The sequence below is a fragment of the Nicotiana tabacum genome, chromosome 4 (genome assembly GCF_000715075.1).
Source record: "Nicotiana tabacum cultivar K326 chromosome 4, ASM71507v2, whole genome shotgun sequence".
NCBI classification, from domain to species: domain Eukaryota; kingdom Viridiplantae; phylum Streptophyta; class Magnoliopsida; order Solanales; family Solanaceae; genus Nicotiana; species Nicotiana tabacum.
In genome coordinates, this window is record NC_134083.1 from 55,038,841 (window position 1) to 55,110,929 (window position 72,089).

At 40.0% G+C, this 72,089-nt stretch overlaps 3 protein-coding genes across 4 annotated transcripts; 1 reads left to right on the plus strand and 2 right to left on the minus strand.

Moving 5' to 3' along the window:
• Nucleotides 1–33,992: 33,992 nt before the first annotated feature.
• On the plus strand, nucleotides 33,993–38,377 carry LOC107797189 (uncharacterized). Its single transcript, XM_075251885.1, has 6 exons — nucleotides 33,993–34,107; nucleotides 34,190–34,495; nucleotides 35,158–35,248; nucleotides 36,049–36,382; nucleotides 36,742–36,890; nucleotides 37,610–38,377. Exons 2-6 carry the CDS (start codon nucleotides 34,231–34,233, stop codon nucleotides 38,118–38,120), a joined length of 1,350 nt encoding a protein of 449 aa, XP_075107986.1. The 5' UTR covers nucleotides 33,993–34,107; nucleotides 34,190–34,230; the 3' UTR covers nucleotides 38,121–38,377.
• Nucleotides 38,378–42,815: 4,438 nt separating this feature from the next.
• LOC107797192 (NADH dehydrogenase [ubiquinone] iron-sulfur protein 6, mitochondrial) lies at nucleotides 42,816–45,521 on the minus strand. The gene is made up of 3 exons (XM_016620054.2): nucleotides 45,252–45,521; nucleotides 43,213–43,297; nucleotides 42,816–43,077 (listed from the first exon to the last, which is right to left on the minus strand). Exons 1-3 carry the CDS (start codon nucleotides 45,405–45,407, stop codon nucleotides 42,968–42,970), a joined length of 351 nt encoding a protein of 116 aa, XP_016475540.1. The 5' UTR covers nucleotides 45,408–45,521; the 3' UTR covers nucleotides 42,816–42,967.
• A 1,106-nt stretch (nucleotides 45,522–46,627) lies between these two features.
• LOC107797188 (pentatricopeptide repeat-containing protein At5g27270-like) lies at nucleotides 46,628–53,283 on the minus strand. Of its 2 annotated transcripts, none has more exons than XM_016620051.2 (8): nucleotides 52,596–53,283; nucleotides 50,425–51,829; nucleotides 49,786–50,097; nucleotides 48,979–49,083; nucleotides 48,765–48,852; nucleotides 48,557–48,678; nucleotides 48,003–48,067; nucleotides 46,628–47,754 (listed from the first exon to the last, which is right to left on the minus strand). In XM_016620051.2, exons 1-8 carry the CDS (start codon nucleotides 53,136–53,138, stop codon nucleotides 47,197–47,199), a joined length of 3,198 nt encoding a protein of 1,065 aa, XP_016475537.2. In that variant the 5' UTR covers nucleotides 53,139–53,283; the 3' UTR covers nucleotides 46,628–47,196. The 2 variants fall into 2 exon arrangements, with proteins under 2 accessions (XP_016475537.2, XP_075107987.1); XM_075251886.1 differs by having other exon boundaries at nucleotides 50,425–51,846; nucleotides 52,596–53,282.
• Between the last annotated feature and the right edge of the window lie 18,806 nt (nucleotides 53,284–72,089).

Consider the following 72,089-nt stretch of genomic DNA (forward strand, 5'->3'; position numbering starts at 1 on the left):
TCAAAAATTCGTAACTTGAGCAAGGGACCTCCGAATTCAATTCCGAGCATACGCCCAGGTTCCATAATTCGATACGGACCTATTGGGACCGTCAAAGTATGGATCCGAGCCCGTTTACCAAAAATATTGACCGAAGTCAACTAAAGTTAATTTTTATGGTAAAAATTCTTATATTTCGTGGAAGGATCTTTTTTCATTTATAATTTGGAGCCTCTGGATGAACAGGAATAGAAATAACCTTAACAACACAAATAATACTTTGAGTTCCAAGACCATCATAAATAAAGCTGTGGAATATAAGCTTTTTACTGATAGAAAAAGCAACATAGCTAAAAAGATTCTTATCCGAATCCAATGGCATAAGCCTCCAATCGGTTGGTATAAATTGAACATCGATGGTGCTTTTAAATGAGATAGACTAGTTTGTGGTATGGGGGAGTGATAAGAAATATCAATGGTGATTGGGTTGTTGGCTTCCAACATTTCTCACAAGCAGTATCTCCACTCCACGCGGAAATCTTGGCACTCAAACAAGGCCTTCAACTAGCTTTGGATATGAATCTCACTCCTCTAGAAGTGGAAATTGACTCAACCGAGGTAATAAAATATCTGGATCAAGGATACCCTACTTACAACACTTTACTTCATGATTGTAGGTGGCTATCCAGAATAGGGAAGCTAAAGGTCATGCATAACTTCAGAGAAGGAAATGAAGTAGCTCACTTGTTATCTAGGGAAGTATCCTACGAGACTAACATCAATAAACCTATTTATTTAGAAGTACCACCTTCTCTTGTTATAACCAGGATGTTGGCAGACAAAAACGGTGCTACCTCTGTTAGGCATGTAGTAGACGATGCTTGTAGGATGTTGGCCAAACTTGGCAACTGTAATGCCCTTAAGGGTATTAGTATTTTGTATAACAGTGTGGAAGCACCTTAGTATATTCTAATAAAAGTTCCAAATTCTAAAAAAAAAAAGTATTTAGTATAATCTTAATGACGAATAAAATTGTTAAAAAATTGACAGTACATAAAAGAGATTGTGTCGTATTGTTTTGGTAAAAGGCAACAAATTAAGATATAGATCATTACGAACGCAATAAATATTTAATAGTACTTTTAATAAAAATAATTATTAAAAATATCTCGATAAGTTAAACAAATTAAATATTTAGTATTCTTATAACGACGAATAAATATGATAAAAAGTTGACAGTACAAATAAAACCCTACCAAATTTTAGTTGTAAAATACTAAAAACTAACATATAAATAAATACTTTATATCAAATTAAGTAATAATATAAAAATTTATGAATTAAATATTAATATAAAAATATCGCAATATATTTCAAGACGTTAAACGATTAAAGAGAATAATATTTTAATTAATATTATTTAATTTACAGACATCATCATGGATCGTCCGTCTGTGCATCCTGGACCTGCTTCTCGAGAGCTAATTTTGTTCTAGACGGGTCATAGGTCTTCACACATCTGGGATGGATAGTTGCTTAGCCACAACTTCCACCTGAGACGTATTAACGATTTTTGGGAGTTTATTAGGAACCGCCCACTTCATCCTCGTACAGTTGTGTGCCTTAAGTGGACTGATTTTTACCGGATTGTAGAGGTCGGCCGGTTGCAGTTCGATTGGCCCCTAATCACGACTATGATCAAGCGGTGGAGACTTGAGACACATACATTCCATTTGCCAATCGGCAAGGCGACCATCACGCTAGAGGGCGTGGAGGTATTATTCAGGTTGCCCGTTGATGGTTTGGAATTTAGGGGTATCAATGGTTATTTAAAAACCGAATGAACCGACCGAACCGCACCGAACCGATTTGTAGGTTTTTTTATTAAATTTTTAGGTTTTTTTATAAATTTATAACCGTACCGAAAAATTAGGGTAGGTTTTTTATTTTATTTAAAGAACCGAAAAAGTTAGCATAACCGAATATATATATATATATATATATATATATATATATATATATATATATATATATATATATATATATATATATATATATATATATATATATATATATAAAATAAGGAATTAAATTTTTGGTCTTGGGCCTTGGGCCTTGAGCCTACAAGTATTTAATATCCCAAATTCCTACTTTTAAAACCTAATTTTCCTACTAAGAGTAAAGAGTCTAAGACTGCTTCTATTGAAACCAAAGTTGTGCCATCATCCTTAACTTAGCAGTTAGCACTTAGCAACAAATCACAAAGCACAAGATATTGATTTCTCTCCTCTCGTATCGTATGCCTACTGATTTCTATTATTCAACTATGCATAGTATATCAATATAAATTTTGCACAAACAACTCAAATTGTCTATATCGAATTTAAATAAGTACTTCTATTAAGTTATAACACGCACTGTTGCTACTAGTATATGATGCTTTCATATGCTACAATCGTTGATTTGGTAGTTTTATTCTTTCTGAAATTTTATCATTTAATCATACTTTTTGGAATATTAATTCTTTCTTTTAGTTACTAATAACTTACTTTTGATTTATTATAACAGGTTGAATTTATGGAGCAATCTCTTCAACAGAATATCTCTGATCGTGCCAATGCAGAAAATAGTACAACAGGTTCTAAAGCAGGTAATCCTCCCCGACCACCTCAAAAGCGAAAAATGACCAATCAAAAAGTCCCTCAAAAGAAAATAGTGATCATGGGTTAGAAGCTTGGCATCATTTTACTAGAATTGAAGAAAGTGAACCAGTTAAGGCTACATGTAATTATTGTAAAAAAGAAATTGCCGCTTCAGGGCAAAATGACACTTCAGACATGTGGAACCATCTGAATAGGTGTAAATTATATCCTTTTAGATGAGAAAAAAATCAAAAATCTATAACTGATTTTACCATCAAAGGCGAGGAAGGTGATAAAACAGAAGTTGGTAAACTAAGGCCTCTTAATATAGAGGAAATTAGAAATGCCCTTGCTACTATGGTTGTTATTGATGAATTGCCATTTAAGATTGTAGAAGGGGAAGGTTTTAAGAGATATAGTAGAGTACTTGAACCAATATTTATAATCCCTTCAAGGAATACAGTTGTAAAAGATTGTCTAGAGCTTTATATGAAAGAGAAATCCATTTTGAAAACAATAATTAAAAATCATTGTGTGTGCCTTACCACAGATACTTGGACATCAATTCAAAACCTTAATTATATGTGTCTCACAACACATTGGATTGATGATGATTGATTTTATCAAAAGAGAATTTTAAACTTTCAGCTTATTGAGAGCCAAGCGGAAAGGATTATTGCTAGTTCTATTGAGGAATATTTAATTAATTGGGGAATTGAAAGTGTTCTTACAGTAACAGTAGACAATGCAAGTTCTAATAATACATGTCTTGATTACTTGATAAAGTGTGTTAAGTGAAAAGATTCAATTTTAGACAACAAATATATGCATGTCAGATGTGCAGCTCACATTGTTAATTTAATTATAAAAGAAGGTTTAGCAGAACAGGATAAAGCCATTATTAGAATTCGAAATGCAATAAAGTATATGCGATCTTCTCCTGCCAAGTATAGTTTGTTCAAAAAATGTGTTGAGAAAGAGAAGATTTCATGGAATCATCTTGTTTGTCTTGATGTTGATACTAGATGGAATTCCACATATAAAATATTAGAACATGTTGAGAAATTTGAGAAAGCTTTTGTAAGGATAGAATTAGATGATCCAAACTATAAGAAGTACTTTGATGGAGGTTATAATGGAGCCGGAGATGAAAAAAAAGAGACAAAAAATAATAAAGAAAAAGGTCAAAAAATTATTGGATTTTCCAATATGAATGATGTTAGTAATTTTTGTGAAGAATTGAGAGATGGGAGGAAGAAGTTCGTGAATAAGAAAAAAAGAGATAAGAAAATCATTGGCCCTCCTAAGCATGAAGATTTTCAAGCTGCAAGATGCTTTGCAAAGTTCTTAAAGTTATTCTATAATGTGACATTGAAGTTTTTTGGCTCATTGTACACTACTTCTAACACTTTTTTTCGTGAATTGGTTGATGTCTATTCTGCAATTGCATCTCTTTCCTTAATAAGTATGATGGCATGGGAAGCATGTCACTAGAGAAGCATGTCACTAAAAATGATGGAAAAATTCGATAAATATTGGTTTTTTAATAGTAAGACCAATTATTTGTTATTTGTGGCTATTGTGTTGGATCCACTTTTTAGGTTAGAATATGTTGAGTTTTGCTTTGGTGAAATGTATGGTCATGATAATATCGTAATAAAATCAAGAATTGCTAGTGTGATAGAGTGTTTGGATGAGTTGTATCATGAGTATAAGAGATTGTATACATTTGAACAAGAGAAATTTGAAGATTTAACTTCTAATGAAGTTTTTCATGGCATGGATACTGATGAATGTGATAAAAGTTTGGATTTTCTTGACTCTCAATTTGCAAAGCGCATAGAATCACAAAAGAAAACAGAAAATGCATCGGAGGTAGCCAAATACTTGAATGATGAGTTGATTGGAAAAAAAATTGAATTTGATCTATTGGCTTGGTGGAAAGGAAATAAAACTAAATTTTCTGTTCTCTCAAGGTTGGCCAAGGATGTTCTATCCATTCCAGTGTCTACCGTATCGAGTGAACAAGTTTTTAGTACTAGTGGTCATGTAATTGATTCATTTAGGAGTTCTATAACTCCTAAAATCGTAGAAGCTCTTATATGTGCGCAAAATTGGTTACGTTCTACTCCTATTGATTTACGTGAATCGCTGGGTAATATTGAAAGTCTTGAAGAGATGGAAGAAGGTAATAAAATTTTCTTTATTAATTTTATTATTTTCTTTATTAATGTGAAAGATTACAATATTTATTAAGTTAATTTTGTTTGTTTTACTTTTTGCAGATTGTTTGAATCGCACCAACCATTATTGCTAATTTTGATGAATAATTGAGGTTCATGACTCACTTGTAAGAGAACCAAATTAGTTAGTTTATCACATAGGCTTTTTCTTTATAAAAGAATGACAACTTACTTTTCTCTTTCTTTACAGATAGAAGGTCAGTTGATGTTCCTGATGGTATCGTTGCTGCCTCACTGCCTTATTAGATCAATTATAAGTTTTGTTATTTTATGAATAGTATTTCTATAATTTTTTTAAAAGAAATGAATAGAAGCTATAAATATTGCAGAGACGGGAATATGACTCAATTATTGTTTAAACTTATGCTATCTTTGGGTGCATTTTATATGTTTCTCTCATGTTATGTGTTCTTGATGATCTACGTTAAAGTATGGCAGCTAGTAAAATTAGACATCGTGTACCTTATATGTTTATTGTGTGAAGTTTGTTTTTGCTATAGAGGGTGTAGAAGTCTCGCAGATCAATGTTGGCAAAAGAAAATGGGTGGAGTAATAAACTAGGAGTCATTGACTGTTTAATAGTACATACTTATTTAGATATTTAGGTATTGTCTTAATCTATATTTTATATGTGACTATTTAAAAATATACCGAAAATTAACCGAACCATACCGAAACTGAAGAGAAACCGAAATGATTGGGACGGTTTTAAAAAGTCCAATTTTGGTTACACACAATAGAATAACTGAAAAATTGGTATGGTTTATATTTTATAAAAAAAAACACTGACTGAACCGAACCATTGACACCCATAGTTTAGATGTCCAGTACCCGCCTGCTCTTAGGGATTATAGGAGGCACGACTATCTACAGATGATGCAGAGGCGCACTGGATTCCAGCCGGCAGAGCAAACTGCTATCAGTGGCGTTAGTCGATTATAGCTATCTCTTGTTAGGCAGCATTTGGAGGCGATGCACGAGCATATCACGGATGAGTCACCACTTGAGGCTATTGAGCGGCAGTCAAGGATGTTGATCTTGATGATATTTGGTTGAATTCATTGCTCGAACACTTTGGGAAACCTTGTTTGCCTGCGATTCTTGCATCATCTATAGCGGTTAGATCACTTACCCATGTACAATTGGGGTGGAGCCGTTCAAGCGTACCTTTATAGGCAGTTGTATAGGGCGTCCATGTGTAGCGTGAGAGATATTGCTGGATTTATTCTGCTACTACAAGTGATAACATTATCAGTTCGTTTCATGATTATCATAGAGATAGTAAAAATTACTCAAATTTACGTCCACAATCAATATTAGGTTTGGGCTTGGGAGCGATTCTTGTAGATGCAACCCCTTCCTCGACCGATAGCTCCAGATGCATCACCTCCGTTATTTCTACCACGTTCTAGGAGGTGGATAGATAGGCGAGGTTGCGCCTGCGACGTCAAGGCTCGATATCATCTCCTTTATTACAAGGATCTGTTGGATCTACTTGGAAATGCGCTCAGGTAAATATTTGACTAAGTTTATTTGATAATGTTTGATCTGTCTTGCGTTTACTCACTATTATTGCATTTAATAAATAGTTCATATGGAGGCCATACGGCGACGATCTCATCGCCGGTTTGCCAGATTATTGCTCACGCGGTCAAGCTGTGTGGATGTCTGAGGTCCCACTAATATGTCTTAATATAGTCAAGCATCATCCGACCGGACGCGTCCTGTGACATTTTGGTCGTCGATAGATTATACCAGCTCCTCCCTGTTGGCATGCCACACATTATGAGCGGGATGATCGCAGCAGGGTTGACCATGCACACTTGGCATGGCTAGAATCCCAGATAGAGGACTGAGATCAAATAGTGGGCTTGATTCTGCCATACCCTCCACATGACCGTGTTGACGGTGAGCATGAGTACATGGCTTGGTATCGTCATGTTACTCGCACTCTAATTGGTAATCCCGTTCATCGGGAGAATGGTCTGTACGTTCCATATGCCGGGAGGCATGAGACACTGGTATATTATTTGATATACTTACTTATCATGTTAGATTTCCTTAATTAATATGTTATATCTTATGCATACTATTGGCTTACACCGTTTATACCATATGGGTCTGCAGATGCAACAATATGTAGGCGATTGAGCATCATTTGTGCACGAGTGGGGTCGTCAGGTTTCTCAGCTTGCTGTTGATACATTAGTAGATGCTCAAGCGGATGCGCGATTAGGTTTTGATGCTGCATATATGCCGCCTGAGGATTATCACCATGGGCCATGTGTGCCCCCAGCACGTGGTACACGAGTCAGGCGTGTCCAAAGAGGAATGGGTGGCCCGCGTGGTCGTGGTGGTCAGCGAGGACGGGATCCCCAGCAAGGTGGCACTGAGGCACCCGTGGAGGATATTAGTGAGGATTTGTCGGGTGAATTTGGTGAGGCACACGATGTTAGCGATAATATGCCTACATTCAGACTTCTATCACCGGGTACTTCACAATTGACCCTGACAGCTCTATTGTTGATCACAAGCACCACCATTTCGTCGTTTGATTGGGATGAGTATTATCCTCATGTTCCAGGCTCATCGAGGATTACAGAGGCTCGTCTGGTGCGAGATGTGCAGAGTGGAAGATGTTTGAGTTATGGCTATGCATCTAGGGATGTTGATGATCCTCTAGGCATAGAAATGGAGACATCATATCCGGTGGAGACGGCACAACCTTCATCTACTCCAATGCACCTCGGAGTTCCACCAGAGCATTGTGTGCCCACTCAGACACATGTTTATTTGTATTACTTTATTTTTAATTTATTTGACCTTAATTATTAGTCAGTAATATCTAATTTGTTTATATATTTTTTTAAGATTTCTCCATCATCTATCACGGAGGCGACATCGTGTGATACTCGATTGTCGGAGATGCATGATCTTATTTAGGAGCCGGTTGAGATACTGGTTTGACTATAATTCTTTTAGCTATTATGTTACTATTCTATATATCATATACTAATCTGCTAATATTTTGTAGCTTATTGATGGCCCTACAGAGGCCTCTACTGATCCTGCTAGCCTTCCAGACGATCATGTTGCAGTGCATCCTCAGATAAAGAGGCGACGAAATAAGGATGATCCGGATAGCATAGCCGGTCGGGATGATATGCGCCTCAGGCCAGCCAACATACTAAAGCATACATGATGTGGGACACATTGATATGTAGTTTGATTTGTATATATGGGATTAATTGTTTTTAAATGGTATTGATCTTTTTACATTATGAGCTTTGTGTTTTTAGTTTTAGTCTTATTGATTAGGTTAATACAAGAACACAAAAAATATGTCATATTAACATAAACTAAAATACAATAAAAAAACACATAATACATGAAATCTAAAACATAAAATAAACACTACACTTAAAACAACCATGTGCTCGTTTAGTCACTATCGCACATTATTCTCTGCTTCAACCGCTGAAATATTTATTACAACCTTCTTTTTTTTTTTCTTCTGCCTCTTTCAGTTGCTCCTTCACTGCCGCAAGTTGTTCTTCGAGTTTCCAGATCTGTATTCCGTACTCCCCGGTATGATTCCAAATGTTTAGCAAACATGCTTTGTAGTACTCCTGGTTAATGGATTCATCGTACCATTCATCAAAACCACATTGGTTTTCGTCCTACAAATGGTGATGATAAGAAACGAATATTAATGAATGTTATAAATAATCTATTAACCAACATAAATTTCAATATTAATAACTCACAACTTGTTTACACATCCAATGTTTGCGCCCTAGATTGCAAGTTGACCAACATAGATTCAAAATCGCATGTTTCCCACAGTAACACCTAGGCACCTCATCGCGTCCAGACATAACGTATTGCTTGAACTTCAAAATTTATGGAAAACAATATTCTTTGTTTGGTTAAGTTGTGATGATATGATCCGCAATGAATAATGTAAAATACGCGGGGGTTTTATAGGTTAGAATGAGTGATTTTAGGTTGCATAACGCATATTGTTCATGAGCCATGTTTCACTAAGAATGGAATAATTACGGTACAGGTGCATACATGCTTTTTTTTAGTTCGACAGGATAAGACGCGCATTAAATTTACACTATTTTCTGAACTGGTGTACAGTCAAATTGTTCATGTGCTATGGTTCACTATTAGTGGAATCTTTACGGTACTAGTGCGTACATACTTTTTCAGGTCGACAAAACAAGATAACGCATATCCCACATGCGTCATGTTGAACTACCACCTATTTTGTTCTTTTTAAGTTGAACCAAATTTTCAGTTATTCATTTAAACAATCGTTTCAAAAATTTCACTTACATTTATTAAGGGATTTAAGAAGAGGCAAAAAGGTGAAGGTAGTGCAAAAGATCCACATGGAACACATTAGAACACAATCTATCCCTTCCTTGAAAAAACATGCTAGATTGCTATACTGATTTGGTGGATGACAGGCGGTGTTTTACATTCCTTGGAAAATAAGCCCATCAATATACATATAGATCTCAAAATTGCAAGGCACATTATTGAGGGGGAAACACATTCTACAAAGCCTGAAGGTATGCGAATTTGTGGTGAAAACCTACTCAAAAAGGTGAGATTATGAAGTATTATGTCATTGGCATGGGCTAGTTGTACCACAAGCATTATCTGGAATGTTCCAAGCTAACACCTACAAAGATGAACCATAAGTTATTCGGCATTTGATGAAGGAGATTTCAAAGATGGAAAAGGCATTGACCATTCATCATGCACTGGATGATCTTAATTGCCTCTAAGGAACGGAGGATCAACATTGGACTTTATTAATGTCACGACCCAAAACTTAGCCTGTCATGATGGCGCCTAACGTGATACTAGGCAAACCGACACCTCAAAATGTTTCCAACACTTTTAAGTAAACAACAAAATAACACAAGTTTGAATAATTAAAGTTCTCATAAACTGGATAGGAAGTCAAAATTCAATACGGAAGTTCCCAAAAGCAGGATGTCACTGAATACATGAGCGTCTATACAACATAAGTCTAAAAATACTATCTATGAAAAGCTAAAACTAAATACATAAAGCTGAAAGATAGGGAGGGAGAGTCAAGGTATACGAATGTCGGGCAGCTGCCTTGAAATCACCAAATTATCAGGCTGCCCAGATAACCAACACCCACCGTAACCAGAAGCACCTGGATCTGCACACGAAGTGCAGGGTGTAGCATGAGTACAACCAACTCAGTAAATAATAAGACTAACTATTGTACTGAAAGTAGTAATGAGCTTCACGGATGCAGTTAAATTTATAGACAATATAATACTGGAAAAAATAGGCACGCTTCCAAGTTTGACATTTAAAGCCAAAACAATTCATTCATGTTAAGTTCAATTGAAACAAGATATAAAGTCTCTCAGGAATTTCATGACAATGATTTATGACAGCTGAAGTACAACAGTAATGAAATAAAGTGCATATACTCAGAGTAACAGTCACCCAGTCCTCCTATGCACTCCAACCTCACAGTCACTCATTTCTCACAATCTCTTATTTCTCCCGACACTCGACACTTGCGCTCGGCACTCGCACTCAGTAGGTACCTGCACTCACTGGGGTACAGACTTCGGAGAGGCTCTTTCAGCCCAAGCGCTATAACAAGCCAATGATGGCATAAATCAATAAAATATGCTACGACGTACAGCCCGCTCCCATAAATATCCTCACCATCAGGCCCTCGGCCTCACTCAGTCATCAATCTCTCGAGTCTCTCGGAATCTCAATAATCATGAGAATCAGCCCAAATAGCAATGATATACTGTATCAATAAAGAACACTGTATCAATAAAGAACAATAGAGACTGAGATATAATATACACTAAAATATGACTGAGTTCAAAATAGCAATTTAGCAGATAATTCAACATGTAATACGACCTTTGTGGGTCCCTATAGTGCCAACACATAGCCTAAACATGATTTCTAACATGTTTCGTAGTTTAATTTTTATAACACATGGAGAATATATGAATAACAACAGATTATTCAACTATACAGTTCCATGTAATTTGACCAAGTCACAATTCCTACGATGCACGCCTACACGCCCATCACCTAGTATGTGTGTCACCTCAAAACCAATCACATGACACAAAAAACGGGGATTCATTCCCTCAGAACCAAATTTAGCACTGTTACCTACCTCAATACGTGCAAATCCCTACTCCAATATGCCATTGCCTCGCGAATCAGCCTCCAAATGCCCCGAATCTAGCCAGAAACAGTTTGATACAATCAACACAAGCTAAAGGAATCAATTCCATAAGAAAATACTAAGCTATTAATCAAAAGTCAAAAGTTGACTCAAAAGCCGGCCCTCAGGACCGCATCTCGAAATCTGATAAAAGTCATAAAATCCGAAAGCTCATTCAACCATGAGTCAACCATACCAATTTTACCAAAATCCGACACCAAATCATCAATCAAACCCCAAAATTAAACTCTCTAAATTCCTAGCCTGAAACTCCCAAATTATACCTCAAAACCACACAATCTAGGTGAAAAAATCAACGGGGAAACATAATTATTGAACAAATTTAACCACAAGTGCCTTACCTCAAGAAACCCCTCGAAAGTCCTCTAAACAATCGCCCAATCCCGAGCTTAAAATGTTCAAAATGAAGAAAAATCGCGAACCCTTGAATTAATGTGCGCTGCCAGTGGCTCTACTTCTGCGGTTCATTTAGCGGCTTTTGTGGTACCGCTTTTGCGGTCAGTGATCCGCACCTGCGGTCTTACACTCGACCCCCGACGTACCGCTTCTACGCCCAAGGTCTCGCACCTGCAAGACCGCACCTGCGGCCCCGCGTCCGTTTCTGCGTGCCAAGAGCCAAGACCAAATTCTGCACCTGCGACCACAATCCCGCTTATGCGGACTCGCATGTGCGCTCCTCCTTCTGCACCTGCGATACACCCAAAATTAGAAAAACCTCGCTCCTGCGCCACTCTAGGTGCATCTGCGATATCGCACCTACGGCCAAGACCCTCGCAGGTGCGATCACACTAGAAGGCTCCCAGTTCAGCAATGTACTAAATCTCATTTTCGAACCATCCGAAATCAACCTGAGGCCCCCGAGACCTCAATCAAACACACCAGCAAATCCTAAACCACGATACAAACTTAGTTGACCCCTCAAATCACATCAAACAACATCAAAAACACAAATCGCACCCCAATTCAAACCTAATGAAAACTTAAGAATTTTAACTTCTACAAACGATGCCGAAACCTATCAAATCGCGTCCGATTGATCTCAAATTTTGCACATAAGTCACAAATGACACCACGAGCCTATTCTAACTCCCAGAACCCCAATCAGAGCCTGGTATCCACAAAGTCCACTCTCGGTCAAACTTCTAAATTTCTAACTTTCGTCATTTCAAGCCTAATTCCACTACGGATCTCCGAATCATAATTCGCACATGCTCCTAAGTCCAAAATCACCCAACGGAGCTAACAGAACCATCAAAATGCCATTCCGGAATCATCTACACATAAGTACATATCCGGTCAACCTTTTTAACTTAAGTTTTCAACATTAAGACTAAGTATCTCAACTCATTCCAAAACCTTTCCGGACCCGAATCAACTACCCCGACTTAGTGGCTATGTACTATGTAGCATAAAATGAGCAGTAAATGGGGGAACATGGCTACAACTCTTGAAACGACCGGTCGGGTCGTTACATCCTCCCCCTCTTAATCAAACATTCATCCTCGAACGGGTCTAGAAACGTACCTGGAGTCTCAAATAGACGTGGATATCTATTCTGCATCTCCCGCTTTATCTCCCAAGTAGCCTCCTCAATTGGCTGACCTTTTCATTACACCTTCATCGAAGCTATGTCCTTTAACCTCAACTTTCGAACCTCCCGGTACAAAATGGCCATCGGCTCCACATCATAAGTCAAATCACCATTCAACCGAACCGTGCTGAAATCCAAAACATGAGACGGATAGCCAACATACTTTCAGAGCATAGAAAAATGAAACACCGTATGCACACTTGACAATCTAGGTGGCAAGACAAGCTTGTAAGCCACCTCTCTGATCCTCTAAAGTACCTCAAACGGCCCAATATACCGAGGGATAAACTTTCCCCTCTTCCCGAACCTCATAACACCCTTCATGGGTGATACCTTGAGAAGCACCTTCTCCCTAACTATAAAAGCAACATCATGAACCATCCTATCGGCGTAACTCTTCTGTCTAGACTGCGCCGTGCGAAGCCGATCCTGAATAAATTTAACCTTTTCCAAAGCATCCTGAACCAAGTCAGTGCCCAATAGTCTAGCCTCGCCGGGCTCAAACCAACCCACCAGAGATCGACAGTGTCTCCCATACAAATCCTCATACGGAGCTATTTGAATGCTCGACTGGTATCTGTTATTGTAGACAAACTCCGCGAGTGGTAGAAACTAGTCCCAAGAATGCCCAAACTCTATGACACAAGCGTGAATCATATCCTCCAATATCTGAATAGTGCGCTCGGACTGTCCGTCCATCTAAGGGTGAAATATTATACTCAATTCAACTTGGGTGCCCAACTCTCACTGCATGGCTCTCCAAAACTGCAATGTAAATTGCGTACCCCAATCTGAAATGATGGACACTGGCACACCGTAAAGGTGAACAATATCGCGGATGTAAATCTCAGCCAACTACTCCAAAGAATAAGTAGTCCCAACTGGAATGAAGTGTGCGGATTTGGTCAGTCGATCCATAATCACCCAAATAACATCGAACTTCCTCAAAGTCCGTGGGAGCCCAACTATAAAATCCATGGTGATCCGCTCCTATTTCCACTCTGGAATATCTAGCCTCTGAAGCAATCCACCTGGTCTCTGATGCTCATACTTCACATGTTGACAGTTAAGGCACGAGCTACAAACCCCACTGTATCCTTCTTCATTCTTCTCCACAAATAATGCTGCCTCAAGTCCCGGTACATCTTTGCAGCACCTAGATGAATGAAATATCGCAAACTGTGGGCCTCCTCAAGGATCAACTCATGTAGCCCATCTATATTAGGCATACAAATCTGACCCTGCACCCTCAACACCCCATCATCCCTAATAGTAACATCCTTGGCATCACGGTGCTAAACCGTGTCCTTAAGGACAAGCAAATGGGGATTATCATATTGACGCTCTCTGATGCGATCATATAAGGAAGACCGAGAAACCACACAAGCTAGAACCCGGTTGGGCTACGAAACATCTAATCTCACGAACTGGTTGGCCAAGGCCTGAACATCGACTACAAGAGGTCTCTCACTAACAAAAATGAATGCAAGGCTACCCATACTCACTGCCTTCCTACTTAAGGCATCGGCTACCATATTAGCCTTCCTAGGATGATACATAATAGTAATATCATAGTCCTTTAGCAGATCTAACCATCTCCGCTGCCTCAAATTTAGATCCTTTTATTTGAACAAGTGCTAGAGGCTCCAATGATTCGTAAATACCTCACAAGACACATCGTAGAGAAAATGCCTCCAAATCTTTAATGCATGAATGATGAAAGCCAACTCCAAATTATGAACATGGTAGTTCTTCTCATGGGGCTTCAACTGACGCGAAGCATAAGCAATCAATCTACCTCCCTACATGAATATGCACCTAATACCAATTCGAGAAGCAGCATAATTGTCACACCCCGAACCTGGGAGCGAGACCAGCACCCGGTGCCTCACCTAACCTGGCATACCAAATTGCGACTAAGGGACTCTGAACATATAATGTCATAATTTGGCCATGGGGCCACCTTGCAAGACAATTTGCGAAGCAAAATATAAAACTGAATGGAAACTAACGCTAACTAAACATCAATATAAAGCTATGCCGACAAGGCCGTCATAACTACTACAGCTGGCAAACCACCAAAATATACATACCAGGCCTACAAATCCAACATACTGCACTAACCAATAGGATATGTCTGCAAGCCTCTCTGATAGATATATTGAGATCGGAACAGGGGCCCGACCTACCCATAATTTATATACATACATACAGAAGATGTACACGAAAATCTAGACCCGATAACTCCGAAGGATGTGGAGCTTACTGATCAGGCTGAACTCTGGAAACACCTACTGAGGAGGTCTACCCGTCTATCTATCTGAACCTGCATGCATGAAATGTAGCGTCCCCAGAAAAGGGACGTCAGTACGAAATAATGTACCCAGTATGTAAGGCAATAACATAACTGAAAACTAAAACTAAACTAATAATATAATAACTAGAAGTAACTGGGAGTCAAAGATGATCTGTAGATATACTTACCTACTGATACTGACTCAACTCCTTCAATATATTAAGTAAAATAAATGTCCGGCCCTATAAGGCTCGGTACGTGTAACTTCTCGGCCGTAGTAGGCTCGCTCATAAGCGCTCGGACATACTAGGCTCTGTATCTCGGCCATCCTGGGCTCGCTCATAGGCGCTCGGCCACAGTAGGCTCAGTATATATAACTTACCATCTAATCAGAGGTTGCCCAATAGGGGCCTGCCCACCGATTATAGCTCGATGGTGGTGAAAATACTGTAATAATGTATGTGTATAGGCCCTCTGCTCTCTTGACTGGAAGAAGACAATACTAAATTTGAATATAGAGTCTCGATAATGAATAATACTGTAACTTATGAGACTAGAATACTGTGAATAAATTCATGAATAAGAACTTCTCTTTATGTCTCATTATTAACACATGTAGCTACGAGATCATACTAGAATGAAGGAAGGGCTTAGCCTTAACATAACTTATCACAATCTTTCCAATAACCAACTTGAACTCGCCTCTTCTCACCTTAATCTACAACAACGATAATAATACTATCATTAAGTTACGAAAGGTACAACTAACCGCACAACGAACGACAAACTTATTTTGTATTAAAATGGACACATCTCCCCTATAATCCTTACTTCCTCCAAATTCAAGATAACACCAACAACACCAAAAACAACAATAACAACATATATACATTATTTTTCAACCTTATGTACACCACACAATACTACAAAACAGCCCAACACACCTCAATCTCTTCATACACAAAACAACCACCGTAGTAGTGTCAACAACCCGAAAATGTTACGATGAACGACTAGCCCGACATCCTGCATTTATGTGGTATTTCTCCACACCCTTCCTCCTCCAAAAATCCACAAAATAGTAGTAAAATATGAAGCCCAACAGCACCACAAAATAGTCCGCTACAAGTGAATAACTCGAACTCACGGCTTCCGATCACCGTCCCGTGAATTCTTACAAATATAGAACGACTTACTATGCATCTACAACAGAAAAAAATGGATGAAAGAGATCATTAAACTTACCTTATTTGTTGGATAACTCGGCTCCTATCTTGGTTCTCTAAACTCTAGGCTTTACCTCCAATTAGAACTTGAAAGGGAGAAAAAATCAATTGGGGTTTGTGGGGAATTTTTGGGAGGATTTTTGCGGAGATTAAGTCTGGTTATTTTGCCCTATTATCATTCTAATATATGAAGGGGATAGGCCTTTAAAAAATCCTATTTGAACGACCCGAACTGGCCCAGTCTTGGATTCTCGTTTAAGCAAGTAGGTGACAGTTTGCGCAGTCTCGCAAACATGCCCATATCTCTCTACTACGATATCGTATTGACAAACGGTTTAATGAGTTGGAAAATAGACTCATAGATATTTAATTTTATGGGTGGAACACCCCATAACTATAAGTATATTGGGAGAAAATCGTAGTTACATTTGACCCAAAGTTTCAGTAAAACTTATGAACGTAACTTGTGATGACTTTCATCGACTTTTGTTCCACCACTCGCTTGACTTAAAAATATAACACACTACTATCATACGAATAACATAACTCATAACATAACCTCCTTATCATGTTAAACACCCTGGTCTCACCCCAAAAGTACATGCTATAATATTCCCAACTTGTCGGCTTTCGACGAAATATTATTTTCTTCATTTCCTTTAGCTTCTGAACCTTCCAACCCTCTTTGTACTTGTTGTTCATGATCTTCAATATTTGTAACTTCCAAGGTAACATGATTAACTTGCTTTATATATTTTCAAAGATGATCTCATTTTTTTGGGTCCTACATTAGTTTGCTCACGACGTAGTTTTACGTACGAAAATATAGGGTGTAACATCATTCCCCCCTTGGGAACATTCATCCTCGAATGTTTACTTTTAGAGACTTTGGAAAAATTTTGTTAGAGTTTCCTCCGTACACTAGACTATAACCAACCTGCATGCAACCAGAAAACATACTATGCATGCCACACATGGCAAATGTCTATAAATAACAACACTTTGCCTCAAACAGTAGTAAATCATAAATACTGAAAGTCAGAAAATAAGAGCTTACGTGATGACCTACTAGCCTGAATAGAGTTGTGCTGTAGCATCCCATCTCGAGCCATATCTTCAGTTTGAAATAGGTGGGGGTATTTATATGTCATTTCTTCCTCCGTTTCCCATGTCATCTCTTCCATATTATTGTTTCTCCATAAAACCTTCACGGAGGCTACCTCCTTATTTCGTAGCTTGCGAATTTGTCGGTCTAGGATGGCAACTGCAATTTCTTTGTATGACAAGTCCTTCGTAATCTGTACATCATCTGTGGACACCACTCTGGTAGGATTGCCAATGCACTTCCGTAGCATAGATACGTGAAAAACTGGATAGACTGACTCCAATTCTGAGGGCAATTCTAACTCATAAGCTACTTGGCCCACTCTCCGAATAATCCTGTAAGGCCCAATATACCGTGGGCTAAGCTTGCCTTTCTTGCCAAACCTCATCACGCCATTTATGGGGGATACATTTAAGAATACCCAGTCATTAACCTCGAACTCTAAGTCTCGTCGCCGCACATCAGAATATGACTTCTGGCGACTCTGAGCTGTCAATAGTCGCTCCCGGATAAGCTTTACTTTCTCTACGGCCTGCTGAACTAGGTCTGGCCCATGTAACCCAGATTCTCCAACATCAAACCACCCTATAGGAGATCTGCACTTACGCCCATACAAAGCCTCGTACGGAGCCATCTGTATACTGGAGTGGTAACTGTTATTATATGCAAACTCAACAAGAGGTAGATGTTCATCCCAACTTCTTTTAAAATCCAACACACATGCTCGTAACATATCCTCGAGCGTCTGAATTGTGCGCTCGGCTTGTCCATCAGTCTGTGGATGAAAAGTTGTGCTGAGATTCACCTGAGTCCCTAGACCTCTCTGAAATGACCTCCAAAAATTTGCTGTAAACTGAGCCCCACGGTCAGATATAATAGAAACTGGTACTCCGTGTAGCCGCACTATCTCCTTAATATATAACTTTGCATAATTTTCTGCTGTATATGTAGATCTGACCGGTAGGAAGTGAGCTGATTTCGTGAGCCTATCGACTATCACCCATATGGAATCGAACTTACGATTAGAACGAGGTAAACCCGTGATAAAGTCCATGTTTATCGCCTCCCATTTCCATGTCGGGATCTCTATAGTCTGCATTAGCCCTCCAGGCTTCTGGTGCTCTATCTTCACTTGCTGGCAACTAGTACATTGGGCGACAAACTCAGCAATGTTCTTCTTCATATCATTCCACCAGTACACATCCTTAATGTCATGATACATCTTCGTCGACCCAGGATGGATGGAATACCATGAATAATGTGCCTCTGACATAATCCTGTCTCGTAGCCCTGAAGGATGCACATACATAGATGATCCTGTCGCTGAACTTGATGGTTGTGCCATACCCCTAGAATCTCTATTTGGGCAATCTCGCATCATATGCCCCGGACGCCCACATGTATAACAAGCATCAGAACCTGCTCTACATTGGCCCAAGTGTCCTCTACCACAGATGTCACACCGCGGCGAAAATGACCATGTCTGCCTTGAACCTCATTGTCGTTGCAAAACCGATGCCCGTGACTCTCACCCGGTCCTGACTGAGTATAACGGTCATACTTGTAACCCTGTAACTAAGGTGGCGGAGGCCTAGGTGGCCGTCCGAAGTACTGGGGCTTATAACTACCTTGAGACTTAGGAAATCTCATCCTCTTACGCTTCCCTTGCTCAGTCCTCTCTGTACCCTACTGTCGACGCCTACCCCTTTCTATATTCTGAGCGAATGCCTGAATCCGGGAGATATCCATATTATCATGCAATTCAGTGGTGGCACATGCCCGGTCAACTATGGGGCTAACCCTGCTATAAACCTGTGGATCCTGTCACGCATAGTAGCAACTATGGATGGTGCATATCTGGCTAATGAGTCAAAACAGAGACTATACTCTCGAACACTCATATTGCCCTGCTTAAGGGCTAAAAACTGATCGACCGTCGGATCTCCCGCGGTAAGTACTGGTCAAGGAAAGCATCTGAAAAATTCTCCCAACTAGCTTGAGGTGCATCACGTACCCTGGACCTCTCCCATCCCTCATACCAAAGGATGGCTATATCTCGGAGTCGAAAAGCAGCTAGCTCAACTGCCTCTTTCTCTGTGGCATGCATAACCCGAAAGATCCTGCGAAGATGATCTATGAAATCCTGTGGGTCCTCCCTCTGCTCTGACCCCGTGAACTCTGGGGGACTCAAAGCAATAAACTCTCGGACCCTTGAACTCCCAGACCTCTCAGAAGATCCTACACTAGCTGATGCCCTAGCTTGTTGCTGGGTAGCTACCAATTGTGTCAACAAATGCATTGCACTCCTCAATTCCTGATATGGTAGAAGTGGAGGGGGAACTAGATATGCGGTATCCCTAGGAATCTCCTCAGGTGGTGGAGGAGCCGGTAATGGCTGAGTAGGGGTCTCGCTTGGGCCTCATACTGGGACCCATCTACTGGGGTTAACCTGCTGGCCCCCCCACCTATTGTTGTATCTCCCCTCTGGCTAGCCGTAGTCTTTCTAGTCACCGTCATATGTGTATGCAAACACTAACACGTAAGTTTAACTCAAATTTCCTATAACTCAGTTCTACAATACGATTTAAATTTGAAAGAAGGGTAACCAACTCCTAAATGCCCTGTAGCTCCCTGCTTATATAATGTGGTGCACAACACATCTATAAACAAGATCCTACTAGACACGGCTTGTAGACTCCCCAGGACAGAACTGCTCTGATACTAAGTTTGTCATGCCCCGAACTTGGGAGCGAGACCAGCACCCGGTGCCTCACCTAACCTGGCGTACCAAATTGCGACTAAGGGACTCTGAACATATAATGTCATAATTTGGCCATAGGGCCACCTTGCAAGACAATTTGCGAAGCAAAATATAAAACTGAATGGAAACTAGCGCTAACTAAACATCAATATAAAGCTAGGCCGACAAGGCCGTCATAACTACTACAGCTGACAAACCACCAAAATATACATACCAGGCCTACAAACCCAACATACTACACTAACAAATAGGATATGTCTATAAGCCTCTACTGATAGATATATTGTGATCGGAACAGGGCCCCGACCTACCCATAATATATATACATACATACAAAAGATGTACACGAAAACCTAGACCCGATAACTTCGAAGGATGTGGAGCTTACCGATCAGGCTGAACTCCGAAAATACCTACTGAGGAGGTCTACCCGTTTATCTATCTGAACCTGCATGCATGAAATGCAGCATCCCCAGAAAAGGGACGTCAGTACGAAATAATGTACCCAGTATGTAAGGCAATAACATTACTGAAAACTGAAACTGAACTGATAATATAATAACTGGAAGTAACTGGGAGTCAAAGATGATCTGGAGATATACTTACATGCTGATACTGACTCAACTCCTTCAATATATTAAGTAAAATAAATGTCCGGCCCTATAAGGCTCGGTACGTGTAACTGCTCGGCCGTAGTAGGCTCACTCATAGGCGCTCGGCCATACTAGGCTCTGTATCTCGGCCATCCTGGGCTCGCTCATAGGTGCTCGGCCACAGTAGGCTAGGTATATATAACTTATCATCTAATCAGAGGTTGCCCAATAGGGGCCTGCCCACTGATTATAGTTCGATGGTGGTGAAAATACTGTAATACTATATATGTATAGGCCATCTGCTCTCTTGACTGGAAGAAGACAATACTAAATTTGAATATAGAGTCTCGATAATGAATAATACTGTAACTTATGAGACTAGAATACTGTGAATAAATTCATGAATAAGAACTTCTCTTTATGTCTCATTATTAACACATGTAGCTACGAGATCATACTAGAATGAAGGAAGGGCTTAGCCTTAACATACCTTATCATAATCTTTCCAATCACCAACTTGAAATCGCCTCTTCTCACCTTAATCTACAACAACGATAATAATACTATCATTAAGTTACGAAAGGTACAACTAACCGCACAACGAGCAACAAACTTATTTTGTATTAAAACGAACAGTATCTCCCCTATAATCCTTACTTCCTCCAAATTCAAGATAACACCAACCACACCAAAAATAACAATAACAACATATATACATTATTTTCTAACCTTATGTACACCACACAATACTACAAAATAGCCCAACACACCCCAACTTTTCATACACAAAACGACCACTGTAGTAGTGTCAACAACCCGAAAATGTTACGACAAACGACCAGCCCAACATCCTGCATTTATGTGGTGTTTATCCATACCCTTCCTCCTCCAAAACTCCACAAAATAGTAGTAAATTATGAAGCCCAACAGCACCACAAAATAGTCCGCTACAAGTGAATAACTCGAACTCACGGCTTCCGATCACCGTGTCGTGAATTCTTACAAATATAGAACGACTTACTATGCATCTACAACAGAAAAAAAATGGATGAAAGAGATCAGTAAACTTACCTTATTTGTTGGATAACTCGGCTCCTATCTTGGTTCTTTAAACTCTAGGCTTTACCTCCAATTAGAACTTGAAAGGGAGAGAAAATCAATTGGGGTTTGTGGGGAATTTTTGGGAGGATTATTGCGGAGATTAAGTCTGGTTATTTTGCCCTATTATCATTCTAATATATGAAGGGGATAGGCCTTTAAAAAGGCCTATTTGAACGACCCGAACTAGCCCAGTCTTGGATTCTCGTTTAAGCAAGTAGGTGACAGTCTGCGCAGTCTCGCAAAAATGCCCATATCTCTCTACTCCGATATCGTATTGACAAACGGTTTAATGCGTTGTAAAATAGACTCATAGATCTTTAATTTAATGGGTGGAACACCCCCATAACTCTAATTATATTGGGATAAAATCGCAGTTACATTTGACCCAAAGTTTCAGTAAAACTTATGAACATAACTTGTGATGACTTTCATCGACTTTTGTTCCACCACTCGCTTAACTTCAAAATATAACACACGACTATCATACGAATAACATAACTCATAACATAACCTCTTTATCATGTTAAAAACCCTGGTCTCACCCCAAAAGTACATGCTATAATATTCCCAACTTGTCGGCTTTCGACAAAACATTATTTTCTTCAATTCCTTTAGCTTCTGAACCTTCCAACCCTCTTTGTACTTGTTGTTCATGATCTTCAATATTTGTAACTTCCAAGGTAACATGATTAACTTGCTTTATATATTTTCAAAGATGATCTCATTTTTTTGGGTCCTACATTAGTTTGCTCACGACGCAGTTTTACGTACGAAAATATAGGGTGTAACAACAATATATTGTATAAGAACTAGAAGGTGATGGTAGAAATGGAGCTGTGGTCAAGGCAATCTTGAGCATCTAAAATCTCTCCTCACACTCATCTGATCACCTAAAAGGAGCACATTTATGGGTCGATTTGGTCAAGGGCGATGCAATAAATGAGAAATCCTCCATGAAGCGACAATAATAACCGCCCAAGTCGAGAAAGCTCTAAAACTCCGTAGTTGAGGACAGTATGGGCCAACTTTGAACCACCTTTATCTTCTTTAGATCCACATGAATCCCCTCACTGGACACCACGTGCCCCAAGAACGCCACCGAACTAAGCCAATACTCACACTTGGAGAACTTGGCATAAAATTTCTCCTCCCCCAACCACTGCAACACAATCCTCAAACGGTGGGCATGCTCCTCTTGGTTACGAGAGTACACCAGGATATCATCAATGAATACTATGACAAACGAGTCGAGATAAGGCTGAAATACAATGTTCATCATATGCATGAATGATGTTGGGGCGTTGGTCAGCCCAAAAGACATCACAAGGAACTCATAATGACCATAACGGGTCCTGAATGCTATCTTTAGAATATCCAAGTCTCGAATATTCAACTGGTGATACCCAGACCTCAAATAAATCTTAGAGAACACCCTCACTCTCTGAAGCTGGTCAAATAGATCATCAATGCACGACAAATGATACTTGTTCTTGATTGTAACTTTGTTCAACTGCCTATAGTCGATGCACGTATGCATAGTACCATCCTTATTCTTCACAAACAGAACCGATGCACCCCAAGGCGACACACTAGGCCTAATAAACCCCTTATCAATAAGTTCCTAAAGCTGCTCTTTTAATTCCTTCAGCTCAGCTGGTGCCATACGATACAGAGAAATAGAAATGGGCTGAGTGCCCGGCACCAAATCAATACCAAAGTCAATATCCATGTCGGGCGGCATGCCCGGCAGGTCTACAGGATACACATCCGGGAAATCTCTCACCACTAGAACAGAATCAATAGTAGGCGTATCAGCTCCAACATACCTCACAAAGGCCAAATAAGATAAACAACCTTTCCCAGCCTTCTGTTGGGCCTTGCGTCACCTCAAAACCAATGACATGACACATACTACGGGGTTTCATACCCTCAGAACCAAATTTAGAACTGTTACTTACCTAAATCCGTACAAATCCCTACTCCAACACACCCTTACCTCGTGAATTGGCCTCCAAATTCCCCGAATCTATCTACAAACAGTTCGATACAATCAACACGAGTTAAAGGAATCAATTCCATACAAAAATACTAATTTATTAATTAAAAGTCAAAAGTCGACTCAAAAGTCGGCCCACGGGCTCGCATCTCAAAATCCAATAAAAGTCATAAAATTCGAAATTCCATTCGACCATGAGTCCAACCATACAAAATTTACCAAAATCCGACACCAAAATCGTCAATCAAACCCCCACATTAAACTCTCCAAATCCCTAGCCTCAAACTCTCAAATTACACCTCAAAACCACACAATCTACGTGGAAAAATCAATGGGGAAAGATAATTATTTAACCACAAGTGACTTATCTCAAGAAACCCATCAAAAATCCTCTCAACAATTGCCCAATCCCGAGCTTGAAATGCTCAAAATGAAGAAAAATCGTGAACCCTTGAATTAATTTGCACTGCCAGTGTCTCCTCCTTTGCGGTTCATTTATCCGCTTTTACGGTTAGGGATCCGCACCTGCAGTCTTACACTCAACCCCCGACCTACCGCTTATGTGGCCAAGGTCTCGCACCTGCAAGACCGCACCTGTGGCCCCGCGTCCGCTTCTGCGCGCCTGGAGCCAAGACTAAATTTCGCACCTACGACCACAATCCCACTTCTGCGGACACGTAGGTGCACTACTCCTTTCACACCTGCGATACACCCAAAGCCATACCAACTTTGCCCATGCGCCACTCCAGCCGCATCTGCGGCCAAGACCCTTGCAGGTGCGATCACACCAGAAGGCTCCCAGTTCAGTAATGCACTAAATCTCATTTTCGATCCGTTAACCATCTAAAATCAACTTGAGGCCCCCGGGACCTCAACCAAACACATCAACATCCTAAAACACGATACAAACTTAGCCGAGCACTCAAATCACATCAAACAACATCAAAAATACGAATCGCACCACAATTCAAGCCTAATGAAAACTAAGGAACTCCAACTTCTACAAACGATGCCGAAACCTATCAAATCACGTCTGATTGACCACAAATTTTGGACATAAGTCACAAATGATACCACGAGCCCACGCTAACTCCCGGAACCCCAATCCAATCCCGGTATCCATAAAGTCCACTCTCGGTCAAACTTTTAAATTTTCAACTTTCGTCATTTCAAGCCTAATTCCACTACGGATCTCCAAATCACAATCCGGAATGCTCCTAAGTCCAAAATCACCTAATAGAGCTAACTGAACCATCAAAACTCCATTCCGGAGTCGTCTACACATAAGTCCACATTCGGGCAACCTTTTTAACTTAAGTTTTTAACCTTGAGACTAAGTGTCTCAACTCATTCAGAAACCTTTCTGGACCCGAACCAACTACCCTGACAAGTCACATAGAAGGTACAAAGCACAAAATGAGCAGTAAATAGGGGAACGAGTCTACAACTCTCGAAACGACCGTCTGGGTCGTTACAATTAGAGAATGAAAATTGCATAGATACCTTGATTATCATGTATTCCCAATAGTTGTGGAGTGGGAGGGAAAACAAAAATTTCTACCGCAAATGATGGACATAAGAGTGACATATTATTGTAGAAATCAAGCAAGTGGTCTTATTGATGATAGCGATGAAATACGATAAATGTGTGTCAACCGGGGCCTTGATTATGATGCCCTCGGTCTCGACGGATGCGAACAAGATGGTGACGAAAAAGATGAAGACAATAGAAATAAAGAGACCGATGAAAGTAACGATCAATTAGTGCCCCGCATTGACGATAATGACAAATGAAAATCATTATTTGTTTCTTCAAGTTTGTCTTAAGTATTGTATGGAATCTTCAATGCTAAGTGTCAAATATACTAATTTTATTTGAAAATTTCCACTATAGACACACACCATTACAAACACTTATTTCTACTAAATATATTGCTACAAAAAAACTAACTTTATGCTTGAAAATTGCCAATATTTGATGAAATGCCACCATGAGCTAAATTGCCACCACTTCCCAGACCGACTATTAGATGTTTACGGCGACTGTGTCCTATTTGGGAACATATACCATATTCATGTGTATATACGGTATCACTAACATCTATTTGGTTCCGTATCCGCATTCTTTTTTGCACTTGCCTTTTACGCAAGAAATTCTTGTTACAAACCATTTTAAATGATTCTGGCAGCCAATAATGCTCAGTTACCACTGGTTGGAAGTAGCCGCTATAGGTGTTTGCATATGAAGCCACACTATATTCTTTATCAACTTACCTCGTTGTTGCAACCCAGTATGTTGAAAGCACTTCATGGCATGTGAGCATGGAAAGTGATAAATCAACCATTTCCCACATGAAAATAATCGACTGAATTTATTGATGGTGTGGGTATTATTAACACGGTTTTGATGCAAATCGGTGCGAACTTCAAAAATATTTCAATTGTTGCAATATTACAAATATGTATGCCACTGTGCCCGCTTCCTATATTTCTCAAATCGTTTCATAGGTTGTGGCATAAACTGAACACCCATTTCCAACAAGGACGATGTACAACAAAATCTTTTAACAAACCTCTCTGCCAGCTACTTGAATGACATCCGCACCATGGCAGTGACAGACAATCCACATGCATAATTCAACAACCCGTTGAAAGACTCTGACACATTTGTAGTCAAAATTTCCCATATTCTGCCATCATCCTTATGAAAGTCCACTTATCAAGCTCATATTGCATCAACTAACGATAAGATCCTTCGTCTTACTACCTAATCAATTCCATTCGCATAATGAATTTACACTCTTGATGGTCTGTTGTAGCCATCCACATTAAATCATGTAAACTCTTGTTCGGATGAGCCCGCTGGAAGTTGGCCTTCAAGTGCCTAACATAGTAACGATGGTAGGCGTACGGCTCCTTCCATGCATCCAAAGTATTCACAAAACTTAAAATATCACTGTGCCGATCATATATTAGACAAATACTTGAACGTCGTCTCACAACGTACTCCTTCAAGTGGTTTAAAAATCATGTCCAAGTCTCTTGACTTTCATTGAAACAAATAGTAAATGTGAGGAATATGCTTCCATTAGTATTTATTGCAACGACAATCAACATATTTATATCATACTTTCCATATACATGTGTGCTGTCTATGGAGATTACTGGCCGACGATGAACAAAACCATCAATGGATGGTTTAAATGCCCAGAACACATATTTGAATATGTATTTTGGTATGTTAGGACTCCGATCGTGCTTCCATTCAACAATCCTGAGGTTAAAGTGTTGCAAAGAAGCCATGTACCTCAGTAGAGCCGCAAATGACTTGTCCTAGTTGCCATAAACAATCTCAAACGCACGTTTACGCCCGAGAAATTCCTTTCTTTTGGTAATGGTACACTCATATACCTACGTAACTGATGATATACACTCTTTCACCTTGTACCTTATGGACGATTCAATGTGTGGAATCAAGACAAGGAGAATCAAATCAACATTCAAGTTAAAATGATTCCATTGAATGTGTCCATATCACAAGTGTGCTTGCCAATGTATTTCCCCACGATCCACACATTAGTTTTCAACTTTCTCGCACGTAGCATCCACTTACAACCTTAGTCCCATCTATGACAAACAACCTTATATATTTGCTTAGATGACTCAACAACCTCGATCTCACGACAGTTATTTATGCTGTAAATTCGCACCACCCTGCTAAGGCGCGACTTGGCAGCAAAAAGCATATTCTACAGAGCTTTTTTGGTCTAGATTCATCCCACATTGATGTACGAATGTCATCAAGATCCCTTGTGAGGGCATCCACATCCGGTATACTAGGTAAGTGATCAAGGTAGGGAATCTCCCTTGAATAAAAGGGCACACGGAACTCGTACACTCCGGTTCTAATGGGAGGTGGAGTATTCACATATGGAGCATGCTCATTGGTGGCATCATGCTCCCTCGTCAAATCGGGTTGCTCATTCTCATTCTCATCAGTAAAGCGTGTTTCCTCATCATCATCGCCCTCATCAGGTAACGGTGTATCATCTCCAGACTCATTAACATTATTGTCATAATCACTGTCATCTTCATCACTCTATGCATTTGCCATATCCTGATTCAATATATCGTCACCGCACAACTGAGTTAGGACATGACCGTCATATTGCTCATTTTCACTCCACAACCAAAAAATAATGAGTTTTTCATATTCATCCCAACATAATATATTAAGTTTATCTCTTAACTTACAATTCATAATATGTAGATAGCCCACGATACACATTATCGAGTAGTTGATGACTCACAGATGGACTAACATGATCCAAACCTCCAAAATTAGGTATATTCCAACTGTTGGTTGGTTCATAACATGTAAAATTTATTTTTGGACGGTAACCCCTTTGAAAGATATAAGTGTTAGTACGGATATGATACATAAAAGAAACAATAATACTACAACAAGGAAAAATGGAATTTACCACTCGGCGTGTGAATTATGTAAACTTGCTGACACTCCATGCTGCTGCATTGGTGAGAAATTATGTCCTCGCTCCTAATCATTCGCCCGTGGAGATAAGTTTAGATCTGGCCAGATTCTTTCATACGAAACATGTTCGGATAAAACTGCTCCAAAAACACTATCACATGAATGAGTGTTATCCATATTTTGCGAACCATCAATATTTTTTATGTCTTCAGACTTGACGTATATTTTCAGCATTTTTAACACAAGAACATCCCGGTGTTCATCCAGAGTCCTCAAAAAATCTTGCAAAGTTTCATCGTCTTCGATGTTAAACTCAACATAACAAGCAACCCTTGCGGAGTAAGCGAATGGGGATATCTTTCAGTTACCTTAATATTAACTGAACATTTACTCACACTCATTCTTTTACGAATCAAACATACCAATCTGTCGTACTCTAATGTGAGTGACAACCTAACAATACACTGCGGAGAATAACTATAGTATACCGAGTTATTCTCCACCACAACCTTACTACCCTAATATAATGCAACCCTAAATTTTCGCTCTTCAAACATTGTAACAAAATTCAAAAAATATTGATGAATATGAAGTGATACAAAGGATGCTGAAAAATGAAATTTTCAGAATGATTTTTTTGAAGAACGAATGTTGGACCTTAAATAAGCAAATATTCAATGCAAGGGGATGACAATTGGTATGTATAGCGCATGTATTATATGCGTTGTATATATAGCACATAAATACATGCGCTATACGAATAAATTGATCAGTAAATAACAGGCATAGCGCATGTATTTCATGCGCTATACCTTAACGGGGTAACTAGTCATTAAGGTATAGCGCATTAAATAAATGCACTATATATAAAAATGTCGTCAAATTACCCCCCTCCCCCTCCCCCTCCCCCCAACTTTTTTATATTTTGAGTCCAATTTTGCATCATTTAGGTTCCGGACTCTATTAAGGAGCATTAATGCTCTTTCCAATCAACATTAGTCACAATAAAAACTTAAGATAATGAAATATTAAGTGATGACTACACCTGGTATTGTAGGAGCATAAGAGTAGAGGAGGTCGAGGGGTCTATGTGTAAGATGCACATGGGTAGAGCTACCGGGCCAGATGAAATACTTGTGAATTTTTGGAAGAATACAGGTAGGGCAGGTTTGGAGTGGCTCATTAGGCTGTTCAACGTCATTTTTAGGATGAAGTAGATGCCCGGTGAATGGAGGTGGAGTACGATGATTCCTTTGTATAAAAACAAGGGCGACATCCAAAGTTGCAATAATTATAGGGGGATTAAGCTACTAAGCCACATTATGAAAGTTTGGGAGAGGGTGGTTGAAGTGAGGGTGAGGATCAGTGTGTCCATTTCTGAGAACCAGTTCGGTTTCATGCATGGGCGTTCAACTATGGAAACCATTCACATTGTTAGGAGATTAGTGGAGCGGTATAGAGAGATGAAGAAGGACTTGCACATAGTGTTCATTGACCTAGAGAAAGCATATGACAAAGTCCTGAGAGAAGTGCTCTGGCGATGTTTGGAGGCTAAAGGGATCCCAGTAGCCTACATTAGGGGTGATTAAGGACATGTATGATGAAACTAAGACTCGGGTTAGGGCAGCGGGAGGAGACTCGGAATACTTTCCGGTTATGATGGGGTTTCACCATGGATTAACTCTTAGTCCATTCCTATTTTCCTTGGCAATGGACGCATTGACGAGACACATTCAAGGTGATGTGGCATGGTGTATATTATTTGCTGATGACATAGTTTTAATTGACGAGACACGAGGTGGTGTTAACGAGAGTTTGGAGGTTTGGAGGCAGACCCTAGAGTCTAAGGGTTTTAAATTGACCAGAACCAAGATAGAATACATGGAGTGCAAATTCAGCAACGGTACCCAGGAAGGGGATATGTAGGTGAGACTTGGTATGCAAGTCATCCCAAGAGAGATAATTTCAAGTATCTTGGATCTATAATACAAGGTAATGGGGAGATTGATGAAAATGTCACGCATCGTATCAGAGCATGATGGATGATGTGGAGGCTTGCTTCCGGTGTCTTGTGTGATAAGAATGTGCCGTTGAGACTTAAAGGTAAGTTTTACAAGGTTGTAGTTAGATCGACTATGTTGTATGGAGCAGAATGTTGGCCGGTCAAGAACTCTCATACCTAGAAGCTAAAAGTAGTTGAGATGAGGATGTTGAGGTGGATGTGTGGGCAAACCCGGTTGGATAAAATTAGGAATGAAGTTAGTCGGGAAAAGGTGGGAGTAGCCCCTGTGGAGGATAAGATACGGGATGCGAGGTTGAGATGGTTCAAGCATGTTAAGAGAAGAAGTATAGAAGCCCCAGTTAGAAGGTGCGAGCGGTAGCCTCGGTGGGCAACATGAGGGGTAGAGGTAGGCCTAAGAAGTCTTGGGGAGAGGTTATTAGGCGGGACATGTCGCAGTTGGAACTGACTGAGGACATGGCCCTAGACAGGAGGGTGTGGAGGTCAAATAATAGGGTAGAAGGTTTGTAGGTAGTCGAGTGTTTCTTTTTGTCTTACTTAGTTCGCTAGCATTAGTGTTAGTATGATATCTTTTATTCATAGATGACTATTACTACCTAGAGTTTGACTGCATTCTTGGATTCGATCTTATTTCATCTTGATGTTATTCCTACTTATTGCAATTACCTTTTCTTTTTCAGTCGTTCTCTAGCCAAGAGTCTATCGGAAACAATCTCTCTGCCCTTCTAGGGGTACGGGTAAAGATGCATAAATCTTAACCCCCATAGACCTTAATGGAAAACTAATGGGTTTGTTGTTATTGTTGTTGTTGCAAGTGATGATGACTACACCTAAAATGGCTATTCGTAAATAAAAAGAGTCACGTTTCTAAATCCCTGACAGTACCGTAATGTCTCGATTTGTCCACTTATTGAAAGTGAAATACTTATAAAACAGAATAACGAGAATTACTATGCTAATTATGCATATAATTACAACGTAAAAAGCAATTCATATACTAATAGTTGTAATATAAGCACATCACACAGACCCAAAAAATATTATATTATTTTATAGTTTCTATTAATAACATAACACAATAATTATGGTTTCTATTAAATTATTGGGTTCCTATTAATCTTAATATGTGCCGCCCTATTAAGATTTCTCTTTTAGAGATTGATAGCCTGTTTGGCCAAACTGGAAAAATCAGCTTATTTTGAAAAGTATTTTTTTTTAAAGTGTTTTTTCAAAAAAGTATTTTTGAAGAAAAATAATTTGTGTTTGGCTAATCAATTTGAAAAGTACTTTTAAACAATAATTTGTGTTTGGCCAAACTTTCCAGAAAATGCTTTTATGTGTCAAATTAAAATAAGGACATTAAGAGATTTGCTTAATAGTTTAATATCATATAAGTAGATAAACAATTACAAATATTTATTATTAAAGATAATAGTTAAATTTTTTATTTTATTTAAGTAAAATATAAAACTAAAATTAAAAAGTACTTTATTCTTTCAAGATAATTTAAATATATCAAAAAGTCATCCAATAAATATGAAAGTTCACCCCAAAAGTCATTTTATATTACTTAATAGTTTAAACTAAGTAAGGTTATTTTGGTATATATAATATTTTGCAAAGGGTATTTTTAGTAGGAAAAAAAGTCAAAACTGCTTCTACTTCTTTTGCGGGAGAGAAATTACTTTTTTCTGCTTCTTCAAAAATGCTTCTGCTTCGAGCCAAAACCAATATTTTTTCAAAAAAATACTTGGTCAAATACCTCAAATTAGGCAAAAAAATACTTTTAAAAAAAATACACTTTTGGCATAGCGAGAACAAACTCGCTATGAATCTGATGAATGCTTTTAGTTACTGCGACTTATAAATCATATAACCGCATTCCAAAAATACAGACTCATATATAAGCATTATAAATGCAACTTATCCTATTCAACCAATTTTAAAATGACGTCGTCTAGTCCCTAATTGAAATTAATTGCCTAAATTAACCCACCGAAAATCCAAAAGAAAGCACTAACTCCCGGTTCATCAACACTAGTCCGGTTCTGACCTTAACAAAGAAACAAAAGCCCAAAGTCGCTATTTCACCAAAAGATCTCAAACCCTACATAAACCCTGAACCTTCTTTTTCAATCTCCCAAGAAAAGTATATTAGGAGTAACATTTTTATGGCGTCTTCCTTTTCTTCTCCTCCAAGCCACAATCACTGAAAAAACCCCTAAACCCTAATTCTCACTCTTACAGCGAACCAAGAAAGGGGAAAAATGGGAAAAACATATGCAGCAGGGCTATTTGCAGCCCTAGCTTCTGCTAAGTTTGGTACAGAAACTGCTTATGCCGACGGTGGTGGTGGTGGTGGTGGTGGTGGTTTTAGCTTCTCTCCGTTTTCCACCTCTTCTAATAAGGTACCGAGTGCTCCTGCTGATGTTCCTCAGCCACCTCCGGCGGCAACGGCAACGGCAACTCCTGAGCCTCCTCCTAAGGTTCGAAATGATAATCCGAGGACTACTTCAGCTGGTTTTGATCCTGAGGCTTTGGAGAGAGGGGCTAAGGCTTTGAGAGAGATTAATAGTTCTAAAAGTGCCAAACAGGTACGGCATCTTAGTTGATTTTCTAGCTTTATTCTTAAGAAGGCAATAGTAATGTACTAAACCCTTATATCCCAATTTGTTTGGTACTGTTGGGGAATCAATTAACTGGAAAATGTTTTAACTATAGAAAGCAAAGATTTGTCTATTGTTATGTAGTTTATATTGTATTTTATAAATAAGGAATTGCTGCGGAATTCACTGAAAAAGATAATGTTTTTATATATTCTTATGTAGTTTAAATTATTCCTAGTTGTTTGTTTGTAGGTTTTTGAAGTGATTAAAAAGCAAGAAGACACAAGGCAGGTAGAGTTAACTGCAAAAATGCAAGAGTTTAAAGCACTGCAAGCTCAAGCTGAGACGGTAAGCTTAAAGTTCTATGGTGAACTATTCCTTGTTTATTAACTCGATAAAAGAAAGTTCCTTTTATTTGTTTTTGTTGAACGATTAAGAAAAAATTCTCCCTTTTAATGAAGCAGCAATCATAAGTATCAGCTGACAAATCTTGTTGTAACTTACGCCGTTATTTTATTTCACAATTTGTTTTTGGTTTTGATCTCCATTGTTTTATTAGTATATTCCTTGATTTATGTTTTGTTTTTGCTCTAAATCTTCGTTTAGGTGAGCTTACTATATGTAATTAAGCATCAGTGGTTGGTTAAAGTGGATTAGAAATTTCATTGGCTGTAGAGGACATGGTTCTGGATTAAAATGTGCAAACTAAACCAAGTGCAAACGACCCGATTCTTTGAAGACAATTAAGCCACGTGAGGGATTTTGTTTTACCCTACTGGAAATAGATATGGAGTGTTGCTTGCTAAATACTTTGTTTTTCTGTCTCTGCATGCTGCTCCTCCAAAAAATATCATTTGTTTAAACTAAGTAGGGTGTATTGAACTTCTATTTCTTCCGGAAAATATGCGACAACCCTTTGTGCACTTGTTGGTAATTATTTATTGTTCACTTATCTGTTTGCAACACATTTCACTTGTCTTGTTTGTAATATCAAAATTTGAACTTTACATTTATGTACCAAGGAAGAAAAAATATATGATTGATTGTCTTTCTTTTAACAGGAGAGACAAAGGGTTATATACGACGAACAAAAAAAACTAGCTCAGCAACAGGCACAAATCAAGTCACAGATGGCTCGATATGAAGATGAATTAGCAAGGAAAAGGATGCAGGCATGTGAAGTGTTTTAATAATGTCATGGTTAAATTGGTATTGCTTTAAATGATAAAGCTGACTTCTGCTTGCATTCTGCAGGCAGAAAATGAGCACCATAGAGCTAGAAATCAGGAGTTGGTAAAAATGCAAGAGGATTCAGCTCTGAGACAAGAGGCAGCTAGACGAGCAACAGAAGAACAAATCCAAGCGCAGCGCCGCCAGACAGAGAGAGAAAAAGCAGAGATCGAGCGTGAAACTATTAGAGTGAGAGCTATGGCAGAAGCAGAGGGGAGAGCACATGAAGCAAAGCTGGCTGAGGATGTTAACAGGAGAATACTAGTAGACCGTGCAAATGCTGAACGGGAGAAATGGGTCGCTGCGATTAACACAACTTTTGATCATATTGGAGGTTCTTCTCTAACGACCATCTATTAGCTTGCTGATACGGGTTATCCATGTTTAGATTTATGGATCATATCAGTCTATTTTGTTCATGTTATTAGTATTGACCTGCATAATACATCTCTTGCTTTGGTGTTGAATTTTTTCTTCTAAACCTGTCTTTCATGCCAATGTGCTGTGCTTGTAATTTTTGCTGAAGAGACAATTTAAGTCTTCTGTTTCTCGGGAAAGAGAAACAGGAAGAGATTTGGATTTGTAGTTCTTTTAGTATTATGGAGTAATATTTGCTTGCTGGTGTTAGACACAATTAGTGAGTTTATAATCTACACATCTTTCTATGCTCATTTTCCTTTTTAGCCTTTTCAATGTGTGTACTAGAAAAAATAAAAAACGCCAGACATATTTTCTGGACTCTATTTATAAATGCTGCATTCTTCTGATTCTTGGCATGCCTCTGGCGACTATGATTAGTGCCAATACTATTGAGTGGGGGGGTTAAAACTTCTCAAAAGATAAATAGCAGTATCATTTTTTTGTTTTTGTTTAAAAAGGTCATCAAACACCACTAATTTGTGCAAATGCACAAAATGTAGGTAGGGTTGCATTTCTGGGCTACTGCTGATGCAAAATAAATATTATCTTTTGACGTGAAGATATCCATTTATGTAGGTGGTTTCCGTGCAATACTAACGGATCAAAATAAGCTTGTTGTGGCTGTTGGTGGCGTGACTGCTCTTGCAGCTGGAATATATACAACAAGGTATTTAATATATTTTCAAAATTAGCAACGTAAAGTTGTTTGCATGTGCAATTCTCTTGCAAGTCATGCTTAATGTTGTGATGTGCATTTTCTTATTTAATATTATTTGTGGAATTTAGTCATATTCTTTTCCTCTTTCAGAGACCACATGAACATACATCAGATTTTTTTTAACATGCATCTTGGTTTATGCTAAAGGTTTTAAGGAGGTCAAATATGTTGAAGGAGTTCTTTTTTTTTCTTTTTGTGTGTGGTGGTTGGGGGGGGGGGATGGTGGTGTTAAATTCTCCGTTGATAAGTTCTTTATTTTTCCATCATTTTAGCCGTGGCTTATGACGGCCCAGTGGGATCATCTTTTTCCGCTGGCTTTGTGAACCTGTTGTAGTTATGGGGACAATTCTTCTTTGCCCTTTCTTCTAGTTTGAGCATCACTATTATTCAAACCACCTTGTGGGGATGAAATGGAGATTCACTGACGAGGAAAATCCTACTCTAATGATATCTGATCTTTTAAGCATTTCTACCATTTTAGCCATGCAGAACTCATATAATATTTAGCTACTGGCTCTACTCGTTTTGTTTGACTGCTCCCTCTATTGATAATACACTTGTTTATTTAAACGGCCAATACTAAGAAGTTGGTTTATTTGGAATGTCGTGGTGGGTAAACTATTAAAGTTTTGGTTACCCTGTCTCTCTTGGATTCCGTGGTTGTTCTTGAAGATATTTTGCCAGCACTTCTACTTGTATTCACTACTGTGGCTAATACGGCTGATGCAAGCTTGTTATCTGAATTGCAGAGAAGGTGCAAGAGTTGTCTGGAGTTATGTGGACAGAATATTGGGACAGCCATCATTGATCAGAGAGTCATCTAGGGGCAAATATCCTTGGTCAGGGTTCTTCCCACGAGCCATGAGCACTCTCTCGAAGGGTGCTAATGGAGGTTCTGCAACCAAGTCTGGGAAAGGGTTCGGGGATGTTATTCTACATCCATCTCTTGAAAAAAGGATTCAGCAGTTAGCCAATGCAACTGCTAATACCAAATCCCATCAAGCTCCATTTCGCAACATGCTCTTTTATGGCCCTCCAGGAACAGGGAAGACAATGGTTGCTAGAGAGCTTGCTCGCAGATCTGTAAGATCTTTCTCCCCTCTTTTGTTCTCTTCTCAGCTAATTTTTGGTGACCTTTACATAGTTACTTATATGGTATGTGTTTCATTCAATCTTGTTAAAGTATTGCATACGGGTTAGGGAGTGTCACACAAGCTGGCATACTTATACCATCTTATAAGTTGACACAAAGTCGCTGATAAAAAATAAATTGCTTTTTGATGCAAAGCATAACAGTTCTGATATTAAAGATTCATAAAAAAGTTTTATAAGGGCAATCTTTCAAGAGAGTGTTGACGTTGGTGGACTCCGTTTATGGAACATCTATAACTTGGCAGTTCTAATTTTGTTGGTGGTCAATAATATGCTTGATTCTTTGTCAGGGACTTGACTATGCATTGATGACGGGTGGTGATGTTGCGCCACTGGGATCACAGGCTGTCACTAAAATACATCAGTTATTTGATTGGTCCAAAAAATCCAGAAAGGGTCTATTACTTTTTATTGACGAAGCAGATGCATTTTTGTGCGAGTAAGTGACTTTCCCCTAACATTGCTGCATTTGATTGATCGAGATCTTTAATAGTTTTTGATAGGTTTGTACTATTTATTTGCGCCACCATGCTAGGAGGTGTACTTCCTTCGACAAAGTAATTTCAAATAATCTTGTTCAGGGATCTCTGGGGTCCTCTCTGACTTTAAGATGTACTGGTCGAATTTGTTTTAGTAGCAAGGCACTGAAAAAAAACCACCTTCAGGATGGCTAGGCATGCCTCAATGATGAACTCATAACAAGTACCTTGTTCTCGTTTGAGAGATGACTTGCTGAAGTTAGTCCAATGGAGATCAAATAATTGCGTCTAGGGGAATAACTTTATAGAACAGATAGTCTGCTGAAAATTCAATTGGATGATTCTTGAAGCCCTGAAGCAACATATAGAATTGAACTGATTCCATTCAGGTGAAGGTAGGCAGACTTGCTTGTTAACTTGATGGCAGAGCCAAAGTTGAGAGATTAGGTGAAGGGAAATTCTGACCTTAAATGTCTTCCAAGTTAAATGATGCCACATTGATCCCTAGATTAATCAGTTCTATCATCTTCTTTTTTTTTTTTTTTTTGATATTATAGCTATAGCCAGGTATTTATATGCTTGTCAGATTTACTCTTTTACAATGTTTAGGTGATGGACATGTAGAATTTGATTGTCCAGCCATTAGATCTCTGAGCTTGCCTTTTCATGTCAATTTCAGGCGAAACAAAACCTATATGAGTGAAGCTCAGAGGAGTGCCCTCAATGCACTCCTTTTCCGCACCGGTGATCAGTCAAAAGATATAGTACTTGCCTTAGCTACAAATCGCCCTGGTGATCTTGATTCAGCTATTGCAGACCGTATTGATGAAGTCATCGAATTCCCTTTGCCTGGTGAAAGCGAGCGCTTCAAGCTGATCAAACTGTATCTGGAAAGATATATAGCTCAAGCTGGGGAAAGGAAACCTGGTTTCTTTTCAAGCTTATTCAAGAAGCAGCAGCAGAAAATAGAGATAAAAGGATTGACGGATGATATTCTGAGAGAAGCAGCTGCCAGGACGGGGGGATTTTCAGGCAGAGAGATTGCAAAACTGATGGCTAGTGTTCAAGCTGCTGTATATGGGAGCGAGGACTGTGTATTAGACCCTAACTTATTTCGTGAAGTGGTAGATTATAAAGTTGCTGAACATCAGCAGAGGAGGAAATTAGCAGCAGCTGAGGGTGACAAGTGAATAATTTTTTTTCCTTGAGATAATTTTGCCAAAGAATGATCAAGGGCGCCTACTGAGAATTTTGTTACTGACCAATTTTCCGCGAATGACCTATTCTTTTCCCATTATTTCGGGAAATTTTGCTGCTTACAAGTTAAAGATTTCATGGTATGATTATTCATAGCCTAGGTCAATTCTGTGTTCTTTTCACGTTTTGTTTAGCCACTTGTGTAGTAAGCCCATGGAAATAAAAGTGCAATGGCTGAAAATTATTCCAAGAAGGAAAATATTATCTTTTCCTCTATGTTTTTGATAAAAGAAATGTCAAAATTTTAAGTGATTTTAAGTTCTATGCATTGAAGATGTAAAAATATTTACACTATGAGTAACCTTTTAATAGAATTATTTGCAGTTACTTGAAAAGAACAATATTGTCATTCTAAGAGTAGAGTAAAAAACAAGAACAGAATTTGAAGAGTAAATATTGTAAACTGGTTGCATTATTTGAGCAAGATACTACAAGAGAAGACTTGAAATAGTTTGAGATATTATTGTTCTTAATGGACTGTTTTGGGAAGGTTGTTTCCATGAACTTTAAATGGTTGGAAACCTTGAAAATGACTTGTTTATGCTGTTGTTTTCATGAATATGTTGTCTACACATCAAAATTGCTATTGGTATTGTGAATAAGAAGATAAAGGACAACATAATAATGGAAAGTTGTACTTGTTGTTATTGTTGGATTGTTCAAGTGTGGATTAGGTGATTAATAGGAGGTTGTAAGTCCTCCGATTTTACTCGGTATCATGCTGGACATGTTGTTAAGTTAACTAATGTATGATAATGGGGTTTAAGTGAGCTAAAGGGATTCAATCCGAGCTTGCCGCTCATCGTGATATGTTGATGACTTGTTAATGAAATATTTTGTACCCTATTGTTGATGTTATTCTTGTTGTATTGCTCTGGTTGTTGTTGTTAGTATATGGTATTATAGAAGGCAATTGTTACAGGAGAGATGCTATCCAAATTTGCATAAATAAGCTAATAGTTTAAGTTACGGACTTAGTCTTTACTCAGCACTGATTTTGAATCTCCTTATGCTATGGTAGATTGAGTTGAGTTGTTTGAAGAATTACTTGGAAGGTATTAAGGACTCAACGAAGTAAAGGTATGTTAAGGCTATCCCTTCTTTACTTTTGGCATGATCCATATGATACAAACGAAATGAGTAAATGCGGAACTTTCACAAATGACTCTATTAGAAGTACTAGGGGTGCCTATGTTCTTGATCCCCATGTGTCCTATTATTATATCATTTTTTTATGGGTCTCAGAAAATACATTAAGTTGATGAAGTGTATTTCGTGATATTAACCGAAGGTATATTGATCTTATGACATTCTTAGAGATCTTATTGACTTACTTCTTGTGCATTGCATGTATTTATACATGTATATTGACACATGACTAGATGGCGTTATATGTGCGTATATTATATGTATATGGGATATGGGGAGAGGTTACGGCATTATATATACACCATCACCTGATCAGCTGGTATATGTTGATGATTTTGCCCACAGAGTTCGAGATGATATGACCGGATGCCCTCATAGGCTTGATGACGTTATGTACGTGTATAACTATGCATGATATGACATTTATACGCATATGCATGACATTATAAATGTTTCGTGATTCACAGAGCTATTCGGACTTACAGGTTGAGTTCTTTACTCTATGTTTCTTTCATATCTTTTATATACTACTTTTCATGCCTTACATACTCGGTACTTTATTTGTACCGGCATCCCTTTTGCTTGGGGATGCTGTGTTTCATACCTGCAGGTCCCGATAGACAGGTTGACAGTCCTCCTAGTAGGCTATCATCTCAATGGAAGGTGTTGGTGCACTCCACTTGCTCCGGAATTGCCTATTTGGTCAGTATGCTTTGAACATGTATATATGTGTATGGTAGGGCCATGTCCCAGCCTTTATAACGTTTATGTACTCTTAGAAGCTTGTATACATATGTCATGTATATGGATTATTGTATGGCCTTGTCGACCTATGTTTTGAGTGTACAAATGATCATGTCGGCCTTATAGGCCCATATTTCACATGTATAAGTTTCTATATCATGTTAGGTCGTCCTATATCTAGTATTCCCTTATGTTTTATTCTAGTTATCTCACGGCGGCCCTTCTGTACCATTTACCCATGATGGTGTGATAAGAAAGATATGTTATGTTGGTATTTGGTTGAATAAGGCACTGGGTGCCCGTCGCGGCCCTCCGATTTGGGTCGTGGCATCAATACTCCAAAAATTCCTTGCCATTCGAATCAGTCTCCGAGCGACTCGAATCTTGCCAAAATAACTTAATACCATCAATAATAGCCATACGAAATAATTCCAAATGATAAAGCTAAAGTCTTGAATCAAATATGCAAAGTCAACCTCGAGCTTGCACCCTGGAACCGACAAAATTTCCAAATTCCAAACACTCATTCAATTACGAGTTCAACCATACTAATTTCATCTGATTTCATTCATAAATCGATCCTCAAATCACCAAATCTCACTCTCCAATACCATGACCTAAAATCCCCAAATTTTACTTCAAATTCACATAAACTAGGTGTAATAATCAATGGGTAATCAATATCTATCATTAAAGGTGATCAAACTTTACTTACCTTTTCAATTGTAGCAAAGAGTCTCCAAAAATCGCCCTTACCCGAGTTCCATAAATGCAAAATGAGAAAAATGACCAAACCCTCATTTTTATGTTCTGTCCGGCGATTCCGCACTTGAGGCTCACTTAACCGCATCTGCAGTTCTACTTTTGCAGAATGGTGGCCGCATCTCCGGCTTCCTCCAAAAGACAACCCTCCGCTTTTGCGAAACTTCCACTGTATCTGTGAGTCTGCATCTGCGGACATCTTTGGCATCTGCGGTCCCTGACCTTCCGGGAACCTTCCGCTTCTGCGGTCTCCTTTGCGCATTTGCGCATGCGCACCTGTGCACCAATGTCCGCATCTGCGGAATCCCATGCCTCCGTCCAACTTTGCTTCTGCGCTCACTTGTCCGCATCTGCGGGCTCGCAGATGCAAAAAATCCCTTGCACCTGTGCTCCTCCCCAACTCCAGCTAATCCCGCTTCTGCGAACACCAGGTCACTTCTGTGGGCTTGCACCTGCGGCCAAATCCTCGCAGGTGCGATTGCACCAGAGCCTGCAACTTTCAGCATTTCCCCCAAGTCCAAACAACGCCCGAGACCCCGGGGACCCCATCCAAATATAGCAACAAGTCCTAAAACACAATACAAACTTACTCGAGGCCTCAAATTACATCAAACAACATCAAAATCATGAATTGCACCTCAATTCAAGCCTAATGAAACTAATGAACTTCCAACTTCTAATACTGATGACGAACCATATCAAATCAACTCCGAATGATCTCAAATTTTGCATGCAAGTACCAAATGACACAATGGACCTATTCTAACTCCATAACCAAAATTCAAATCTGATATCAATAAAGTCAACTCTCGGTCAAACCTCTCAACTTTCCAAACCTTTAACTTCCCAACTTTCGCCCAAAAATATCAAATCAACATTCGGGCATACGCCTAAGTCCAAAATCACCATACGAAGTTATTGGAACCATCAAAACTTCATCAGAGTCGTCTACACAAAAGTCAACTCTTTCAACTTAAGCTTTCAACCCTGAGACTAAGTGTCCCAATTCATCTCGAAACTCTCCGAAACCAATTCAACTACTCCGGAAAGTCACATAACCACAAATGAACATTTTGTGACAATAAATAGGGGAGCTTGGCTACAATACACAAAACGACCGGCCGAGTCATTACGGTCTTATTTTTGAATCTTGTAAAGTACCTTATTGATTAATCTAGCGCTTTATTCATCACTTTTATATAACATCCTGCAGCTCATTTGGTTGTCTATATATATGATCTAATGATGTTCATGCTTTTTTTGTTTGGATTTAACTGAATAGAGGGTGACTCCTCAGCTGTGGGAACCATTTTACTCCTTATTAGAGTGGAAAATTGGAGAGCTCTTGCCCTGAATAGGCAACCATATCACCACATAAATGCTCCCTTTTTTGTTCTGGTGTAAACCTTTCTGCCATTGGTAAATGATATACTACATCAGTTATCATTGTCGACTTCCTTGACCCCTATATGTGAAGACCTAGAAAAATCAAAGATGCAACACTATTATTTTCAAATGAAAGCTTCATCGAAGCACACCCTCATTGTATTCTTAGTCAACGGATATGAGTTAGGTCTCTCTACTTTTGAGTGACAATATCCTCAAATTTCTGTGATAATGAGAAGTGTTTTTGAGGAGTAAAGAGTTAGTCAAGGAATTTTGAGTGTTTGCAATTCAATTCACACAGAGTGCGCAAAAAAAATGTTGGGGTTCACTTGTGCGTCATGTTGGGTGCATATGATGGACGTTTGAAGCGTAAGCCAACGCCCAAGGCACAAGGCCAAGCTCCCCCTAATGTCTCCAGACATTTTGAGTGCCTTGCCTCAGGGGCAAACACCGGACGAGTTCCAATTTTGCTTTCTAAAACATTATATCTAACATAAACCTTTGGCAACTAACAAAACTTCAATCGGCAAAAGCATGCATATGCACAAAAGAGGGAAATGAACTAGTGAAAACATCCGTATACCAGCTTTAAGAAAATGGATCACACGGACGTACTAATCCTTATTCTGAGAAGCAAAACTTGCCTGCATCATTAGTACAAAGGGTCAAAATAAGCACAACTGTTTACATATCAAATGAAGAAGACTCTTCTTAGTTCAGGAATTCTCATCATGCAGCCCTAATGGTGGTGATCTTGAACAAAGCGCAAGCCACAGTATTTGCATATAGCTGGCTCGTCCAGATCAAGGCATATATACTCAATTGGATGTCCAAGAGCAGGATTAGTGTCTGTTTCAGAAGATAAAAAAGAGCACTTTCAGGCAGATTGATTTGCAATGGAAGCAGTATTTCTTAAGCAACTCACGAGCACTTCCCGATTTAAAAAAAAAAAAAAGGGGAACATGGTGGTAGTATTCAAATTACCTCCTTCACAGGCAGCAATCCTGCCCTCAACCTTGATAGGCGGAACTTCATTGATCAATTCCATGGGAGATTTTTTGCTAGTATCCTACCATTTAAGCACCACACAGCAATCAGGAAAATAAACAAAGTATTTACCAGGAAAAATTCTTGATGTAATTTTGGATTAGTGGCATTGTAGAAACAACAGCAAAAACGAGGATTCATATCTTAGAACCATCTCGAAACCTTATTGTTCCACTAGTTTTTTCAGATCAAGCTTATTCGTCCACTGGCTTGACACTGATCAATAGTGAGAAAATTCTTGATGAAATTTTGAATTAAAAGAGGCTTGGTAGAAATAAAAACAAAAACAAGGGCTTCATATCTTGGAACCCTCTTACTTATTAAAAAAAAAAACTTAAAACCATCTTGAACCTTATTGTTCCACTAGCTTCTTTTTTTATATTCTTAAATCAAGCTTATTGGACCAAAATTATTTCTATAAAATGGTGACCTTTCTATATGACTTCTGACAAGCTTATAAAAATGCCTGCATTACATAATTCATGTCCAAAAATTGACTACAAAATGCATTTTCTATCACACAAAAATGGTCACAGGACAATATGGTGCAGTCTGTGGTAAGACAATTAAAGCAGAATCCTTTGGAAATGAGAAATAAAATTTTGGATTGCAGATGAGTTTAAGAAAATTGATTACTACTCGGGCTGCAGGCATGCCAGGCCAGCTCACAAGCTACTCAAGCAAAGTAGAATTGCTTAATTTGACTAGCATTCTGTTAATCTCAGTACAGCAGAAGCTTGTCTCCATACTCGTGAGCCCCTTTAAATTCTTCACCGAGATAATTGTAGCTTAAACACATTTGTCCAAATCAAAACACCATTAAACATCTTCCTATTACTATCAGCCTTCAGATATATGATAAACACAAACAACTTTTCAGTCCCTTCTTGCCATCTACAATACTGTGTTCATACCTTTACTCTCCCGTCTTCAATCTTTCTTCTTTTGTCTCTATCCTACTCTATTTCCTATTCCAATCTCATCTTTCCTTTTCTGTAATTTCAACATTGACTGCTATTTCAGCTTCCTTCTCTGATATGCGACACAAAATTGAGGTTTCACACTCAGCCACATGAAATTCTTTTTGAGTTGCAAAGATACTCATTCAAACTGTAAAAATTGGAAATTGCTAATTTGATCTCAATCAAACTGTTCAATCCCAAGCCTCCCAGTTTCTAGATTGTGTCAAGGTCAAGCGTCAAGATCTTAGGCTAGCCTACTCAAGCCTGGACCTGCCAAAGTCAAGCTTGCCTCAGATTTGGCTTGGCACAACAAGATCTTACGCTAGTCCTAACTTGTCCGACATTTGAGGACAGCAAATCATGGTTGCTTGTAACAACTAATTGAGATAAGACCTGACCTGAAACTAGCCCACAAAAGTTTGATGATAATTATGCACAAAAAATCTGATTTTTTTTCCTTTTCAGATTAGTATTGCTCTATGTAAGAAGAAACTATAAGCACTATATCCCTACCTTGAGCTCTTCTACAACATGATTTTGGTTGCAATTTCTCCATGTAATATGCAAATTCGAAACTTAAAGGATAATCTCCAATACTCAACATTCGATTCCTTTTCACAAGATAAAAGATCACTCTAAAAGGTTAGAAAAAATCCTAATCCCTCACTTTAGAGATCAATTCTCACCTTCACGTATATATTCAACCTTCATATTAAAAACTACAGTTTCCAAATTCAACCGTCAAACTCTTCTGCAGTTGGACTTCCTAGGGTATCGAGCTACATAAGTTTCCCAGTTCTTTTCTCCTTATGTCTCTAATTTCAGAAATTCATTTTGATACATGCCACTGGGAAAAAGGACACCTCTTTAAGGAAGACTTAGACTCGGTACAATTCCATTTTCAAAATCTCTGTATCATAAGCTACGGCATCATAAATTCCGTTCAGCAAAAAAAAAATGGAGAAATCTGATAGAAAGATGAAGATAAGAGAAAGGAGAAAACGAGTTAGGTACCTGCATCCATTTGTCTGTGTGGGAGGTGACGACCTCACTGCTACCAACACCGCTAAAACTTCTGGCGTTGGATCGGAAATTGGAAGATCTTCCGGTTAGGGTTTTCAGCATATTGCTGGCCAAAGCCACGCCTTGTTTCCTTCCAAATGACGCCATTTTTTTTTTGCCCCAACGCTGAAATTCCCACTGCTATTCAATAAATGAGATTTAGCCTACCGGGAAGCATCATACCAGATGACATATATTGCTTCTTCCTCTCTTTTTTTTTTTCTATTTCTTTTTTCTCCCTTTTTTTTCGTTCATTTTTTTCCCCTTTTCTTTTAACTTGCAATAAAAATAAAAGGAAACTTGCAATAATGGTTTCATTTCCAGCGAAAATCGCCAGGACGAAAAAAGACCTAATACAGTCAAATCTGATATTTTTTTTACTGTTGTTATTGAGGATATATAGTATAACATAACATAAGAATTTATTTTGTGAAAAAACTTGGCTTTTAGAATAAATGATTGTTATACAAGGATGTTGTTATGGAGATGTCTGAATGTATTAAACAATAATTTAGAGAAATTTACAATAAGTTATTTTGATAAAATAACAAGAAAAATTTACAATAAATTAGTAAGAGTGTTATTTTTCCTACATGTTTAGGGGAAGGAAAAACATATACTCCAACTATGTAAAATAAGCTACTGGATTCAAGTAAAGCACGTGATAATAAGTTGGAACTATATTTTCTTGACAACCAAATTGTCTATCCAAATACATCAATTATTGTTGAGTAGCCCTTTATTCTGTCATTTGAGTTTGAGATTGATGTGATACATGTTGCACTATACTTGAATTGTAAAATTGGGAACATTCTGATCACGAAAATGTTCTCAAGTGAGTTAAATTATCGGATGGTTATAGGCCTATTTCTCAATTGCCAGATGGTTGGAATATTCATGAATTGGGTTTTGATATTAGATTCAATGACTCGGAATACCTAGTATCATTTCGTGTTATTTTCTACTTCATTCCATTGCTTTGGTAGAGAAATTTGAAAAACATCATACAGAATAAACATAATAATTAATAATTCATTCTATTTGGATGAAATGATTATCAATTAGTGGGACATGCATTAGCTTGACCGTCTAGATAGATAAAAAGACAAACAGATTTACCCACAAAGAAAAGCACATATAAACAAAAGATATGGTTATGTTGGTTAAAGTAGGGAGTACAATTGAATTACAAGAAAAATCTTTGTACTGAGGCATAAATATCTTGCTGTCTAATGAGATTCAAGTACACTCGATCAAATTTCTAACTATTCCAGTAACAGACTTGTCCCCTCCAACAAAATATAACAGCCAACTAATGCGTGTGATTATGGTAAAATATACTTGTTAGTGCGTATTAATATGCAAGTAGTAGAATATTACCAAGATCTAGTGTCTGTACATAATGCTTGATCATTTACGGTATAAGCAGTAAAAGAGACAAACTTAAAAACCAAATGCTATTTACACTTTCTCAGGCCTTCAAAATTGGTTTAACAGAATTCATCATATTCCGACTTGGGATGTTACCACGCCCAGTAAGAAGACCATCAGCACGACGATACTCAGATAATGCTCTCTGCACGTTATTCCAACTTCTTCACAAAATATTAGCTTAGCTCCATCCCTGCCTGGTATATCTTTGACTATTGTATTCAGTATTCATGCTAGTCTACACACAGTTGCCTACTTGATACGATATAATTGTCATTTGGCATTTTCGTCTCGTCAACAACAACAAACACAGTGCAATCTCACATGTGTGATCTGGGGAGGGTAGTGTGTACACAGTCCTTACCCCTACCTTGAGAAAGTAGAGAGATTGTTTCCGGTAGACCCTCGATTTCATCTCGTCAAGAAATCCATTAAATGGTCCAACTCCAGAGTCTATCCTGATGAATCAGGCAGCTTTCAACCTTGATCCAACTTCAAGATTTTCCAAGAAGGGAATCCCCAAACTGTTCATAGACCTCAACACCTCTTCTGCTTTGACTTCTAAGCCTGCTGACCTGTACAAGTGCACAGCTGCACTCATTATAAACCGGTCAGGTTTTACGGACTTGGAAATTCGTTCAAAGAAGGAGATGCCTTCCTCCACGTGACCATAGTCCGTGTAACCTCTAAGCATAATACGATTAGACTCTAGGTCAGGTTGTAGTCCAGCGTTCATGACATTTTTATAGACCCTTTCTACTTCTCCAATTAATCCTCCCTTTGCAAAACCTGATAGCAACACGTTATAATGCGCACAAGAAGGGGGAATTCCTTCTTTCTGCATAGAATCAATGGCAAGCTCAGCTTCTGAGTACTCTGCTCCCCTTGTATATGCTCTAATAAGTGCGAGATAGGTTAAGGAGTCGGGTGAACAGTCACTGGTGTGCATGCTATGCATGAGGACTTCAGCTTCTCGATAAAGTCCAGCAGCAGCATATATATTCATCATAATATTGTAGCTCACCTGCAATGTGCTGCAAATCCTTAGTACTTTAATGTGGGCAATCCACTTCTCAGTGTTCTCTCATATAATATATGGCATTGAACATTAAAAATGCATTATTGACAACCAAGACATATAAGTTTGTACTAAAAGCCCATGGCAATATTTCACCAGCCAGGATGTGGCCCTACTGCAGATGACATTTACTGCCACAAAAATATAAGAAAAATGACTTGTGTACTGGATCTGGCTATGATTATGTGTACTACCTGCCCAGGTTTTATCCCTGCTTCTTGCATCTTGGCGAATAGATTAGATGCTTCATCATATTTCCCTGCATTAACCAAAAATAAGAATTCAGAAAACTGCTACAACAAAAGCATTGTGAGAGAAGTCAAGGGAATTCAAGTACAGCCACCCGTTTCCCCCTCCACCCGCACCCAGGAAAAAACCAAAGCTCTTCACCAACCAAAAACAATTGGAAACAGTACAATCATTATGATAGGGGTTTGAACAGAGGCAAAAAATAACCATCTTGAAATTAAAAAATTCAGAAAAAAAAGGATACATATAGAAAGTATTGCCATTCACATTTGCAATTTCTTGTTAGGGAATTAGAAAACATACAGAAGATAAAGAGAAAACCAAGGAGCTTAACTGAGCCACAAAGATAAAAATGACAAATTTTCATTACTATCTACGTTTACAAGAAATCGTGAGACAAATAAGAGATTAGGAGAATTTGCATTCAAATGATGTTCACTAAAAGAGCCCAGGGTTTCTTTAAAAACCCTGATGCGAAATTAAGACAGCAGGTAATTACCAGCCTTTCCATAATAACATATCAAGTTGGTATAAGCCTTTTCATCCAAAGAAATGCCCATCTTCTGAGCCATATCAAAAGCTTTCACAGCTTTATCCAGGTTTCTTCCTCGTCCATATACACTGCACCCATAACAGATTCTTACACTTTGAGAAATGCAAAATATAGTATCTTTCCCTACTCAGTTCGAAAAATGTCATGCTCTAACCTAATCATGGTATTGTATGTTTGAATTGATGGAGCAACACCCGAGGAGAGCATGTGCTCATAAACTCTGGTAGCAAAGCGCAATTTACCTGCACTCCAGTAAAATGTCTTCAGGTTTCTGGTCAACATTAGATCTCAATATGCTCCAAATGAAAAAAGAAAAAGAAAAATCTATCAAATGCTTTTAGGCAATAGTTTTCTTCGTAAAAGTAAACCTGCTTCCAGCAATGCCTTGATAAATGTATTATATGCCACAGTATCAAGCTCTAAATTAGCACGCAAAGAATTGTGAATAATGTCCTCTGCTTCAGCATATCTCCCTGCACATTGTATTCCAACAACATCAAGCAACACAATCAGATAATACAAGAACATAAGATAACTATTTGTTCTTTCCAATTTCAAGATTCATCTACAGCAGCTGTTTTAAAAGCGAATCCCAAAATCTATGAGATAATGGAACTCTTTATGCATTCACTTCTTCTAATCCTAAAAGCTGAATACACAAATTACTCCAGGGAAGAAAGTTGCAGTTCTCAACAAACAAAGAGAGAAATAAATTTAGTGTGGTGTTCCATCCACATTTTAAAGTTTAAGAATAATAAAAGCCAGTAAAAGGCAGTGAAGACATCAACGGAAAAATTGTGGGATGCAAACACCAAGTATCTGTTTATGTTATTTGATTGGCACAAAGTTAAACTAGCTTGAAGTACCAGGAGATGAAAGTGGTAGATTTGAGGCGAATGAGGGGCAGGTATGTTCATACTTCATATATGCTCTTTGGAAAAGGGCCTGATAATAAAAATTTCTAGAACTCTTTAAGAAATGGAGAGGAAAGGAGCCATTCTGATCCCTCGCCACCCTTTACCCACACTAACCTTAAGAGATTGTACTAGAGTGTTTAACAGTTTAGGATTATGCCAAAATTGATGATTGTTAGTTTAAACGCAGCTCCTACACTGTAAACACAAAGTCATAAAATTGAGCAGAAAACATTCAAGTCAAAGATTCCATACTCTTACCGCAATTACATAAACCATTCACTAGCATGCTAATAGCTACTGGACCAAAAAAATGCCCTTTCTCCATCTCTTCCTTGTAAAACATGTAAGCTTCCTCTTGTTTGTCACATCTATTATATGCATCAATTATGGAATTGTATAGAAGACTTCCAGTCCTCGAGGAGTCTGCAACAGATTCAAAGACATTTAGAGCTTCCTTCAATTTCTTCTGCTTCCCATAAAAATTTATCAAGGATGCACTTGCAGCATCCTCTGGTTTTCTGCCCAGGTTCATTAACAGGTTATGAAGGTTTTCCGCCTTTGAAATGTCACCTACAAGAGAAATTGACACAAATTACCAAAAAGATCAGGCATCTTAATGTTTCTGCTAAGGATGAATTATAGCAGGAAGAAATATTTGGATGCATGGCTCCTAGAACGCCAACATGCCACTTTAGTAACCATATTATATCACCAAAGAGTGATGAAGCCTAAAGAAATTATGAGATCCTAGGTTCGCACTTCACGGGGAACAGGAAATCAGGCAAGCTCAATGTTTTGCCCTAAACCAAATTATTACACATATCAAGAATATTAAAGAGCAGAAATAGTCAGTGTTGCTTAGCTCTAACTTACTAAATCAAAGTGCAAGTTTATTACCTTCTATGGTGAATTTTCTGATAAGCTGACAAGCAACAGACAGGCCATTTGTACTCTTAAGCAACAATTTTAGTGTTTCTTCTGCCTTCGTTGTATTTCCATCTGCTATAAAGAGGATAAGGGCCAGCTCAAAAGCCACGGCACCTGGTTGGTCCAAGGGCTTGGAAGCAATTTCAGCTGCGGTAAATCTATCATTTCCATGAATGGCCACAGAAAAAGTCTCTGTAAATACAGAATCTTCAAATACCTTGCTTGCACTGAACTCTCCTATCAACTGCACTGCATCTCTGACCATTCCTTCAACGCAATAAACTTTCACGACTGACTTGAGAAGCTCCTCATCAAATTCCACTTGAACTTTCCTTATCTGGAAAATAAAATCTTTTGCTTTCTCAGTTAAGCCGAGTCTCATGTACAAATTGAGCATGTCTTTGCAAAAACCACAATCAGGACCTTGCGTCTTAGAGAGAGCCTGAAACACAGCTTCGGCAGATGCCAAGTCTTCCTTTGCAATATGGCACCTCAACAAGATACCATAACAGAATTTTGAAAATAATATGTTCTTTGACTTCATTTCGTCCATTACATTCAGTGCTTCCTCAAAGTTTCCAGCATTTAAATGGACTTGAGCCATTGTTGTATAGGTCTTTTCATTACTAATCACACCCAACTTCTTAACTTCTTCAAATGTCTTTTGAGCATCTTCGTAGAGACCAAGCTTGCCATATATTCTGATAAGCAAGCCATATATGACTTCATCTATTTTGATGCCATACCTTTCCATCTCCTCAAACAGAGCAAGGGCTTTGGGATAATCCTCCTTTCTGTAATACATTGTCAAAAGTGAAGCACATGTAAAGTTACTCGGGATTATCCCTTGTGATCTCATATCTTCATACAACCCGAAAGCTTCATCATAATTACCACTCTTTGAAACCAGACTGATGAGAAGGCTATAAGTTGCCTCCTCTGGAATGAACCCCAAACTCTTCATCTGATTAAAAGTCTTAAAAGCTACTTCAGCATGACCTTCTTTGACAAGTGAGCAGATAACAACTGTAAAAGTAAAATGATTGGGCTCAACCCCTTTTTCAGCCATCTGTTTCCATATAGTAATAACATTTTCATGAAGTGATCCTTTTTGTAAAGATGAAAGCATGAAATTATAGACTGCAGTTGAAGGTGTAATTCCCCTTTGCTGAACAGCAGAAAAGAAGGACATCATCTCTTTGTGACGTCCCCATCGAGCATAAGCACACAACATGGTACCGCAAGCAACCTCATCAGGTTCACACCTCGCTTCAAGCATTTCCAAAAAGGTCTGCTCAGCTAGCTTGATTTTCCCAACTTGGCCATATGCACGCAGGACAATCGTATAGACAATGACACTTGGCCGGTAGCTTAACTGTTCCAAGCATAAATCTAAATTACACCAAATTAATATTTCAGAATCTCCAAAGAAAGTAGTATTAGAAAGAAAAACTTGTCATTGCAAATGATTCACAGAGTCCAAGTGACAGATTCATAGCCAATGTTAATATAGATTTTAAGAACAATTTAACAAAAGGTATATTGAAATACTTCTATGAAACTTTGAAAATACATTCTGTATAAACCGTAACGGGTGAAAGTAACTATTCCCTCGTCCAAATCTATATGAACTCTTTCCAATTTTATACAACTCACAGGCCACAGCTTTCAGAGACATTTTTCTCTATCAAATAACTTCTAATCATTACTTTAATGTTTTTCTCCAGTCTCAATAATGGAATAACGTGGTCAGTGAGGATTCATATAGCGGACCCCAAGTTGTTTGAGAATGAGGCATCCTTGTTGTTGTTGTTTCTCCACAATCAGTAATGTTATAGAAGTCAAATTAACACCTTAGAAATTAAATTTTGTCATATAATAAGGACCAGGGGAGCATATACTGATCCATCTCAAATATTTAACTTGTCATTTAAAAAAATCCAATCTTGTAAAAGAAGCACAAAAAACAAGGGAACAGGAACATGAAAGCTGCAGAAGCCTCTCAAAATCAAAACTAACATCAGATATAAAGAAAAGTTTCACACTGATATCCAATCCAATTCCCAAACACTGTTTTTAAGTAGGATATACTGGGTTCACCTAACTTAATGTAAAAGTTGAAGCACCAATAACAAACTCACCTGCAATTTCATCCAATCAAAAAAGTCTCTAACTTGTCGCCAACCCTTCTGTTCTTTGAGCACAACACACATCTCTCTAAATGTAAGCTTAGTAACAAAAGAACTCATCACTTCCCTCATATCATATGACCCTTCAGCTTTGCCCGAAAGACTTCTAACTCTCTTGATAGCCGCAATCACATGCTTACCATACAAATGCCCATTTCTATCGTCTTCCAAATACTGCACCATCTGTTCAGGGGTCCGCTTAATCCATTTAGGAGTCATAGCTTGTGAGCCTTGGTTTCGTCTCAACGCGCTTAAGTATTGGGCTTTAGCTTTGATAATGCGACGAGCGTTGTCATCGGAAAGTGGGTTTTTGGCGTGTTTTGATTTGGGCTTTGGTTTGTTTAGGTTTTTGTTGTTGCCGTCGCTGAGTGTCCATGGGTCTGGTGTGACGGAGCAGACGAATATGGTGGGTTTTGGTTTGGGTTTTTTGGTGAGTTTGTGAGATGGGGTTTTCAGTGGAGTTGAGCAGAGAAATGAAGATTGTAAAGCTTCCATTTAGCAATTTGGAAGGTTTTGAGAGAGTTGGAGAAGTAGGCGATAGAGCGCAGGCTGTTCAGTGGAAAGAAGATAGCATGGATAATGGCGGCTCAGCTCAAATTAGCTTCAAAGAATCGGGCAGTTTAAGATATCGCGGCTCTCGGTCAGCAATCGTCCAGCTATATTAACTTCTTATGTTTTGGGATAATCCATAAAATTATCATAACCATATTACCAACTATACCCTTTTCTTTTCGGGTCCTATTACTCCCGAACTTATTTTTACCAAAATTTATTTAACATTATATACTCAATTAAATTCGACCCCCATTTATAATACCATCGATGTATACACGTGCTAATGGGTCCCACCCAATTCCCTTTTATTTTATCAAATCCCTTTTATTTTAAACCAAATTAAACTCATTCATTAATTAAACCCGACCCCGTTCATTCTTTCCTTTCATACTCTCCCATCTTCTACGGTCCAAACTAAATTCATCTCCCCTCTTTGATTCCTTCCATAAAATCACTCCAATCATAATTTTCTCTTTATTCTATTACAAAATCGGCTCTAATATAATGCAAAGAAGTATGTAATCTCTATTTTTATGGTTTATCGTCTTCAATTTTAGTAGGGCATTACAATATAGGGTTTAATTTGATACTGTGGTGTTGCAATCAAGGTCAATACAGAACCATTAGCTATTTATTCGTCACAATCTAAGACTAAAGGTTACTTCTTTACCGTCTTTAATTGATTTTTTTGGTAGTTTAGAGTTTTGTAAAAAATCTGTCATTGTACAAAATTATGAGATTTTGATTTTGAAACTGAGGGGTTTGCATGACGATTTTAATACTAAAGTTTTGATTTTGCGTGTTTACAATGATGTGTTCTTGGTTGTAAGTAAATAAATAATTTTCTAGTGCTGCCCTATTTTCGGCACAATAATTTTGTTGTTGGGGATTTTGCTGTAACTTCTGTTGCTGTTGCTACATCAACTGCACCTATTACACCAGCTAGTATAGGAAGGGGAAGAGGCAAATCAAACAATACAACATTTGTTGCAGCTAGTAGAGGTAGGGGAAGATGAGGATCTAGGAATGCAACAACTCCAGTTAGCAGAGGTAGGGGAAGAAGAGGATCTTGGAATGCAACTCCATCAGCACCTAATGCAACATATGCTGCTCATCATTCACTAGCCAGTTGGTTTGAATGTTCTGCACCTAGTACATCATCAACACCTAATGCATCTGCTACACCTAATGCCTCTACTACTACACTAAATAGAGGAAGGGGAAAGGGTGTGGAAAAAAATAAAATATTTTAAAAGGCCAAGAGATGGGAATGAGTGTGTTTCAAGTTGAAAATGGCTTCAAAACTTTGAATGTAAGTGTTTATTCTTTGTGATATTCAATATGTTTTGTATATCTGTGAAAACTTATTTAGTTATTCTTTCTCTGTAGCCTGGCATACCAAGTAATAGAATAGTATCCACGCCAAGTACTAGAATAGTATCCACTGGATCAACAATGATAATAAGATCAGCTGATGTAACGGGTGACATTGGTTTCAAACCAAATAGTGAACTGAAATGCAAGGGGAAACCAGTAATCACAACAAGAAGGCTTCAAAAGATTAGAGGACAACATAGAATTCAAACAAGGAGAGGTGATTCAAACAACTTAAGCCACAATAGTAGTGTTTGACCAAAAAATATAGACCTTTAATTAAACTAATTAATTTTATATAAAAAGGGATTAAACCTAGTTAATAATAATATCCCCAGATTTATAACTAGTCAACTCAAATAAAATCGGATAATGTTGGCGAAGGATTATATGGTGCGTACATTCAATATTTCTAGATCATTAATGATAGAAGAATTTCAAATAATAAATAATAATTAATGGCATTAACATAAATAACTAGAATGATTCACCCAATATTGAATGGGGTGGATGATTCCTCCCTCCGACAGTGATGGGGGATAGGCAAATACTATAATATTGGAACTATTCTCGGATCTGATGAAAAAGTGTGGAATAATATATAATCGAATCTTCTCAGAAAGGTAGTGTTTGTATTTTTTTAGAGATAAAGTCTTCCTCTCAAAAAGTGTTCTTATCAGAGAATATTACATGCCCTTTCCCCCTGTCTCTTTTATTTATTTATATGGAACATATCCTAGTCAACCCTAAAAGTACAGACACCAAGAATATTCAATGAAATATTCTCTTGAATATCCTATTACAAAAACTAACCGTTAGCACTGCCCTTGATACTCGACCTCGGCCATTATTGACTGCTCGGCTACGAGCCCCGTTATTTACTAGTCGACCTAGACCATATCGCTTTTCACAATACCGCTCCGTGCTAAATCCCACTGAGGTAGATTTTGACCTATACAATTAGTCCCTCCGCTTATTGATATCGACCCTGAGTGACCTTGATGAGCAGACTCTGTTAGTTAGGGTTGAGAAGTTTTATGCGAGCATGTCGAGTAGTAGCGCTTCGGACGGGATGGAAACGTGGCCTTTCGTGAGCCACAACCTAGGGTCACATCATTTTAGAGTGACGTCATGTCATCATGCGTCATTATTATGCATTTTACCGATATCCTATATCGTTTCCCGCGCCTCTGCCATTTTGATTCTTGAGCTGGGCAACAACAGTCTGCTTCCTCGATATTGATGCCCTAACTCTTATAAATGGGGATACTCAATCCTTCGATTTACTCTTTGCATTCTAAAAATCGGGTTTTCATATCTTCTTCTTCTTTCCTCGATCAGAATCTCTGTTTTCTTGACCTTACTTCATACTCATACCTTCACGGATTTTGGTGGCTCATGCTACTCTTGGATCTTCTGCGTTTACACCTCCTCTATTCATAAACCAAAATGGTTAATGTGTCTTCCAGTTCTGGGGGGTACCTGACCCTGTTCCTTTGGCAATGCGCATGCCTCCCCATGACGGTGGGGCTGCCATTGTTGCAGAAGATGAAAGCTTTCCTACGGTGGTGGAAATAATTACCCGTAATGAGAAGGTTAGAACTGACTTCTCAATGCTTCCCGAGGATGACCCTGAGGCCGTAGAGTCTGAGATAGATACGGCTGCCCTTGCTAATTACAGGGCGAAGTTCAAAATTCCATTCCATATCGATCTGGTCCCGGCTGAACGCGATGTGGTGCAAATTCATCGCCCTGGATACTATGCGTTCTATGCATATCCATTCTACGTGGGCTACTCTTTTCCCATTCTCTCATTGGTAGAGGAATTATGTCGCTACTACGGCGTCTTCCCGACTCAACTTTCTCCTTATATCTACAAGCTAATCCTCATGCTGATGAAGTGCGCGAAATTGCCTGGACGCAGGGTTACTCTTCGCCACCTAATGCACCTCTTCGCGTCGAGTTTCCATAGGGACGATGTTGCACCTTCGTCACCGTGGAGTCAAAAGCTAAGTAGTGAAGATGGACGATAAAGCAAATCGTCGATTCTGGTTTAACTACTTCTACGTCAAGGCTGAGGACATGGTGGCGAACACAAATGGATTTCTTGAGGCGTGGAATTACGCCCGTAAGTATTTTTACTAAATGCTCATTTTTCTCGTTCTGGCTGTAGTCTAACCGTTCTGTCTTTCTCTCGTTCAGCCAAGACCGAGCCCCCTCATTTGGTTGCGGATATTCACGATTAGGTTAGCCAGGTCTTGCCTCACACAGTAGGGATTTATGGGCTTTTTCCAGAAGTTCGGGCCCAAGCTGTCAGCGACCGGTGAGTTTGTCCGTTCGTACTCATATATAGTGACTTTTTACATATGTCCTCCTGACCTTATGGTCGCGTGTTCGTCATGACTCTAAGAGTTGACGTTCTAATCTCTTTTTCAGGCCGAGGATCTTCGAAGAGGCAGAAAGCTCCTACTCCGGCATTCCATAAGAGGAAGGCCATTTTTGTTCCTGCTGTTGCTGTGAGACCTACTCGATCGTCGACTACTGCGGCGGGTGTTTCCACTTTCCCTCTGCGTCATCTAATTGATGAGGACGATGAGGAAAGATCGTCGCTGAATGATGATAATTTGCTCTCCCGCAAGAGGCGATCTGTTAGTATCGGCGATGGAGGTTTCCGCGTGGGGAGTTCGGTGATGGAGGGCTTTGTCATCAGAGAAACGACGACCATAGATCTCGGAGTTGATACCGAGCTGCTATCCATGATTCCGCCTTCATCGGAGGCCGAGGGATGTACGTTGCTCCCTGAGGTCGAAACGGGTTTTGAAGGGTCGTCGGCGTGAGTCCCTAACGCCTTACAAGGGGGTGATACATTGACCTCGTTACCAGCCGAGGATCTTTCCTCTCAGGTTGATACCAAGGGAAAAAGTGTTTCCGAAGAGGATTATGAGATGAGCTCCGATATGGATGCTGAGGAGGTTAGGATGATAGGGGAAGGACTCACCCGACTTGAGGTGAGGTTGGAGGGGATCACGCGGACTATTGCGATCCCTCTAGACATGGATCTATTAGTTGACACGGAGGATGTGGTCCTTTCTCTTGGTCCACTCTGTTCCGATATGGAGGGTAAGACCCTCGAGAAGCTGAAGGATTCCACTTGTCGAAGAGCATAGTCGGCCTTGCTCTTACGGTAAGTTTGGTATTCCGTTTCCATACTCGTCGACTTTGTTCTTACCCCGCTCTGGCTTTTTTTTTCAGACCGTGATCTTGGAAATTGAAAGTTCCCGCCGAGAGGAGAGGCGTAAGGCCATCTTGCAAAAGATGGAGAGGAAATATCGCGAATATCGTGATAAACACCGTGAGCTTTGCCGGCGACTTAGTGGCAGTAGCAACTTTCGGGCCCTCCGAAATGAGCTAAAGGAGAAGGATGACGAATTGTGAAGGTAATCAGACAATGTAGCGAGCTCGAGGGAGCGTTGAAGGATAAATAGTAGGAGCTCGAGGTGAGTAGGGGGGTCGAGGCCCAATGCACCGACCTTCAGGCCCAAGTGGTCTCGTTGCATGCCGAGCTAGAGGAGTATCAACTTCGAGCGGCCGTTTTGAGTGGCGAGGTCGTCGAGAAGGTAGTGGGTTTGGAGAAGGCGGAGCCGGCCCAGTTATTAGCTGCGCATAAAGCGGTGGCTTTAGAGGACACTATCCGTGCTATCCGTTCTGAATGGGATTGTGCCTTGGAGATAGCTAGGCTCGGAGATGAGCGGCTTGATGAGCGGATTGGGGAGTTAGAAAAAGAGGGTGCGGACCTTAGTGATAGAGTTATTGCCCTCGAGGCCGAAAAAGCACAGTTACTGGTGCAGCCGTCCTCATCCTGCACTTATGCTTTTCCTGATGTTCCTCGGGATCTGTATGAGGAATGGATTCACGCCGAGGCCCAGCTGGATATATTCAGGGATTTGATAGGGACGGGGGCTGTTTCGGAAGCCGACTTAGAGAATATACGTGCTAAGGCACGTGGAGCTCGGTTTGCTTGTGGCTATGACCCCGCTACACCACAAGCTGGTGATGATGAGGAAGACATGGAAGGGATTGAGCAGGATGCCTCGTACGAAGATGAGTATCCCGACAGCGACGGCGATGGTGGAGAGACGGGTGGAGATGGTGGTGCTGAGTTAGGTAGCGCATAGTTGCTTTTCTTTCTTCTGCTTGTAATTCTTGTACATACATTTGCTGGCATCTGTTTTAGCCTTTATAAGGAATATATTTGATGTATGAAATGTCGATTTCGCTATTCCGTATATAATTCTTTTCTTTCTGTTCGGGCTTGCACGCTTCTTTCTTTTGTTTTGTCGTTTCAATCTTAAAAAGTTGGTTTTGGTCATGGCCGAGGATTAGTAGGTGTTAATTCGAATGAGGTCGAATGTAACCTTATTGAGTTGGTTCGAGCGAGGTCGAATGTGAGTTGATTCGAACGAGGTCGAATGTGAGTTAATTCGAATGAGGTCGAATATGAGTTAATTCGAACGATGTCGAATGTGAGTTAATTCGAACGAGGTTGAATGGGTGTTAATTCGAACGAGGTTGAATGTGAGTTGATTCTAACGAGGTTGAATGTGAGTTGATTCTAATGAGGTCAAATGTGAGTTGATTCGAACGAGGTCGAATGTTAGTTAATTCGAATGAGGTCGAATGTTAGTCAATTTGAACGAGGTCAAATGTTAGTTAATTCGAACGAGGTCGAATGGGAGTTAATTTGAACGAGGTCGAATGTGAGTTTATTCGAATGAGGTCGAATGTGAGCTGATGCGAACGAGGTCAAATGTTAGTTAATTCGAGCGAGATCAAATGTTATTTAATTCGAATGAGGTCGAATGTTAGTTAATTCGAACGAGGTCGAATGTTGCGCTAATTCGAACAAGGTCGAATGTTAGTTAATTCGAACAAGGTTGAATGTGAGTTAATTCGAACGAGGTCGAATGTTATTTACTTAATTGTGGCCGGGGGCCGGGTAGATACTGAGGCAATGTTGTTCTAGGGAAAACATGGGCGAACTTCATACATTTGTGTGTTGCTCATATACTTGGAGAAATTTACATATTTTTCGGGCTGGCATTCCAGTCCTAGTCTATCTAGTCCCTTCATTGGGTGACCTGGAGACGTGTTGAGAGGTTGGGCAATGAACTGACCGTACGATGTCTCTTTCCTTTCGTATTTCAACTTGAAGTGTCCCCCTTACCATCTCGTTAAAAACCTCCTTGAGAAAACCTAATTGGGACAAAACTCAAGTAAAGGAAAAAGAGTACGACTTGGAGGACACTTTTTCTTAAAAGTTGAAGTACTTGAGGTGGGCGACGTTCCAGTTGTTTGGTAGTAGTTTTCCTTCCATTGTTTCTAGTTGAAATGACCCTTTATTTGCTGCTGCCGTGATTTTGTACGGGCCCTCTCAATTCGTCCCTAGTTTGCCTTCCCGCGGGTCTTTACTTTCTTGTGTTTTGGCCTTGAGCACGTAGTCCCCGACTTTGAGTGGTCTGATCTTGGCCTTTTGTTATAATAGCGTTCTGCCTGCTATTTTTGGATGACCATCCTTGTGTAGGACATATCTCTCCGTTCTTCGGCTTCATCGAGCTCTTGCCTTCTACTTTCATCGTTCCTCGGCCCGCTCTCATGGGAGTATTGCAAACTAGCTCTCCGACTTCGACTGGTATTACCGCATCAGTCCCATAGACTAAAGAGTAGGGCGTCTCTCATGTGCTCGTCTTTGGCTTTGTGCGATAGGCCCACATCACTTCTGTTAATAGCTCCGGCCATAATTCCTTGGCGTCCTCAAGCTTTTTCTTCATGATGTTCAGTATTGCTTTATTGGAGGATTCCGCTTGCCCGTTGCCTGCGGGGTGGTATGGTGTGGGGAGTATTCTTTTGATATGCCGCTTCTCAAAAATTCAGCGACCTTTTTTCTAGTAAATTGGGGTCTGTTGTCGCAACTGATCTCTTTGGGGAGGCCGAAGCGGCACATAATGTTTTTCCATATGAAGGCGATCACTTCCTGTTCACGTATTTGGGTGAATGCTCCTACTTCTATCCATTTAGAAAAATAGTCAGTTAAAACCAAAAGAACTCGTACGTTACCTTGCCCCACAGAGAGGGGGCCGACGATGTTCATTCCCCATTTGATGAAAGGCCAAGGGGAAGTGACCAAGTGGAGATGCTCGCCCGCTTGATGGATCATTGGGGCATACTTTTGGCATTGCTCACATTTTTCATGAAGTCTGCAGCCTCTTTTTTCATGGTAGGCTAGTAGTAACCTGCCCGTATGAGACATCTGACCAGAGCTCGATTGCCTGAGTGATCTATGCAGTGGCCTTCGTGGACTTCTTCTAGGACATGTCGCATTTGATTCGGGCCTAAACATTTCACTAGGCGCCCGCCATACGTTATTTTGTATAGGTCGTTGTGAATGATGTTGTACCTGGCCGCTTGCATCCGGAGCTTCTTGGCTTTCTTTTTATCATCTGGGAGTACGCCGTCCTGCAAGTATGTAACAATAAGGTTGCGCCAGTTCCAAGTTAGATTTATAGTCCTTACCTCGATTTGATCTATCGATGAGTGGAGAAAGGTGGCCACGTTTCCTTCTCCGGTTATGCTTTTAGTTGCTGCCGCTAATTTGGCGAAGTCGTCTGCTTTGAGTTTTTGTGCTCGAGGGATTTGGTCGAGCTGGCATTCGTCAAACTCGGGCAATAATTTACAGATCTTGGCCTATTATTTTTGTAACCTTTGCTCTTTGATCTGGAAAGTCCCTGTGAATAGGTTGACTACGAGTTGAGAGTCGCAGCGTAGGATGAACCGCTATGCCCCGTACTTGAGTGCTAGCCTTAACCCTGCAATCACAGCCTCATACTCGGCCTCGTTGTTAGTCATGTCCGGGCACCTTATGGACTAGCGAACCACTTCGCCTGTCGGGACTTCGATCACAAGTCCCAGTCCGGCCCCCGACACATTGGAAGCACCGTCAGTGTACAAAATCCATAGATCTTGTGTTCGCGAAGAAGCATGGGCGGCTTCTTTTTCGACTTCGGGCATTATTTTTGTGCTGAAGTCGGCGGCGAAGTCGGCAAGGACTTGTGATTTTATAGTCATCCGTGGTTGATATGTGATATCATTCTCACTTAATTCTATGGCCCACTTGGCTAACCTGCCCGATAGCTCGGGCTTATGCAAAATACTTCGCAAGGGTAAAGTTGTGACTACCGAGATGGGCTAGCACTGAAAGTATGGTCTAAGCTTTCGTGAAGCTACGACCAAGGCCATGACGAATTTTTCGAGGTGGGGATACCTCGTCTCGGTGTCGATTAAGGTTTTGCTAATGTAATAAATTGAGGATTGCGTACCTTTGTCTTCTCGGACCAGGACTGCACTCACCGCTACTTCAAATACTGCGAGGTAGACGATAAGGCATTCCCCCGGTTTTGCTTTGGAAAGCAGAGACGGTGACGACAGATAAGCCTTTAATTCCTTCAAGGCTGGAACGCACTCGGAAGTCCACTGGAGGTAGTTGTCTTTCTTGAGTACGCCGACAAACTTATGGCATCTATCATATGATCGTGAGATGAATCTCGACAGGGCGACGATTCAGACGGTCAGCCTCTGAACCTATTTTTTGCTGGTTAAGTGATATGGTATACTTCTATGGCTTTGATTTGGTTGGGGTTGACCTCGATACCTCTTTGCAATACTAGGAAACCCAAGAATCTTTCTGAGGTCACGCCAAATGCACATTTTTCAGGATTTAGCTTCATTCCGTACCGCCTGAGTATATCGAAGGCTTCTTTCAGGTGGTTGATGTGATCTTCTTTCCTTTTGGACTTTACCAACATATCATTTATGTAGACTTCCATGGTCTTTGAACATTTTGGTCACCAACCTTTGGTATGTCGTCCCTGCATTTTTCAGTCCGAAGGGCATCACCCTGTAGCAGTACGTTCCTTGGTGAGTGATGAAGGTGGCCTTCTCTTGGTCCTCCTCTTCCATGAGGATCTGATTGTAGCCCGAGTAGGCATCTAAGAAGCTTAGTAGTTCATGCCCGGCCGTTGCGTCAATGAGCTGGTCGATATGAGGTAGCGGGAATGAATCTTTGGGGCGTGCTTTGTTTAAATCTGTAAAGTCTACGCACATCCTCCACTTTACATTCTTCCTTTTCACCACGACCACATTGGCGACCCATTGGGGGTATTTTGATTCCATGATGGAGCCATTTTCTAGCAATTTTTCGACCTCCTCGTGAACTGCATCATTTATTGTGGAATTGAACTTCAGCCTAACCTGCCTTATCGGGTGGTAGAACGGGTCGATGTTTAACTTGTGTGTGGCGACCTCCTTCGGGATTCCTGACATGTCTGCATGGGAAAAAACAAACAAGTCTGTATTAGCAGTTAAGAATTGACGGAATTTACCTGGTTCTTGAAGCTTGCAGCTGACGTAGGCTTTCTTGCTGTGGTCGTTATCATCAAGTTGGACGGGGTCGAGGTCTTCTACGGTTGATTTCGTGCCATCTATTGTTTCGGGATCTCTAATGACGTCCGCTTTTTCATCACAGCTCGACCTCGACCCTGTTAATTGCTATGCATCTTCTGCTTTGCCCTTCATTTGTTGGGTATATGTACAATCCTGGGTGATGCGATAACGTTCTCGAGATGTGCATTGTTCTCCTCGTATGCTGAATACTCCCCATGGGGTTGGAAATTTGATAATTTGGTACAAGCTTGAGGGGATAGACCTCATGACGTGTATCCAAGGTCCACCTATTATGGCATTGTACGCGTATCGTGGTCCATGATGTGGAGTGTGGTTTCCAGAGTGATGCCGAGTGTGATTTCCCCGGACGTTCGTTCAACTGCATTGTTAAAACCTGTTAGCGTGATGGAGTGCGACACTATCTTATCCTCGAGTTTCATTTGTGCAAGTACTTGAGCGTGGACAATGCAAGCGCCGCTCCCATCGTCCACCATAATGCGTCTTGCGTCTGTATCTAATATTCGTAAAGTGATAACAAGGGCATCATAGTGAGGGTAAACCAAACTGTAGGTATATGACTTATCGAAGATGATACTTTCTTCGAGTTCATCATACCATTCATGAGTGATTGACCGTTTGAGCTTGTGGGTTGTGGTGAAGTTTACGCTGTTGATCGAAACATCGTCGCCACCCCCGATGATCATTTGAATGGTGCGAGTCGGTGAGGGTGGTTTCGGCGGTCCCTGGTATTGTTCACGTCTTCGGGCAAAGTTGGTCCTCCCTCGGTCGCTCAACAATTCTTTGAGGTGTCCTTGATGAAGCATGTTGACGGCCTCCTGCCTTAGGGCGATGCAGTCCTCGATTTTGTGACCTCGCTCTTGGTGGAACTCGCAGAGGGCGTTTGACTTTCTAGTGCTTGGATCTGACCTCATCTTTTGTGGCCACTTTACTTTTGGTTCGAGCTTCTCTAATGCATAGACTATTTCTGAGAGTGACACACAAAAATTGTGAGCGGATAGTAAATGGGGCATACCTCTCTCATTCTGGTGAGTCCCTGTCCTTGGCCTAGATGGGCCCTCTTTGTGGCGAGAGGGGGGCATGATGGCGCTTCTGACATATGGCTGATGCCTTTCTCGGTTGGATCGTAGAGCTGCAAGATCTCTCCTGGCATAATTTCTTCGATCCTTCCTGGTTTCGGCTTGTACCGAGGTCAATTGATAGGTTGGCCCATTCAGGTCGTCTTCGTCTGCATAGACCTCGACACAGTAGGCATTGTGTATTTCATCCCAAGTGGTTCGAGAATATTTCATAAGCGGACTTAATAATTTTCTGGTCGCCCTTGATCCATTCATGTTCAGTCTATTCTGGAAAGCTGTTACAACCATTCCTTCCGATACATTTGGTAAGGTCATCCTTACTTTATTGAATCGAGTGAGAAAGTCCATCAATCCCTTTCCGAGTGATTGTTTGATGGCAGATATATCGTTCACTCTTGCCTCTGCCTTTTTAGCCCCAACATGGGTCGTTACGAACTTGTCGGCCATCTCTTCAAATGTTTCAATGGAGCACGCGGACAGATGTGAATACCAAGTTAATGCTCCTCCGCTAAGGGTCTCGCCGAACCTTTTCAACAAGATGGAGGAGACTTGCTCTTTGGCGAGATTGTTGCCCTTTTCCACAGTAACATAGTAAGTCACATCATCTTCGAGGTCGATCGTACCGTCATAAATTTTCAGATAAGGCGGCTTCTTGAAGGTCTTGGGTATGGCATGTGGGGCGGCTTCATCACTGTAGGGTTGCTCGACGAACCGACCAGCGTCTCTTTTTGGCAAGAGTTTTGGGGCACCCGGTATTTTGTCGACTCTTGCTTGGTGTTCTCTCATTTGATCCCGAAGCATTTTGTTTTCATTTTCCATTTCTTCCATTTTCCTCAGAATGTTCATGAGGGTGTCGGTACCTGCATTATTAATATTGTGAGTGATACATATTACTAGAGGGGGAGGACCGTGCTGCTCGCCCGTTGCTGGTGTAATACAAGTCCTTGAATTTTCTCTAACTGCCTCCTGAGCGGGCTTGTCGAGGATTCCGGTCAGCGTATTTGTCAGCCAAGCCTCAAGTAGCTTCTTCACTGCTGGTGGCGCCTCTTCCACCGTGGACATGGAAGCTCCTTTACCACGGGATGTTGTGATACTGCCGTGAGGGAGAGGCGACCCACTTCGTCAGGGAGAGGCGTTAGGCGTTATATCTTTGCCTTCTGTTTCGGAGACCTCATTGATGGTGTTTAAGAGGTTGGTAGTGAGATCAACCACTGCCTTCATTCTTTCTTCTCCATTACCTGCCATGTCAGATTCGTGTGTACAAGGAAGTAGGAGCTTTATTTTTTTTTGTGAACTCTGCCAGTTATAGATCTAGAAGAAACTAAAAACTTAACTAGGAATCCCCACAGACGGCGCCAAATTATTTGACCAAAAAATATAGAACTTTGATTAAACTAATTAATTTTATATAAAAAGGGATTAAACCTAGTTAATAATAATATCCCCAGATTTATAACTAGTCAACTCAAATAAAATCGGACAGTGTTGGCAAAGGATTAAATGATGCGTACATTCAATGTTTCTAGATCATTAATAATAGAAGAATTTCAAGTAATAAATAATAATGAATGACATTAACGTAAATAAGGAGAATGATTCACCCAATATTGAATGTGGTTGATGATTCCTCCTTCTGACAGTGATGAGTGATAGACAAATACTATAATATTGGAACTATTCTCGAATTTGATGAAAAAGTGTGGAATAATATTAATCGAATCTTCTCACAAAGGTAGTGTTTGTATCTTTTTTAGAGAGAAAGTCTTCCTCTCAAAAAGTATTCTTATCAGAGAATGTTACATGCCTTTTACCCCTATCTCTTTTTCTATTTATATGGGACATACCCTAGCCAACCCTAAAAGTACAGACACCAAGAATATTCAATGAAATATTCTCTTGAATATCCTATTACAAAAACTAGCCGTTAGAACTGCCCTTGATACTTGACCTCGGCCGTTATTGACTGCTCGGCTACGAGCCCCGTTATCTACTAGTCGACCTCGACCATATCGCTTTTCATGATATCGCTCCGTGTTAAATCCCACTGAGGCTGATTTTGACCTACACAAGTAGTTCTGCACATCCCCAGTAGATTTAGTTATTTTTGTTGACTGCAATCTACAAGCAAACAATTATTTGATATTTTTCGTTGATTGTAATCTGCAGTTTTTATCCTTTTAGAACGATAATGTATTAGTTTTCAAATGATGCCTTAGTACATTTGATGTTTTGTTGACTGATTTTGGTGGTATTTATGGAATGTTGCAGCTATATTTCTAATTCAGTGGTGTCTTGGCATTTACACAAAACCTCAATGTGACATATACATAGTTGTTGAAAAAATCTGGGAATCGATCATACCAAGTGAGCAATTCATACATAATTAACTTCCACATATCATATACTAAAATGAAGTTACATACCACAATGGCAACAAAATAGAGTTATTACAACCTTATCCGAACACTTCTAAATATTTTTACAACACAAAACAACTGCTATTGCAGCTTCATTTGATCACACTCCAAGTTGCCAACTTGGATTAGGCTGTAATCAACACATAACAACAAAGACAAATCACAATATATAAAATGAACTTCCCGATCACATCCCTCTTCGCGCGACCGCATAGAACAAAGCTCAACAACCCCCAATTAACCCTACGCGATCGCGGATATACCCACGCGATCGCATAGAACAAAACCTCCACTATCCAGCTAAGCCTACGTGATCGCAGAAAAGTTCATGCGATCGCGTATAAGGAAACCAGATACAGACATCAGAAAATTCCAGCAAAATTCCAAGTCCAAAAATTGATCAGTTAACCGTCCGAAACTCACCCGAGGCTCCCGGGACCTCAACCTAATACACCAACAAGTCCTAAAACATCATACGAACTTAGTCGAGCCCTCAAATCACATCAAACAACATCAAAAATACAAATCGCACTCCAATTCAAGCCTAATGAAAAACTAACAATTTCCAACTTCTACCTTCAATGCCGAAACATATCAAATAAAGTCCGATTGACCTTAAATTTTGCACACAAGTCATAAATAACATAATGGAGGTATTTCAATTTTCAAAATCAGATTCCGACCCCGATATCAAAAAGTCAACTCCCTGGTCAAACTTCCAAACTTAATTTTCTATTTTAGCCATTTCAAGTCTAATTTAGCTACGGGCTTCCAAATAATTTTCCGTACATGCCCCTAAGTCCACAATCACCATACAAAGCTATTTTCATCAAAACTCTATTCCGACGTCGTTTACACATAAGTCAACATCCGGTCACTATTTCAACCTAAGCTTTAAGCCTTGGATTTTATTCTTCCAAACTAATTCCGAAATACCTTGAAAATCAAAACCAAAAATTCAAACAAGTCATAATACATCGTATGAAGGTATTCAAGACTTCAAATAGTAGAAAGGAGCATAAATGCCCAACCGGTCGGGTCGTTACAGAATGGGTCCATATTCACCATATATATCTTCCAGAATTCAATGAACTTAGTCCCAACCTTAGCTAGTATAATCAATATATGCTTGAATAATGTTCTAGTTCTTCAATATATGCTTATCATAATACTCAATTAGCTCATCATACTTAAATCGGATGCCAATATCCGTTATACCGACTTATAACTTATTTGCACTTAAAAACTTCAAGCTTATGATTTGGAGGTCCGTTAGCTCAGTTACGTGATTTTGGACTTAGGAGCGCATCCGTAATATGATTTGGAGGTCCGTAGTAGAATTAGGCTTGAATTAGCGAAAGTTAGAATTTTGGAGATTTTGGCCGGCAATGAAAATTTTGATATCGGGGTCGGATTGGATTTTTGGAAGTTGGAATAGGCTCTTGGTGTCATATTTGACTTGTGTGTAAAATTTGAGGTCAATCGTACATGGTTTAGTAGGTTTCGGCGTCGTTTGGGGAATTTGGAAGTTTAGAAGTTCTTTAGGCTTGAATCCGAGTGTAATTGGTGTTTTGATGTTGTCTTGAGTGATTCGAATGTTCGACTAAGTTCGCATGGGATTATATGACTTGTTGGTATGATAGGTTGAGGTCTCGGAGGCCTCAGGGTGATTTCGGGTGGTTAACTGCTTGATGGGAGTTAAGGAAATGCAACTGAAGCTGCTGCTACTGGTGTAACCGCACCTGCGGAGTGGGAACCGCAGGTGCGAGTCCGCAGAAGCGAAGAAGGAGCCGCAGATACGGCCAAGAAGGAGCTGGGCAGGAGCCGCAAGTGCGAAGATTTTCCCGCACCTGCACGGGTCGCAGATGCGGGCAGTTGGGCGTAGGTGCGAAGGATGACCGCATGTGCGATGGATTCCCGCACTTGCAATAGGCGCATATGCGATCTTGGGGTCGCATGAGCGAGGCCAGGATTTTTAAGTGAAATCCGCACTTGCGATGGAATTTCCATAGGTGTGGCGTTGCATAAGCAACAAGAAGACTGCAGGTGCGGTATTTCTGGGCAGAAAAACACCAGCTCGAGGTTTGGACTTTCATTTTCGATTTTGGACTTGAGAAGCTCGGGAGAGAGGCGATTTTTTGAGGATTTTCAAGGAAAACATTGGGGTAAGTAATTCTAACCCAGATTGGTCTAAATTTCGTGAATCTATGGCTTTCTCCATCATCTAATTAGGGATTTGAGTTGTAAATTTGGGGAAAAGTGGTAGAAACTTCATAGGCTAAAATTTCGAGTTTTGGAAGGTGATTCGAGGTTGGATTCAAGTAATTCCTGTATGGTTGGACTCGTGAGTGGATGGGTATTCATATTTTGTGACTTTTGTCGGATTTCGAGACGTGGGCCAAGGGTCGGTTTGAGCCTATTTCGGATTTTTACTTATAATTTTGTGTTTCTCTTGTGGAATTGATTCTTTTAGCCTACATTAATTATATTGTACTGCTTGTGGCTAGATTCGGGGCGTTTAGAGATTGATTCGAGGGGCAAGGGTATTGCGGAGTAGGATTTCTGCGCGCTTGAGGTAAGTAACAGTTTTAAATCTGGTTTTGAGGGTATGAAACCCCAAGGATTGGTATAATGTGAATATTTGAAGGTGATGCACATGCTAGGTGACTGGCGTGTAAGCGTGCACCGTGAGGGATTGTGACTTGGTCCGTCCCGTGAGATTGTAAAGTCGAATAGCCATTGTTATCACTTGTTTTTCATTGCCTTTGAGCAATTGACCGCCTTTCATGCTAGAAACCATGCTTAGGCCTTATGATATCATTGTTGGGACCTGCAGCGATTGTATACTTGTTGAATTGACTGCTAATTGATGTCTTGTACTCAGTCACGGTCTTACTTGTGTGTTATATTTCTGTTCCCTCTCATTTCTTGTTGATACTTGTTGTATTCTCCATTTGGGCCGATTATTATGATATACTTAGTGAGCCCGAGGGGCTGGAGAGGTTAGTGACTGCTATAGGTCCTGAGTGCCGAGCTGTGAACTATGTGAGGGTATATGGATCGGGTTGCATGTCGCAATGAGCCTTAATGCCTATTTATGGATTGTGGATCGGGTTGCACGCCGCAACTAGACTTATGGCTATTTATGGACTGTGGATTGGGTTGCACGCTGCAACGAGCCTTATGGCTACTTATATGATTGGGTCGGGCTGTACGCAACAACGATATAGCGCTTGGGCTGGAAGGAGCCCCCTCCGGAGTCTGTACACCCCTAGTGAGCGCAGGTACCTATTGAAAGTGTGTATTGAGGGCTGAGAGCCGAGAGTTTGAGCTGCTGAGATGAGTTGAGTGACTGCTTCCTTGAGAGGCTGTACTTGCTTTTATTTATTGTTGTACTTAGTTGCTACCTGATGTTGTTGTGAAATTTTTGGAAGATTCTTATCTGTTTTACTTGGGCTCGAACTGATTTGACTTATACCACCGGATTTGAAAGCATGTTCACTCTTTACTGAAAGCTTTTGAAATGATATGTATTATTATAGTTTGTCACTACTTCTCAGTTCCTTATTTAATTCTGTTACTTGCTGAGTTGGTTGTACTCATGCTACAACCTTCACTTCATGTGCAGATCCAGGTGTGTACGGTTCTGGCGGTCACTGAGTTCATGCACAGGTTGATTATCGGAGACTTACGAGGTAGCTGTCGGCGTCTACAGTCCTTATTTATCATTTCTTATTATCCTTTTCTCTCTTGTATTGGCATTTGGCACATACTGTAGTAGACTCTGATTCTAGATTGGTTAGTAGATGCTCATGTCATAGTGAAACCCCGATGTCGGGCTATTGTTTTTTCGCACTTATGTTTTATTTGGGTTTTACCCCCGCTTTTATGAAAAACTCCGGTTATTTTAAATGTTTTAATTCATTTATGTTAAATTTTGAAAGTGTTTTGGAAAGGTCGACTTGCCTAGTATCACGATATGCGCCATCACGACGGGTTAGGTTTTGGGTCGTGACAAGTTGGCATCAGAGCCTAGGTTACATAGGTCTCATGAGTCATGAACAGGTTTAGTAGAGTCTTGTGGATCGGTACGGAGACGTATGTACTTATCTTCGAGAGGCTGCAGAATCCTTAGGAAACTCCACATTCTTGAATTCTTGTTGTGCAAATCTGTTGATTCTAGTAACTAAACATTTGTTATTTCATTCTCTCACAGATAGTGAGGACTCGTACTACTGGGCAGGATGGATAGCCACCAGTACCACCAGCCAGGGTCGCGAGAGGCCAAGGTCGCGGTAGGGGCAGAGGTACAACCCGCACAACAGCTGGGGCAGTACCTGCAGATCCACCAGTTGCCCAGATCAGGACCAGATTCCAGTTGTTGATGCACCAGCTCAGGCACCACATGTGCCTATTGTGATTCCAGGCCTTCAGGAGGCCTTAGCTCAGATTTTGACAGCGTGTACCAGTCTTTCATCCGATGGTCGCAGTTCCGGCCGCATCAGCCACTTCTCAGTCTAGGGGAGGTACTCAGACTCCTGCTGTCAGTACACAAAAGAATATGATGCAGGGACTCCAGACACCAGGACAACTACCGGCCCAGCTGGTTGCAGCTGCTCCGGCCCATGTGGTTCCTGTTATGACTGATGATGAGCAGCGGAGACTAGAGAGGTTTGGGAGACTCCAGCCTCCATCTTTCAGTGGTACCAAGGGAGAGGATGCATGAGGTTTCTTGGACAGATGTCGGAGGATACTCCGTACAACAGGTATTCTAGAGGCTAGTGTGGTCTCGTTCACTACTTTTCAGTTATCTGGGGCTGCCTTCAGTTGGTGGGAGGCTTACGAGAGGCTTAGGCCGGTCAGTGCAACACCCCTTACCTGGCAGCAGTTCTTCGGTCTATTCCTGGAGAAGTTCGTGCCACATTCCCGCAGAGAGGAGCTGCGCAGGCAGTTCGAGCAACTTCATCAGGGTGATATGTCTATGACGCAGTATGAGATGGGATTCTCGGATTTGGCCCGTCATGCTATCTGGTTGGTTCACACAGATAGGGAGAGGATCAGGAGGTTTATAGATGACCTCACTTTTCAGCTGCGATTGCTTATGACCAGAGAGAGAGTGTCTGGTGCTACTTTTGATGAGGTTGTCGAGATTGCGCGTCAGATTGAGATGGTTCGTAGTCAGGAGAGGGTTGAGAGGGAGGCCAAGAGGCCTGGTGGACATGGTGGATTTAGCGGTATTCCTTATGGGGAATATTCCACCACGGTAAGGGTCGTCCTTTCAGACATGCTCAGACGGCTTGCCCAGTCCACCATGGTGCATCATCTGGCCATAGTTCACACAGTTATTAGCAGGTCCAATCATCTCTCAGTGCCATCCCAGCTCAGAGTTCGTTCCGTGCTTCATCAGGTTAGGGCTCGTCTATGTGAGGTCCTTCCACCAGTCATCCCGGTGCTCGGGGATCCCTTCAGTCCCCAGCATCAGCACCGGGGAGTTTCTATGAGTGTGG

Excerpts from the sequence above, each read along its gene's own strand:
- LOC107797189 (XM_075251885.1), top strand. The coding sequence starts at position 34,231 with ATGCAAGAGGATTCAGCTCTGAGACAAGAGGCAGCTAGACGAGCAACA. Across the intron at positions 34,496-35,157 it reads AACTTTTGATCATATTGGAG|GTGGTTTCCGTGCAATACTA; the intron begins GTTCTTCTCTAA and ends CCATTTATGTAG. Across the intron at positions 35,249-36,048 it reads GCTGGAATATATACAACAAG|AGAAGGTGCAAGAGTTGTCT; the intron begins GTATTTAATATA and ends TCTGAATTGCAG.
- LOC107797192 (XM_016620054.2), bottom strand. The coding sequence starts at position 45,407 with ATGGCGTCATTTGGAAGGAAACAAGGCGTGGCTTTGGCCAGCAATATG. Across the intron at positions 43,298-45,251 it reads ACACAGACAAATGGATGCAG|GATACTAGCAAAAAATCTCC; the intron begins GTACCTAACTCG and ends CTTAAATGGTAG. Across the intron at positions 43,078-43,212 it reads GATTGCTGCCTGTGAAGGAG|ACACTAATCCTGCTCTTGGA; the intron begins GTAATTTGAATA and ends CTTCTGAAACAG.
- LOC107797188 (XM_016620051.2), bottom strand. The coding sequence starts at position 53,138 with ATGGAAGCTTTACAATCTTCATTTCTCTGCTCAACTCCACTGAAAACC. Across the intron at positions 51,830-52,595 it reads TTGATTGGATGAAATTGCAG|TTAAGCTACCGGCCAAGTGT; the intron begins GTGAGTTTGTTA and ends TGCTTGGAACAG. Across the intron at positions 47,755-48,002 it reads CAGGGATAAAACCTGGGCAG|GTGAGCTACAATATTATGAT; the intron begins GTAGTACACATA and ends AGCACATTGCAG.